The sequence below is a fragment of the Rutilus rutilus genome (genome assembly GCF_951802725.1).
Source record: "Rutilus rutilus genome assembly, chromosome: 14".
NCBI lineage: Eukaryota > Metazoa > Chordata > Actinopteri > Cypriniformes > Leuciscidae > Rutilus > Rutilus rutilus.
This window is the reverse complement of record NC_140219.1, coordinates 35,072,822-35,144,910: the sequence shown is the minus strand read 5'-3', so window position 1 is coordinate 35,144,910 and position 72,089 is coordinate 35,072,822. Positions and strand designations below refer to the sequence as shown.

The following is a 72,089-nucleotide window of genomic DNA, read 5'->3' as shown; positions in this document are numbered from 1 at the left end:
CTTTCCAAGAACCAATGAGGTTCATTCTCGTGTTACGCAACAAGTCTGAGCTTTCTCAAGAACCAATGATGTTCATTCTTGTGTTACTTAGCAAGTCTGAACTTTCTCAAGAACCAATGATGTTCATTCTCATGTTACGCAACAAGTCTGAGCTTTCTCAAGAACTGATGAGGTTCATTCTCGTGTTACGTAGCAAGTCTGAGCTTTCTCAAGAACCAATGAGGTTCATTCTCGTGTTACGCAAAAAGTCTGAGCTTTCTCAAGAACCGATGAGGTTCATTCTCGTGTTACGCAACAAGTCTGAGCTTTCTCAAGAACCAATGAGGTTCATTCTCGTGTTACGCAAAAAGTCTGAGCTTTCTCAAGAACCGATGAGGTTCATTCTCGTGTTACGCAACAAGTCTGAGCTTTCTCAAGAACCAATGAGGTTCATTCTCGTGTTACGCAACAAGTCTGAGCTTTCTCAAGAACCAATGAGGTTCAATCTCGTGTTACGCAACAAGTCTGAGCTTTCTCAAGAACCAATGAGGTTCATTCTCGTGTTACGCAACAAGTCTGAGCTTTCTCAAGAACCAATGAGGTTCATTCTCGTGTTACGCAACAAGTCTGAGCTTTCTCAAGAACTGATGAGGTTCATTCTCGTGTTACGTAGCAAGTCTGAGCTTTCTCAAGAACCAATGAGGTTCATTCTCGTGTTACGCAACAAGTCTGAGCTTTCTCAAGAACCAATGAGGTTCATTCTCGTGTTACGCAACAAGTCTGAGCTTTCTCAAGAACCAATGAGGTTCATTCTCGTGTTACGCAACAAGTCTGAGCTTTCTCAAGAACCAATGAGGTTCATTCTCGTGTTACGCAACAAGTCTGAGCTTTCTCAAGAACCAATGAGGTTCATTCTCGTGTTACGTAGCAAGTCTGAGCTTTCTCAAGAACCAATGAGGTTCATTCTCGTGTTATGTAGCAAGTCTGAGCTTTCTCAAGAACTGATGAGGTTCATTCTCGTGTTACGCAGCAAGTCTGAGCTTTCTCAAGAACTGATGAGGTTCATTCTCGTGTTACGTAGCAAGTCTGAGCTTTCTCAAGAACCAATGAGGTTCATTCTCGTGTTACGCAACAAGTCTGAGCTTTCTCAAGAACCAATGAGGTTCATTCTCGTGTTACGCAACAAGTCTGAGCTTTCTCAAGAACCAATGAGGTTCATTCTCGTGTTACGTAGCAAGTCTGAGCTTTCTCAAGAACCAATGAGGTTCATTCTCGTGTTATGTAGCACGTCTGAGCTTTCTCAAGAACCAATGAGGTTCATTCTCGTGTTACGCAACAAGTCTGAGCTTTCTCAAGAACCAATGAGGTTCATTCTCGTGTTACGTAGCAAGTCTGAGCTTTCTCAAGAACCAATGAGGTTCATTCTCGTGTAATGTAGCACGTCTGAGCTTTCTCAAGAACCAATGAGGTTCATTCTCGTGTTACGCAACAAGTCTGAGCTTTCTCAAGAACCAATGAGGTTAATTCTCGTGTTACGCAGCAAGTCTGAGCTTTCTCAAGAACCAATGAGGTTCATTCTCGTGTTATGTAGCACGTCTGAGCTTTCTCAAGAACCAATGAGGTTAATTCTCATGTTACGCAGCAAGTCTGAGCTTTCTCAAGAACCAATGATGTTCATTCTCGTGTTACGCAACAAGTCTGAGCTTTCTCAAGAACCAATGAGGTTCATTCTCGTGTTACGCAACAAGTCTGAGCTTTCTCAAGAACCAATGATGTTCATTCTCGTGTTACGCAGCAAGTCTGAGCTTTCTCAAGAACCAATGATGTTCATTCTCGTGTTACGCAACAAGTCTGAGCTTTCTCAAGAACCAATGAGGTTCATTCTCGTGTTACGCAACAAGTCTGAGCTTTCTCAAGAACCAATGATGTTCATTCTCGTGTTACGCAGCAAGTCTGAGCTTTCTCAAGAACCAATGATGTTCATTCTCGTGTTACGCAACAAGTCTGAGCTTTCTCAAGAACCAATGATGTTCATTCTCGTGTTACGCAGCAAGTCTGAGCTTTCTCAAGAACCAATGATGTTCATTCTCGTGTTACGCAGCAAGTCTGAGCTTTCTCAAGAACCAATGATGTTCATTCTCGTGTTACGCAACAAGTCTGAGCTTTCTCAAGAACCAATGAGGTTCATTCTCGTGTTACGCAACAAGTCTGAGCTTTCTCAAGAACCAATGATGTTCATTCTCGTGTTACGCAGCAAGTCTGAGCTTTCTCAAGAACCAATGATGTTCATTCTCGTGTTACGCAACAAGTCTGAGCTTTCTCAAGAACCAATGAGGTTCATTCTCGTGTTACGCAACAAGTCTGAGCTTTCTCAAGAACCAATGAGGTTCATTCTCGTGTTACGCAACAAGTCTGAGCTTTCTCAAGAACCAATGAGGTTAATTCTCATGTTACGCAGCAAGTCTGAGCTTTCTCAAGAACCAATGATGTTCATTCTCGTGTTACGCAACAAGTCTGAGCTTTCTCAAGAACCAATGAGGTTCATTCTCGTGTTACGCAACAAGTCTGAGCTTTCTCAAGAACCAATGAGGTTCATTCTCGTGTTACGCAACAAGTCTGAGCTTTCTCAAGAACCAATGAGGTTCATTCTCGTGTTACGTAGCAAGTCTGAGCTTTCTCAAGAACCAATGATGTTCATTCTCGTGTTACGCAACAAGTCTGAGCTTTCTCAAGAACCAATGAGGTTCATTCTCGTGTTACGCAACAAGTCTGAGCTTTCTCAAGAACCAATGAGGTTCATTCTCGTGTTACGCAGCAAGTCTGAGCTTTCTCAAGAACCAATGATGTTCATTCTCGTGTTACGCAACAAGTCTGAGCTTTCTCAAGAACCAATGAGGTTCATTCTCGTGTTACGCAACAAGTCTGAGCTTTCTCAAGAACCAATGAGGTTCATTCTCGTGTTATGTAGCACGTCTGAGCTTTCTCAAGAACCAATGAGGTTAATTCTCGTGTTACGCAGCAAGTCTGAGCTTTCTCAAGAACCAATGAGGTTCATTCTCGTGTTACGTAGCAAGTCTGAGCTTTCTCAAGAACCAATGAGGTTAATTCTCGTGTTACGCAGCAAGTCTGAGCTTTCTCAAGAACCAATGAGGTTCATTCTCGTGTTATGTAGCACGTCTGAGCTTTCTCAAGAACCAATGAGGTTAATTCTCATGTTACGCAGCAAGTCTGAGCTTTCTCAAGAACCAATGATGTTCATTCTCGTGTTACGCAACAAGTCTGAGCTTTCTCAAGAACCAATGAGGTTCATTCTCGTGTTACGCAACAAGTCTGAGCTTTCTCAAGAACCAATGAGGTTCATTCTCGTGTTACGTAGCAAGTCTGAGCTTTCTCAAGAACCAATGAGGTTCATTCTCGTGTTATGTAGCACGTCTGAGCTTTCTCAAGAACCAATGAGGTTAATTCTCGTGTTACGCAGCAAGTCTGAGCTTTCTCAAGAACCAATGAGGTTCATTCTCGTGTTACGCAACAAGTCTGAGCTTTCTCAAGAACCAATGAGGTTAATTCTCGTGTTATGTAGCACGTCTGAGCTTTCTCTAGGACCATTGAGGCTCATTCTTGTGTGTTATACAGCATGTTTGAGCTTCAGCAAGAACCATTTTGAATTATACCAAACATGTATAGTGTTGAATGATAATTGTTCACATCAAGAGTTTTGGGTAAATTTCAGGTGATCTTCGCATGAGAGAGAGAAGAGATGGGGGAAGAGGAGGTGAAGGGAAGGAGATGTAGATTAATACTGAGGCGATTGAGAGAGTGTTCAAATGTTAATTTCCTTGCTCTGCATCTTGCTCTGCATCTTTAGTTTTTCCAGTCCTACACTAGCGTTTGACCTCGGGTCAAAGGCAGTAAAAGACCCTGGACAGATGGGCGGTCCATCACAGGGATTTTTTTGTAATTATTATTTCTTCAGGAATGGTTGTCTTTTTACTTTTGACAAAAAAATCCTATTTGTAAAGATATTGGAAGAAAAATCTTTCTTTATGCTGTAATACAGTCAGTAAAATGAAAGATCAAATTTTTTATCCTACAATGTGTTGCGGTCCCTGGTCTAGGTCAGGCTGTAATATAAATGACAAAACAATAGTTATCCATTTTTCTTTTCGTGTTCTTTGGTTTATTTTTATAGCAATATTCTTTCAATTTTAACAAAATTTCTTTTAAAGGTGAACTAAGTAACTTTTTTTATCTTAACCGAACAGCTTCGGAGTCATTGGAATGGTTATATGACTGTTTTCGGGTTGAATGGTGGTCTTCTCGCACCCCTCGAGCGCCTGTGAGACGAAAAACCACCCTTGCAACTTTGGGCCGGCGGGCCGCAGTATCAGGAAATATCGCGTGATATCAGGTCTCGCGATGTAACAAACTGCTTTACGGCACTGCACACATATACTATCTAAACATTTATATGCTAGCCTTCTGTGTATTATACATACCTCAGTGGACATGGCTCCGTGCGTTCGCCAGCTTTTTTGAAAACAAATGCACATGACCAGCGGGAGAAGATGGGACGAGCCAACAAGTTTTGACGACAGTGTTGTCAAATATCTATTCCAAAGCTGTAGGGGGAGCTCTATAGAGAAACCCGCGAGCAAAAAGCAAAAAAACAGCGAAGAAATCGGCAAAGCTGCATAAGGGGCCGCTCACATATCGCGCATAAAAACGCGTCGAAAACGCTAGGCGCGCCGCGTTCTCCTTTTTCCAAAGCGCTCGGGTGGTTGCGCTCCGGAGGCGTCTGTCGTTGCTAAGCTTGGTTCTTGTCACGTGACCTGCGGTGCGCTTGCGGCATTCTGAAAAGTTGGGATGTTTTTATCTCGATGCGGCGCGGACGCGCTTGGAAAAAACGAGCGCGTCGCACCGCGACCGCGTCGCTTCCATTATGAGCGCGCATACCGCGCGGCTACATTTGAAATAACGAACTTGCGCGCGCAAAAGACGCGATATGTGAGCGGCCCCTAATGCAGCTTTAAAAAAAAGAAAAGAAACGACAACAAAAAAATATTTGGCAGCTAACAAAAAAACTAACTTCCCTACAAACCAAATAAAAGAAACAACATACAAAGACATATCTCCTTATTTAACCAATAAACAGGAGAAAAAGTGATGGACTTTAGGCCTACAAAAGCTTCTCCCCCCTCGACTTCTCAAATAATTAAGAAGGAATACAGATATGATCAACGGGACACTGATGTTTTCACATAATGGGCAAACTGTGTCAAAAGTGTCTAACAGCACTCAGTTAAACACAAAGAAGAGCACAGAAATCACCATCTATCACACAGCACAGCAACAGTCAGTCAAGAGCAATGAAAGAGACAGAGAGCTTCATCCAGAGGAATTTACAGTCCGGGTCTCTTCTCTAGGCCAACAACCAACAGCCTTGCATTACGTCCAGGACCAATCCTAAAGGAGGAAGAGGAGACCGCAGAAACAACAACAGAACCAACACAGCTGCATTCTGTCACGGACGTAACAAAGAAATACTGATTTATGTGAGAAACCATTCAAACTTTAAAGATAAGTTCATCATTTATGCATTTCTGCCTGTTGTTAGCGTTTTTCTAGATCAGTGTGTTATGAATGACATGTATGTTTTCTGAATGAGAATTGTTGCCAGTGTTATGGTGGAACGAGCTTATTTTGAGACATATATGAGTGAGTTTTGGAGGTGAGATGAACTGTTTGGCCAAGATTCATGTTGCTAATGCAGACTGTATGAAGAGTTTTGAAAATGTGGCTTCAGTATTGAAAAATGCTTTTTAAATAAACCAATAATAACATCTAAGCCTCGTCATTTTCACCACCTTTATTATATTAAAACTTATGAAAGTATTGGAGAGATGTGCAATGATTGGTGGGTAAGTTTTCCTCTCCAGTTCCTGTGAAGTGATGTATGGATGTTCCCGTATTCCCTGAGCTGTTTGCAGGGCCTTCACACTGGTGTTGATCGCTCCCTTCAGATTGAAACATCACTTTAGATGGTATGGGCAGTATTTTAATTACATGTATTTGAAATACGCATTTAATTACTTTTGAGTATTTTGTAATTTGTATTTTCCTTAAATAATATATTAATACTATAATTTGTACACTTCACAGGGCACTTATGGTCGAATGGAACGCACTTGAGGATTTCAGTGGTGTTTTCTGCACAGGGAGTGTTAATATTTTCTTATTTTTCAAACTTTTGACTGTTCTTCTGTAAGATTGCAATTGTGTAACTTTTTTCCGTTATGTTATCTGCACATCATAGACACAAACAAAACAAGAACAAGGCCTTGGACACACTTATACACTCAACGCACATACATTTGAACATCTGACATCTCCTGTTATATTTCTTAATCTGCCATATAAGGTAGAGGTTGATCTTGAGTATATGACTGGATGGCCTGGCCAACTGAAACATATGCCTCGGTTCCTGATAAGGATTGGTTTGCTTGATGCCCTAAAGAAAAGAAGATTTTTTTTTTTTTTTATTAAGATTAAGATTAAATTGAATATTAAAGTTGAAAAGTAACTGTTTTTAAACCTACAGTACTTAAAATGCATGCATGTTTAAACTCACTTGATGGCAGCACACAGTAGGCATTCATTGCCGTATGTTACGTCATCGGTTCCACACACAGGTGAAGAGGTCGCTGGGCATGGGTCAGGGGCCCGTTCTTCGTACGTTGCTTATTACATCCGAGATCAAATGACACATCCAAGATGATATCATCGTGCGAATCATCATCTGGCTAACTCGGTTCTTCGAACACACTTGCCGGATATGATTAGTATCGCTGGATTGAGTTATCTGAGATAATTGCGCGTTCATGCGCTGGTTAAAAGGGGATATGTATCGATAGTAGAAACATTGATCAGCAACGCTGCTATTGGCTGCTCAGCGTGGCCAAAGAGCGCGCTCAGTTTTTCTCCTCAGCAGAGCAAGAACTAATAGTCGAAGTTTATTCGGAATTTTAATGTTTAATCAAAACGCCAGGGAACACCTCAAAGTCTGCAAAAGCCAGGAGAGAGGGCTGGCAAAGAGAGGCAGACAATTTAAATCCGTTAGAAGTGGCCATGTTAGATGTTTTTATCACTTAATAGCCTATATTTTTGTATTTTAATAATTGCATAATTACTTTGTTCATTGTAATGTCAGAGTCACCACACTAGAACATGGGAACAAATAAAAGTGAAGTACAAAAATATTCTACATAATGGTAATTTTTAGTTAGCCTATATTATAGTCTCCTTTATAAAAGGCATTGTTAAATAAATGGTTGTCTGATTATAAAAGCAATCAAGAAAAAGGCTGAGAATTTTTTTTGAAAAGATCTTACTCTCCTACACTGTAAAATAATTTTTGCTGCATTAAATTAAGGCCGTATAGTCATTTCAACTGTTAAATCTTGAGTAATGATGAATTGCTTTGACTTGTGAAAGTGAAAACTAATAAACTTATGTTAATGTAAAAATATTTTGCCATGAGTTATTGATCACATTTTCTCGAGTGTAGTTCATTGTAATGACATTGTGTTTTCCTCTTTTGTGCACTTTTACATAATACACCAACACTTGTATCTGTTCCCAAGAAAGTGGTGGCTGAAATATGTGCAGTAAGTGGACATTTTCTAACTTTCCAAAGGAAAGAAAGTATAAGACTTTGTAATGTCCATTTGTTTCCATTGCACTGGACAGTGAATAAACCCTCTCAGATAACTGTCATATGGAGGAACTAGCCTACCTGCAAGTGCATAAATAACTTTACTTAATTTATACTTGTATGCTTTATGGCTGCAATATAAGTTACATGATTCCACATCTACAGAAAGGCCTACAGAAGAGTCTACACAGACAGAGGAGACATAGGCCTACAGGTGGGCAGTGTATAGCCAACTTTTCCTTTTTATTTGTTGCATGAGGCATGTGTCTAATATCTCTTGTTGCAGGCACTTGACCACTGGCTTTTCTTTACAAAGAACAATTGAAATAAAACTCAAGGAACTAAGCATATTTGTCTTTTATTAAACATTTAATGAAAAGTTTTTTTTTTTTGGCAATGTTGTATATGCAACAATGTCACAGGCCCTGTCAGGTGTTCAACCCTCAGACTTTTCAGACACTGAAATCTTCCCTTTAGTTAGCCAAAGTTAATTTCATTGTGTGCCCTTGTCCTGGCTAGAGCTGCATTGTAACTGGTTTGGGTCAGGGAATGGGGTCATAAAACACCTGTCTGCAGGCAGGAACATATCATAATCACCTATGAAAAAATGCAGTTCTGTTAGGATCAGCATAAGTGTATGTAATACAGTGAGCTTGATATTTAATTGTGGAACTTTCCTTACCACTTTCAAATAATGTGCATAAATGTGAATCTCTGAAAATTCTTCAGTCATGCACAGATCCTGGCCATTTTGCTTTCACATTTGTGATATGGAAGATTTTAGTCAAATGCCTTTTTTTATTTGATATAATCTGGAATATTAAGAATCACAATAGTAACTGGGCTGCACATTTACATTGTGAACCCCCTTTCTGTTCACATAATCCCCTTCATTGAGGCCTTGATGGCAGCCTATAGTCTTGGTACCAATCACGTTAAAGGGATACTCCACTTTAAAATGAAAATTCTGTCATCATATACTCACCCTCATGTTGTTTCAAACCTGTATGAATTTCTTTCTTCTGATGAACAGAAAGGAAGATATTTAGAAGAATATCAGTAACCAGACAGTTTCTGGTCTCATTGACTTCCATAGTATAATTTTTTCCTACTATGGAAGTCAATGAGACCAGAAACTGTCTGGTTACTGATATTCTTCTAAATATCTTCCTTTCTGTTCAGCAGAAGAAAGAAATTCATACCGGTTTGAAACAACATGAGGGTGAGTATATGATGACAAAATTTTCATTTTAAAATGGAGTATCCCTTTAAGCCTGAGTGACATATGGGCTACTGTAATCGGCATGGTCACGATTGCATGATCCTCATAAAAATTATGATAGCCTAAAAAAAAAACCTGCTTTAAAAAAACTGTTTTACAACATTGGGTCTAAACTGGCTTGGAAATGCCCCCCAAAAAAACAAAAAAAAACAAAAAACTGTTTTTTAAACCTAAAAGCGCCAGGTAAACTCCGAATGACACGACAGACAGCACTTTAATCAAGTTCTCCGCATCTCCAGTAGTGTAAAGGAAAGAGCCACTCGCAAATAATCTTAGGGCAATGCAAACAGTTTGTGCTGTAGTTAAAGCCCGACTCCGACAAGTCGAAAATAAATGTGCGTTTCCAACAAATTAATAATGTAAACGACAATCTCACGAGTCACGAGAAAAAATCTCAGAAAGTGCACTATCGCGCTGCGCTGGACTTCCCGTATCAGCTCCGCTTATGAGCCGCGCGCAGTCTAATCCTGTTAACATGAAATAAGCCTGCTCCCGAGCAGGTTTAAGATTGCGCACCTGTTGCTATGACAGCAAGTCCTGGATGAGCGTCGAAGAACCAAACAATCCAAGATCATGCCAAATCGCCAACAATCAAATCCAGCTAACTGAGTTAGCGACGTACGAAGAACGGGCCCCAGGCCAGTTCTGGCAATTAGGCTGGTCAGATCAAATAAAAATAAAAATTATGATTTCTTCATAACAATGTGAAAATAAACTTTAGCCTTGGACAGTAGTTTTGCATCTTGCAACTTGATCAATTATATTTATATTAGAAGACTTTACATAACCATTGTTAAATGATATTTAGGCAACAGCAGTTTTAAATTAAATTATATTTTGCATAAGAAGAAATGCAGCTGAATGAAACAGTGCAGCAAGACCTCAAGTTCAACTATTTCATTTCTTTAAATCAAAAGCAGTATTTGATGTCATTGAGTCATTGAGTCATGAATGATCACCTCAAAGTGATAGAAGAATGAAATTCTCTTCTACAATGTAATAAAAGACACACTTTCAACGAGCTGGGTATCAATAAGGAGATTGCACAGCAGATTTCCTTCCTCAGAGTGCACAGACTCGGACCTGCGAGATCTAAGAAAAGTTCATACTCGAATGCTGTGGTGGAGGAGCAGGCCAAACCAAGAGCCATCATCGCCTGCTTCGAGCATTACAGGTACAGAGAAATCGTCTTTGGGTTGGGTCCAAAGCTCAAGGGTAAAAGCTATGGCATTAACCAGCAGTACCCTGTGGAGATTGTGGACAGACGAAAAGCACTGCTTCCCATATTTAAAGAAGTAAAAAAGAACAAAAAAGAAAAGGGAAGGGTAAGACTTGTTGCTGATAAACTTTATATTGATGGCGAAATGTACAAAGATATAACAATTACATCATGGCTATTTTTACTGGAGCCGAGTGATGATGATAGCTTAAATGAATGTGAACCAGAATGAACTTAAAATTGATCTCCCTGAAATATGTATTTTGGTTGTTGCTACTGACATAGCCTACTTTGTGGTCTTTTAATATGCCAAACTTAAGGTATGTTTCTTTTAATTTTCCGTTGTTTTGTTTATTGTTTATTGTTTTGTTTATTTTTTTGTTTGTCTGTGCATACATAATATTTTGTCTTCAGAATAAGGCCACTACGATTAATAATAAAACTCTAATGGCAAGAAATCATTTTTTTAAAGTATTATGAATCTTGCATCCCTATGTATTGCCAGTTATAACTGTAATGGCCTGGCTAATGATACAAAAAGAATTGAAATATTTACCTGGTTAGCTGGAAAAAAGGAATTGGATATAATTTGTTTACAAGAATGTCATTCTACTCAGGATGTTGAAGAGAAATGGAGGCGAGAATGGAAGGGGTTTATTTACTTTAATCATGGTACAAGAAACCAAAAAGGAGTTATAATATTGTTTAGAGAGCATCTTGAAATTTGTGTGCATAAAATAGAACGAGACATGGATGGTCGTATAATTATTTTAGATGTTGAAATTAAAAGTAGACGTTTTTGTTTGGTTAATGTTTATGCTCCAAATAATAATGAGCCAACTTTTTTTGATACTGTTTATAATATGATTCGAAATTATGATATTCCTATAATTCAAGCTGGAGACTATAATATTGCCCTTCAGCCTTCTAAAGACAGAGCCGGAGAGAGCAGGGACTGTCATGAGCAAAAAAGACATGCACTTACATCTATGATGTCTGCAATGGATCTTTTTGATGTTTGGAGATTAAAAAATCCAGACTTGATTAGATATACTTGGCGGCGGAATGCTTCTGCAAGCAGAATAGATTTTTTCCTGATTTCTTTCTCTCTTATAGCAAAAGCTACTCAAGTAACAATTGCTGAAAGATTTAGATCTGATCATCATCTTATTATATTAAGATTAAATTTTGTTGACACTGATAGGGGTAAAGGCTATTGGAAATTCAATCAATCATTGTTAGAAGATGGTAATTTCATTATTAAAACAAAACAATTCATTTTAGATTTTTTTCTTTTTAACACTGATTCAGCAAATCCACACATTGTTTGGGATGCATTTAAATGTGCTTTTCGAGGCCATGCTATAAAATTCTCTTCATGGAAATATAAACAAACTTGTAACAGAGAAAGAATTTTATTAAATGAGGTGCACAACATTAAAAATCGCTTGGATACAAATAGATCTGATTGCATTGAGCAAGATTTACAAAAATTAGATGACAAAGAAAAAGAATTAGAGAGATTCTATCAGAATAAAATCAAAGGAATTATATATAGAACTAAAGCCAATTGGATGGAACAAGGTGAAAAATGTAATAAATATTTTTTGCAACTCCAAAATAGAAATTATCCCAGAAAGAATATATCAAAAATTTTAGAAGATGACGGAACAAATGTTATCTCAACAAATGGCATTCTGGAAACACTGATGGAGTATTATAATGGGATATTTAATGATGAGGCACCTCATTTATCTCATCCTTCATTGTTTGAGTATATGGAAAGGTATCCCCACCCAGAACTTACTAATGTTCAGCAAAAATTATGTGAAGGTCTTGTTTCTAAGAAAGAGTTATATGATGCAATTTGTTCCTTTCAAAATGGAAAAACACCAGGTTTAGATGGAATACCAGTGGAGGTATACAAAACATTTTTCACAGAGATTAAGGATTCTTTATTGGCATGCTACAATTATTCTTTTGAGATTGGTTGTCAATCAAATTCTCAGAAAGAAGGTTTAACCCTTTAGGCGCCAGAGGTTTTTTCCTAAAACGTTCGATTTTGACATCTTAATTTCAAAAGGCTATATATTAAAAGTGATAAAAGATAGAGACTTTCTGTAAATTAGAGAAATATTAAGGATGACCCAAAGTTTATGTAGGAATTACATTTTCCCATCTAATTTGCATATCATGACGTCATATAGTGGCGGCCATCTTGGATTATAGAATTTTCATGAAAAGACACATGTTTAAAAGATAAAATGCAGCACTTCTTTCCCCCAAAAATGTCCCTCACCTTCTGTATGCTATATTGCACAATACTGAATGCTCAGGTAAATAGTAAGTAGTGAACAAACTGTGTAAATCATTACTAATAATAGAAACAAACTGAAGGCGATTGGCCTTTTGCTGTAGAGATTTTCCATTTACTACATACAGTAGGCACTCTGATTCCATGTATGGTGCACATATTATTCATATGACACACAAACACAAGTAGACAAGACCTGTTTAGTTCAAAAGCTCACTCGCCATGGCATGCCACAGATCATGAGTGAGATGACGAGACAAGACGAGAGACAATGTTAGTTTTTTTTTTGTGTGTGTGTTTTTTTTTTTTTGGTTGTTTTTTTTTTTAGCTGACATAGACGCACACATCATAAGGACATGAACACACAAAAAAGAACACATATTGTACACTAAAATGGTCAGGGAAATAGATAGTAAATCAACAGTGTAAATCATTACTAATAAATGGCAGACAAAAAAAAAAGAAGAATTTATGTTGCAGAGCTTTTGCTGTAGAGATAATGACTCCCTATCCATCCAGGTGACATTTCTTGTAGTGTTCCATGGTGTGGTCTTGCGATAGACTAATAGCCCCTCTGCTCCGTGTCACACCGCCTCTGCTCCTGCTACGAGCAGCGCGGGCGCGGCCAGATCTGTCTCGCGCGCGCGCCGAGTGTGCACAGCTCGGACTACTGTCTTTGTCATTGCGACTCCCCACCCTGCCTTCACGTTGCCCCCTAACTGTCCTATGAATACTTCGACCTCGTCTAACATACCCAGTGGCATTAGACAAAGCCTCCACCACAATACTGTCGCCGCGATTGCGGAGAGGCACGCGGTCACCATGGCGAGCGCGGTAAACATCTCCCGCCTCGTTCCCCACAACACTAACACGCCTGCTAACTTCGCAATGAACACTCCGACCCCGGGAAACATTGTTCCCACCACTGACATTGGGCAAAGGACCATATATATTGGGCAAAGGATTCACCGTTTGTGCTTGGTGTAGGGCTATACTTTCACTTTCAGAATCACCGTCATTTTCTGAAGGCAGATAACGTTATTCCCCTTCAGAATCAGGGTCCGCGAATAGAACACCCAACACTTCATTGCGGGTAAGCTTTATTGATGCCATTAGATGATAATAATAATAATAATAATCTAATGCAAATACTCGCTGACGTTGACAATATTGATCTAATAAAATGGCTCACTCGCATCACTAGCTCCGCTTTTGTTCGCACTGATTCAACGCGCTCTAGCTCGAAGATTTTGTATAGAAACATGACATTTTTTGAGTCGGGGATGAAGTATGACATGTATGCTAACTAGTGGAGGGGAGGTCGAACGAAATTTGACACCCTGTTTGACAAAATCGGCCGTTTTATTCAGTGCCGCATCTTGTCGAGTAAACTCGACTGTGGCGGCATTACTTTTGAAACATGATGTGGAGGGTCAAGACAAAGACCCTGTGAAACTAAAAAATTGGAGACCCCTTACACTTTTATGTTGTGATACACGTATTTTGGCCAAATGCTTAGCATTGAGATTAAAAAAAGTTATTCAGGACTTAATACACCCTGATCAAACAGGTTTTTTAAAAGGACGCTTTATAGGTGATAACATTAGACGCCTGCTTGAAATAATGGATTATTATGATAAAGAAAATTTGCCTGGATTGATATTTATAGCTGATTTTGAAAAGGCTTTTGATACGATAAATTGGAATTTTATATATCAATGTCTAAACATTTACAAATTTGGTGAGAGTTTTATTAAATGGATTCATGTACTATATCAAAACCCTTGCAGTAAAATAATTAACAATGGGCATATTTCTAATAAAATTGCTCTATCTAAAGGAGTGAGGCAAGGCTGCCCCCTTTCAGCTTATTTATTTATTCTTTCAATTGAAATGTTGGCCATTAGAATAAGGAATAATGCAAATATTAAGGGATTGGAAGTGAATGGGTTAGAATCAAAGTCTTCCTTTTATGCAGATGATGCCTCATTTTACATAAAACCGGATGGTGTGTCGTTAGACTCACTTATTACAGAATTGGATTCCTTTGCTTTACTTTCGGGTTTAAAGCCAAATTACGATAAATGCTCTATTCTTAGAATTGGATCTTTAAAAAGATCAAATCAATTTTCCTCTATTGTGCCTATTCAATGCTCAGAAGGCCCTGTTAATCTTCTAGGTATACATATACCAGTAGATAAAGAATTCCTTGTAAAGATTAATTTTGAGAAAAAACTCCAAAAAATGAATAAAATTCTTCAGGCTTGGAGAGGCAAATATCTTTCTATATTTGGAAAAGTAACTGTATAATTAACTCATTGATACTTTCACAATTTACATACTTACTGCAAGCCTTGCCTTCACCTGATACATTGTTTATGAAAACATATGAAAAGGTTATTTTTAATTTTATTTGGAATGGTAAAATTGACAAAATAAAACGTCTCGGGTTATGACTATAACCCTTGTTCCCTGAGAAGGGAACGAGACACTGCGTCGTGAAACGACTCTTTGGGGACGCTCCCTTAGCGTGCGCCTCTGAAGTATGAATGAAACTAATCCAATCCTGATTGGTGTTGCGTCATGACGTAACATGTGACGGCATAACCGGATGCATAAAAGTGACGCTGACACACACACACATATCAGCCTCGCTCTTCAGCAAGCGCTCTCAGGCATTGAGGGGCGTGGCAGGACGACGCAGTGTCTCGTTCCCTTCTCAGGGAACAAGGGTTATAGTCATAACCCGAGACGTTCCCTTTCGAGGGAACTCGCACTGCGTCGTGAAACGACTCTTTGGGGAACGAATGCCCACTAGGCCACGCACCGATAAATGCCTGTCCTGGAGTGAAACTGAACTCAGGCACCCAACTAGGACGAGAGCACACGTGCACCCGGCGTACTAGGGAGGTGCAGACTATAAAATCTGATAAAGGTGTGTGGGGTAGCCCAACCGGCTGCCTCACAGATCTCCTGGAGGGGCACTCCCGAGAGAAGGGCCCTAGAAGACGCCATGCTTCTAGTAGAATGGGCCCTTATGGCCAAAGGTGAGGGCAAATTGCGCACCTTGTAGGCCGAGGCAATAGCCTGAACAATCCAATTACTAATAGTTTGTTTGGATGCCGGGAGCCCCTTATTAGGTGACCCAAAACACACTAACAGTTGGTCCGACCTCCTCCAAGAAGAGGACCTCTCGAGGTAAATGCTCAGAGCTCTGACAGGGCAGAGCAGATAGAGCCTCTCTTCTTCCGCCGACACATGAGGTGGAGGATAAAATGCCTGCAGGACCGTAGACCGTGCCATGATAGAAGGCACCTTAGGCACATAGCCAGGCCTAGGGTGCAAAATGGCCTTAACTCCCCCAGGAGCAAACTCCAAGCAAGCTGGCGTTACTGCCAGGGCTTGAAGATCTCCCACCCTCTTTAGAGAGGTAATAGCTAAGAGAAAAGCCATCTTGAACGTCAAGTCCTTGGGCGAAGCCGACTGAAGGGGTTCGAAGGGGGCCAGGGATAGCCCTTCAAGAACCACCGCCAGGTCCCAGGCAGGAACCCTGGTCCTGGCTGTCGGTCTCATCCTCCACGCACCACGGAGAAAACGAATGACCAGCTGGTGCCTCCCCAGAGGTCCATCACTCAATGGTGCATGGAATGCCGCAATGGCAGCCACGTACACCTTAAGTGTGGAAGGGGAGAGACCTGCAGAGAAACGATCTTGAAGAAATTCCAGAACTGAAGCCACCGGGCAGTTAACTGGATCTAACTCATGTTCTCTACACCAAATGGAAAAAACATTCCACTTGAGGCCATATAATCTCCTAGTAGATGGAGCCCTAGAGCTAAGTATGGTTTCAACCACCCCAGCTGATAGACCAGCATCTAGGTACTGAACCCCCTCAGGGGCCAGACCCACAGTTTCCACAGCTCTGGACGAGGGTGGAATATTGTGCCCTCCGCCTGAGACAACAGATCCCTCCTCAGAGGAATCTGCCACGGCGGAGCTATCAGGAGTGAAATTATGTCTGAAAACCATACTCGGGCCGGCCACAACGGAGCTACCAGAAGAAGACTGATGCCCTCCTGACGGACCCTTTCCAGGACTCCTGGGAGCAGAGCGATCGGGGGAAAGGCATACAGGCGTAGCCTCGGCCAGGCCTGTACCATAGCATCCAACCCCAGTGGGGCTGGATGCGTGAGGGAAAACCAAAGTGGACAGTGAGACGTCTCTCGAGACGCAAACAGATCCACTTCCATAGGTCCAAACCTCTCCCATATCAACTTCACCACATCCGGGTGAAGTCTCCATTCCCCGGGCCTCAACCCCTGCCTCGACAGGATGTCTGCTCCCTGATTCTGAACCCCCGGAACGTACATTGCCCTGATAGACAAAAGTTTCCCTTGGGACCAAAGGATGATCTGATGCGCCAGTCTGGATAGAGGGCGCGACCTGAGTCCCCCTTGTCGGTTCAGATAAGCTACCACTGATGTATTGTCCGATCGTATCAGGACATGGTAACCCTTGATGTCTGGGAGGAAGCTCCTCAGAGCTCTGAACACAGCCAACATCTCCAGGCAATTTATATGCCAAGAAAGATGATGGTCCTGCCACAGACCCCTGGCAAAGCGGCCGTACATGACCGCGCCCCAGCCAGTGAGGGAGGCATCTGTCGAAACGGACTTCCGGCGACATGATGCTCCTAGCACTGGCTCCTGGGACAAGAACCAAAGCTTCTTCCAAATTACCAGAGAACGAAGGCATCTGCGCGTTACTCTGATCATACGGAACGGATTCCCCTTGGGGGAAAAACCCTTGGCTCTCAGCCACCACTGAAGGGGCCTCATGTGTAGAAGGCCCAAAGGAATAATGTTGGATGCTGCTGCCATGAGGCCCAGCAGTCTTTGAAATTGCTTTACAGTGATGGCCTGGCCTAGCTTTATCCTGGACACCATCGCCAGAATGGACTCGACACGTGCAGGAGACATTTGTGCCCGCATCGTAACCGAATTCCACACCACACCCAGAAACGTTGTGCTCTGGGATGGTTCCAACACGCTTTTCTTCGTGTTGAGCCTCAACCCCAAGCTCTGAATATGGCAAAGGACGACATCTCGATGCCGAACCGCCATTTCTCGAGACTGGGCCAAAATGAGCCAGTCGTCGATATAATTGAGTATGCGGATGCCCTGAAGTCTCAATGGAGCTAGTGCTGCATCCATGCATTTGGTGAACGTGCGGGGAGAGAGTGCTAGGCCGAACGGAAGAACCCGATATTGGTAAGCTTCGCCCCCGAAAGCGAACCTCAGGAACCTTCTGTGACATGGAAGGATGGAGACATGAAAATAAGCGTCTTTTAGATCTATCGTGACAAACCAGTCCTCGGATCTGATTTGATTCACGATGACAGGGATAGTGAGCATTTTGAACCTGAACCTCCTCAGAGAACGGTTCAACCGCCTCAGATCTAAAATTGGCCTCAGTCCTCCATCCTTTTTTGGAACTATAAAGTACCGGCTGTAAAACCCGGACTCCCTGTCTGAAGGAGGAACACGTTCTATGGCCTCCTTCAACAGCAGAGATTGCACTTCTTGTTCCATCACCTGAGCCTGCTCCGGGACCACTGTAGTCTGCAACACCCCCGCGAATTTGGGAGGAGGGTGCCCGAACTGCAGTCTGTACCCTAATTTTATTATATGCAGGACCCATGCAGATATGTTGGGAAGATGACACCATGCCTCTACAAAATCTACTAAGGGAACCAGCCTCTCGAGGCTGGCCTCGGGTGTTATCTGAGCACCGTTCTCGACCTCCTGAAGCGAAGTATCGGCAAGATTTAGTCGATACGGTTTTTGTAACCTCAACTGATGCTCGTTTTTTATTTTTTGACACGAATGACACGGTGTGCGTTCGCTGGAAATTGATGCGGCCCGAAGCGTCAGAGACGGCGGGAAACTCACACCGATTTCCCGAGGGCTCCGCTGCGAGAACAACCTCGGTTGCTCTGAAGCGGGGGGGGGTAGCCCTCAGAGGTCCTGCTATCCCAGCTAGGATCTCTTTCCCGAAGCCCTCCTAGCCTGAAGGACGTCTCTCAAATCGCCCTTCTGGCCGGAGGACTTCTGCTGAGAACGCTTCCTCTGTTGCCAAGCTCCCGAAGGAGGGGCTCTAGAGGCAACGCTCTCTTTTTGTTCCTGGCGGTATGAGGAGCTGGATGACGGCTGGGGCTGATCTCTTTGCCCCACCCTACTCGATTTGGGTTTGGATCGACGGGGGAGGAACTGCTGAAACGCCGCAGATTGCTTCTTTGCCTCCTGAAACCGGTCAACGACAGCCGCAACTGCGTTACCAAACAGGTCAGACGACGAAAGCGGCGCATCAAGGAGAAACGATTTATCCTTCTCCTTGATACCTGATAAATTCAGCCACAGATGTCTCTCCGTAGCTACCATAGCTGCCATAGAGCGGCCGATAGCGCGGGCCGTCTCTTTAGTAGCACGGAGAGACAAATCTGTGGCTTTACGCAGTTCAGCAATGTCTTCGGGTGTCGGTCCCTCCCCCTCATCCAAATCTTTCAGGAGGTCAGCCTGGTATGCCTGCAAAATAGCCATCGAATGCAGGCATGAACCAGCGCGACCTGCCGCCATATAAGCCCTTCCAACCAATGCAGAAGTGTCTCTGCACGGTTTACTGGGCAGCGCCGGGGTTTTAAGGGAAGATGCAGCTTCAGGAGAGAGGTAACCCGCGAGTGCCTCCTCCACCTTAGGCATCTTCCCATAACCCAAATCTCTTGCCCCTAACACATTACTATAATCTACAGCTGCTGGATTATAGACACGGGACGAATGGGGTTTTTCCCACGATCTCGAAATTTCCTTATGGAGATTGGGAAAAAAAGGTAAACCCCGGCGCTGAGGTTGTGATCTGTGCTGCAGGAAACGCTCATCTAATTTACTCTTTATTTGCGTTCCCTGCTCATCTTGTGGCCAGCTAATATTGAGTCTGGCCACAGCACGCGTCACAACCTCTATCAGCTCCTCATACGCATGACCGTGAACCGGCGAGCTTAGTTCACGGTCATCCGCCTCGATGCTGAGCACATCCACTTCCTCGGAAGCAGAGAGCTCCAGCATCGGGCCCTGATCGCGGGCAGAAGAAGCCGCATCGCGGGCTTCTGCACCACCAACAGGGACCTCAGGATCCTCAGATGAAGAATGAGAAAGTGCCGCGGCAGTCTCATTCTCATCTGCAAGATCCTTTTGCGAACCCCACGAGCTCAATCGCCGCGCCGCCTCAACGGACGCGGGACCAGACCCGTGGGGAGCGCAAGCTTGATCATTTTCATCAAAACACTCAACACGGGAGCGCAGCACTCTTAATGATAGTGCTTCACAGTCGCCGCAAGCAGCCCCCTCGAGAGCTGCCCGGGCGTGCTGCGCTCCCAAACAGATCACACACAGCTGATGCGTGTCCCCACCCGTGATGTATCTTGGGCAGGGGTGCACACACCGCCTGAACTGTTCACTCGCCATGATATATTATATATATATATGCTTTCTCACAGACAAACAACACCAAATAGGATGTAACACAACAGAGAGCGCTTGCTGAAGAGCGAAAGCTGATATGTGTGTGTGTCAGCGTCACTTTTATGCATCCGGTTATGCCGTCACATGTTACGTCATGACGCAACACCAATCAGGATTGGATTAGTTTCATTCATACTTCAGAGGCGCACGCTAAGGGAGCGTCCCCAAAGAGTCGTTTCACGACACAGTGCGAGTTCCCTCGAAAGGGAACGTACATATGTGTATAATACACGTGAAAATGGAGGTTTAGGATTGAAGAGCCTTGCAATACTTGATATGGCCTTAAAAGGTGCTTGGATCCAACGATTATACAATAACCAACACTGGTTTTCATCTAAATTATTCATAGCTTAATGTGGTGCATCATCAATAGCCAAACTTTATCCTTTTTTTCAACTAGATCAAGAATCAAGAGTAACTTTGAATAATTTTTTCCCTGATCTCTCCCTTTTTTTCAGAAATTGTTTGTCTATGTGGTTTTGCTTTCAGTTTTCTACACCAGATAATATACTAGAGATTAAACAGCAGATATTGTGGCTAAACTCAAATATTTGCATAGATAAAAAACCTGTATACTGGCAATCATTTTTAGATAATAATGTACTTTTTGTAAATGACTTACTGAATGATAAAGGAGATTTCTTTAGCTATGAATCCTTTACTTCAATATATGGAGACTTTTGTTCAAAATTACGGTATCTGCAGTTGATATCAGCAATTCCTCCAGCTTGGAAAACAATATTAACTGACTCAAATACACACCTAGGCGTTTGCCGTCCAGCAATAAAAAACTATAAATGGTTGGGACATAGAAAAGTTAATTTTGATATGTACACTTTCTTTGTATCATTTAAAAATACAGCAATTTCTCCATATTATTTTCATGATTACTGGAAGAGTATGTTTGATACTCCGCTTCCTTGGTTAAATATTTTTAAGAATTTGTACAAATCATCTTGTTCAACATATTTATGGGCCTTTCAAGTTAAAATATTTTACAAGATTCTACCAACAAAGAAAATGTTAAAAATCTGGAGAATAAAGGAGGATAATAATTGCAGATATTGTGGAGAAGAAGAGGAAGACATTTTACATTTGTTCTGGTATTGTCCAGATGTAGCTCGTTTTTGGCACAAGGTGGCAGCTTGGTTATATGAGCAAGGACTTATCTTACTAATGTCACCAATATATATAATTTGGGGTGTGTATGAAGAAGAAAATATGTTGTTAAATACCATTGTGCTTCTTGGTAAATATTTTATTTTTAAAAGAGAGAAACATATTAAATTAGAATTATTTGTTATGTTCCTAAAGCATTATTATTTATTGACTAAGAATATGATAAAAGATAAAAGCAGGCCACAATCAGATAGTTGGCAAAAATTAGCATTTACAAAAAAATGGGATAAAGAACAATAAAGACTTCTTTTTTATGCCTTCGATCTTTTCTGTTTTTGGTTGTCATAGAGTTATGGCTGACATATGTATGTATCTTTTGTTTTTTTTTCATTGTATTGTTTACTTTATTACCTTTGTCGACTTGTCTTTTTTCTGTTGTATATTGTTTTTTTGTCTAATAAAAAAAATATATAAAATAAAATAAAAAAAAAGACACACTTTCCCCAGTTTGAGAATCATGTCTGCATGACTTCAGGTGTGTGTGTTAAATGTTTTGGCCAGACTGACTCAGATCACTTATTCTGTCCCTAAAGTATCATAAAGTATCATAAATTATCAAAGAGTATGATAAAATTCGCCACAGTGGTCGGACTCGTCACAAACAGATGAGTTGGCCTATAGAGAAGCAGTGGCAGTTTTATATTCACCCTCATGTCGTTGCAAATATGGCTTTCTTCCTTTGAACTTAAAAAAAAAAAATTGTGAGAAAGTTCTAGATTTTTTCCCCATCCATACAATTGAAGGAAATGGGCATCGAAACAGTTTGGTTACCAACATTCTTCAAAATATTTTCTCTTGTGCTCAACAGAAGAAAGAAACCCTGCAGTTTTGAGGGTGAACTAACACTTTAATCTATTATCAGGATTATTTTTACAGGGTCATGTATCTCTCTTAACAGCTTTCTGAAACCTAAGAAGTGAAGCCCATGAAATCTGATAAGAGACCAGTGATTTATTTATCTTCCAAGTCTGATCTACATTGTTGTCTAAAAAGACGAGTATGTTCATTTAGCCAAGGCTGAAGATTGCCTTACGACACTTAATCTTTTAAGGAGCAACAGAGTCCAAAACATCCGAGCAAACGGAGTTACGTCGTCATGTGGATCATATAGATCAAATACAGACCGGAGCAAGCGCGTTTCAAGTTTTTTATGGACATACCTGTACACTATATTGGCAAAGGTTTTGGGACATCTGCCTTTACATGCACATGAACTTTAATGACATCCCAGTCTTAATCCATAGGGTTTAATATGGAGTTGTCCCACCCTGCAGCTATAACAGCTTCAACTCTTCTGGGAAGGCTTTCCACAAGGTTTAGGAGTGTGTTAATGGGAATTTTTTACCATTCTTCTAGAAGCGCATTTGTGAGATCAGGCACTGATGTTGGACGAGAATGCCTGGCTCGCAGTCTCTGCTCTAATTCATCCCAAAGCTGTTCTATTGTGTTGAGGTCAGGACTCTGTGCAGGACAGTCAAGTTCCTCCACACCAAACTCGCTCATCCATGTCTTTATGGACCTTGCTTTGTGCACTAGTGCTCAGTTATGCTGGAACAGGAACATCCCCAAACTATTCCCACAAAGTTGGGAGCATGAAATTGTCCAAAATGTCTTGGTATGAAGCATTAAGAGTTCCTTTCACTGGAACTAAAAGCCCAACCCCTGAAAAACAACCCCACACCATAATCCCCCCTCCACCAAAATTTATACTTGGCACAATGTAGTCAGGCAAGTACCGTTCTCCTGGCAACCGCCAAACCCAGACTCGTCCATCGGATTGCCAGACAGAGAAGCGTGATTCGTCACTCCAGAGAACACGTCTCCACTGCATTTGACACTTTACACCACTGCATCTCATGCTTTACACCACTGTATCCCACACTTTACATCACTGCATCTGACACTTTACACCACTGCATCCCACGCTTTACACCACTGCATCTGACGCTTTACACCACTGCATCTGACGCTTTACACCACTGCATCCCTCGCTTTATACCACTGCATCCCACGCTTTACACCACTGCATCCCACGCTTTACACCACTGCATCCGACACTTTACACCACTGCATCTGACGCTTTACACCACTGCATCTGAAGCTTTATACCACTGCATCCAACACTTTACACCACTGCAGCTGACGCTTTACACCACTGCATCTGACGCTTTACACCACTGCATCCCACGCTTTACACCACTGCATCTGACGCTTTACACCACTGCATCCCACGCTTTACATCCCACGCTTTACACCACTGCATCTGACACTTTACACCACTGCATCTGACACTTTACACCACTGCATCTGACACTTTACACCACTGCATCTGACACTTTACACCACTGCATTCCACGCTTTACACCACTGCATTCCACGCTTTACACCACTGCATCCGACACTTTACACCACTGCAGCTGACGCTTTACACCACTGCATCTGACGCTTTACACCGCTGCATCCCACGCTTTACACCACTGCATCCGACACTTTACACCACTGCATCCGACACTTTACACCACTGCATCTGACACTTTACACCACTGCATTCCACGCTTTACACCACTGCATCCCACCCTTTATATCCCACGCTTTACACCACTGCATCTGACACTTTACACCACTGCATCCCACGCTTTACACCACTGCATCCCACGCTTTACACCACTGCATCCCACGCTTTACACCTCTTCCTCTTTCTTGCCCTCCTCCCCCTCTTCCTCTCCTCACCTCTTCCTCTTTCTTGCCCTCCTTCCCCTCCTCCTCCTCCTCCTCCACCACTTCCTCCCCCTCTTCCTTGCCCTCCTCCTCCTCCCCCTCTTCCACTTTCTTACCCTCCTCCTCCTCCTCCTCCTCCTCTTTCTGGCCCTCCTCCTCCTCCTCCTCCCCTCCCCCTCCCCCTCCTCCTCCTCCTCCTCCTCCTCCCCTCCCCCTCCCCCTCCTCCTCCCCTCCTCCTCCCCCCCCCTCCTCCTCCTCCTCCTCCTCCTCCTCTTCCTCCCCCTCTTCCTCTCCTCCCCCTCTTCCTCTTTCTTGCCCTCCTCCTCCTCCTCCTCTTCCTCCTCGTCGCCCACCTCGCATATGCACTCGTCCTCGTCCTCTCACATTGTTTCTTCTATCCATTCTCAGACTTTCTCCTTCCCACCTTCAACAACCTGTTTTCTCTCTGAACTGGCTTATATTGGTTGTGTCACATCATTTGAAACAGGTTAAATCAGTTTTGAGTGGTTGTGTGTATTTGTATTTGATTGTTGCCACTTGTGTTTACCACCAGTATGGATGACATGTGCATTAGAGTGCAGAATGTGTTTTGAGAATGAGAATGTGTTTAGAGTTTTGCTGAAAAGTGAAAAGTGAGATCTGCAAATTGTGTTTTACCATGTGAAATGGTTTAAGGTATTGACAACAGACTGCACAATTAGCTAAATGAGTTCAGGCAACTGAGAACTTTGTTCAGCCAGTGGGTTTTAGTGTTTTAGCAATTGAGAAAAACTGTAACAAAATTTCTTTAAAAAAAAGAAAAGAAACGACAACAAAAAAATATTTGGCAGCAAAATATTCAGGGGTGAGCTAATGCCAAAACAATAAACAAACAGAAACTTACTTTCCCACACAAAAAACTAACTTCCCTACAAACCACATAAAAGAAACAACATACAAAGACATATCTCCTTATTTAACCAATAAACAGGAGAAAAAGTGATGGACTTTAGGCCTACAAAAGCTTCTCCCCCCTCGACTTCTCAAATAATTAAGAAGGAATACAGATATGATCAACGGGACACTGATGTTTTCACATAATGGGCAAACTGTGTCAAAAGTGTCTAACAGCACTCAGTTAAACACAAAGAAGAGCACAGAAATCACCATCTATCACACAGCACAGCAACAGTCAGTCAAGAGCAATGAAAGAGACAGAGAGCTTCATCCAGAGGAATTTACAGTCCGGGTCTCTTCTCTAGGCCAACAACCAACAGCCTTGCATTACGTCCAGGACCAATCCTAAAGGAGGAAGAGGAGACCGCAGAAACAACAACAGAACCAACACAGCTGCATTCTGTCACGGACGTAACAAAGAAATACTGATTTATGTGAGAAACCATTCAAACTTTAAAGATAAGTTCATCATTTATGCATTTCTGCCTGTTGTTAGCGTTTTTCTAGATCAGTGTGTTATGAATGACATGTATGTTTTCTGAATGAGAATTGTTGCCAGTGTTATGGTGGAACGAGCTTATTTTGAGACATATATGAGTGAGTTTTGGAGGTGAGATGAACTGTTTGGCCAAGATTCATGTTGCTAATGCAGACTGTATGAAGAGTTTTGAAAATGTGGCTTCAGTATTGAAAAATGCTTTTTAAATAAACCAATAATAACATCTAAGCCTCGTCATTTTCACCACCTTTATTATATTAAAACTTATGAAAGTATTGGAGAGATGTGCAATGATTGGTGGGTAAGTTTTCCTCTCCAGTTCCTGTGAAGTGATGTATGGATGTTCCCGTATTCCCTGAGCTGTTTGCAGGGCCTTCACACTGGTGTTGATCGCTCCCTCAGATTGAAACATCACTTTAGATGGTATGGGCAGTATTTTAATTACATGTATTTGAAATACTCATTTAATTACTTTTGAGTATTTTGTACTTTTTTTTCTCTTAAATAATATATTAATACTATAATTTGTACACGTCACATGGCACTTATGGTCGAATGGAACGCACTTGAGGTTCTCTTACGAGAGGTTCTCTCGTATTACGTAAGTTGCCTACGGGGTAAAGTTGTCTTTTCTCAAGATCTGAAGCCAAAAAATTATCCTTAATTTTGTATTTATTGTCAACGCAGTGCGGCAGCCAGCAGACCATAGCAGGCTGTATAAGCGTGCTCATTGGCTGCCCTGCGGCAACTGCAGCAGCCTACCAGTGAGCCCTACATGACGTCACGCCCAATGAGGGCACTTCGCGCCCTCCACGTGCCTCAGCCCGCCAGAATGGGTGTGGCTAGCGTGTATAAAAGAGGGGCTCACAGGCTGAAATTCAGATTTTTCATGTCTTCAGCGAAGCTCTTCGCATCGCTGGACTCTGAAAGAAGCCGCCGCCGTTGAAACAAGCGACCAGTAAGCTTAGGACAGCGTCTGAGGAAGCCGGTCGTCTTCGCCGCCTTCAGCCATCCGTGCCTGCTACGCTATCCGGCGTCATATATCCTTTTTCTGCTGTGTGTGTTCGCCGCTGCGACACACACTCTTCTTCTAAAAGAGAAATTTCCAACGAGGCGTTGTTTCAAATGCCTCGCACCTCTCACTTCCCGCTCTCTCCCTCTGTTCGAGCCGAGCAAACTGCGCCGTTCGCAAGGGGTGTCAGAAGCTGACGGTCACGGGGCTAGCTGTCTTTACGATACAAGAAAACTACCCCACCCTCGCGCGTCGCTGGAAATATCAATATTGCCGTAAACGAGCCTGTTATATTACATGCACGCCTGCAAACAAACGCCGACGCAAACATCTGCGAGATCTGAAGCCAAAAAATTATCCTTAATTTTGTATTTATTGTCAACGCAGTGCGGCAGCCAGCAGACCATAGCAGGCTGTATAAGCGTGCTCATTGGCTGCCCTGCGGCAACTGCAGCAGCCTACCAGTGAGCCCTGCATGACGTCACGCCCAATGATGTTCGCGTGCGTCACTCACCGGCGAAAGGAGGAAAGAGAGTGTTAGTCCAGCCGAGGCCGGAACAACCTCCATTTCTCACACATTTCTCAGTCCCCTCTCAAGTTCAGGCGACTGGAAATATCAATATTGCAGTAAACGAGCCTGTTATAATACATGCACGCCTGCAAACAAACGCCAACACAGAACATGACGCTCTCTTATATGCTCGCGCTAACTGAAAGCTTATGTGTTTCCCCCCTGTGGCTCAGTGGCGAAATCTTAGGCTTTCGCGCCAGAGACCTGTGTTCGAATCCTGGCTCTGGCAGCAGATAAAAATGATGCTACAGAAAATGAACCCGCCTCTCGCACCCTCCCGCTCTCAGGATGGTGCTCGAGTATTTATGAGCGTCTAAACATATGAGCCTTCAAAGCACTTCGCTCTGTCAGTACCCTTAAGAAGGCAACTGCAGATGTGTTTTTTGCAGCCAACGAGCGCGTTGTACAACCTGCTCGCCTGCACCCAAACACTGTTTCTACGGCAACCCAGAGAAATCTCATAAGAGTACAGTTCTGGTTATCCGGCTCACGCCGATGGTGTCTTGAGTGTAGAAAATGTGCCCGCTTCCCAGTGTTCACCCCTACACACAAGCACGGTTCCCCCTGTGTCATTCACTCATGCAGAGCCCACTCTAGAGCTGGCATATGCCGCTCAAGTGTTGAATGTAGAAATGTGCTCACAAAACAGTGCCCACACCTACACACTGCCTGCTCTGCTACACTTTTATCCCAGGGGACAAAACCTATAAAGCTGACACACACCGGCTATGTGTAAGTCTTGTGTCCGCCCGTGAGCTCCCACGCTTACTGATAAACACAACACATCCGCTTTGTCAGTCCCCTTAAGAAAGGCTACTGCAGAAGTGTATTTGGCAGCCAACGAGCTGGGAATACTACCCGCTCGCCTGCACGCAACCGCCGTTTTCACGATGACCCCGAGAAATCTCAAAAGGAGTGTAATGCCTGGGTATCCGGTTCACTCCGTTAGTGTTTTAAGTGTAGAAAATGTGCCCACGTTCCTGTGTTCACCCCTACACACAAGCGAATGGGGATATTCTGGGATATTCTGGGGATATTTAATTAGATTTTATCAATCAATAAATTCCACTAGAAACAAACCTTTTTGTATTATTTTAATTTAATACTGTGAAGCTGCTTTGATACAATCTGTATTGTGAAAAGCGCTATACAAATATACTTGACTTGACTTGACAAGCACTATAAACCCCGTGTCTCTCACAGAGCCCACTCTCTAAAGCTGACAAAATCCGCTCGAGTGTTAGATGTAGGTCACGCGTCCACAACCCCGTGCCCGCACCTACTCACTGCCCGCTCTGTTACACGGCCACTTCCTACCGGTCATATCACAAATGTAAGTCCTGTGCCCGCCCTCGAGCGCTCACACATACTGACAAACACTTTACCCCCGGCGCCGCTCTCGCGCTCCGTTCCTCGCACAATATGTTCCCCGTCCAATGCCACCGGGACATCGTATGTAAAACGGCCAGCCATCGCTGTCTGCGAGCCGCCGTATTCAAGCACCGAGAGAGCGTGCACTTCGCCCGCGCCTCCGAATCAGGTTCTCGAGCCCGCGGAATGAGGCAATCGAAGCCTGGAGGCCATTCTGCCCCTAGCCGTACATGCGAAAGTGTGGGAAGCTATTCCAGGTGCGTCAGAATGGGTGCTGAGCACAGTAAGAGAGGGCTATTCATTGCAGTTCGCTCGCCGTCCCCCGCGCTTTCAAGCGCGAACCGAGACGAGAGTGAATGGGGAAGTAGCACACCTACTTCGTGCAGGAATAGCGAAACTTCTGTGAAAAGGGGCCATAGAACCGGTACCCCCTTCTCTGAGCGAGTCAGGCTTTTACAGCCGTTACTTCCTCGTGCCCAAGAAGGACGGAGCTCTCAGACCGATTTTAGATCTGAGATATTTGAACAAAGCTCTTATGAAAAGACCGTTAAAAATGCTCACAACCAGACAGATCCTCGCGCAGATTCACCCGAGGGACTGGTTTATTTCCCCTCAATTGTACTGTACTGTACTGTATTTTATTTTTTATTTTTCTAAACTGTTTTAATTATTCTTATTTCTTTTTATTATTTTAATTTCTTCTATGTAAAGCACTTTGAATTGCCATTGTGTATGAAATGTGCTATATAAATAAACTTGCCTTGCCTTGCCTTGCCTTGCCTCGATCTGAAAGACGCTTACTTTCAGATCCAGATAATACCCCGTCACAGGCCATTCTTGAGATTTGCCTTTGACGGTCGGGTATATCAGTACACCGTCCTGCCGTTCGGCCTGTCTTTAGCACTCCGTACATTCACGAAGTGCATGGACACGGCTCTCGCTCCCCTGAGAGGTCAGGGCATGCGGATTTTGAACTATTTGGACGATTGGCTGATTCTAGCACAGTCAGAGGAAGAACTTATCTCTCACAGAACAGTGCTTCTCAGCCACCTGGAAAGCCTGGGTCTCACGGTCAACTGGACCAAGAGCTCATTACTGCCCAGTCAGTCAACCTCTTTTCTGGGTTTGGAACTAGACTCTGTGGCAATGACGGCCCGGCTGTCGACACAGCGCGCGCGCCGTATCCGACGCCTGGCCGCGTCTTTCCAGTTGGGCAGCGCCATACCTCTAAAAACATTTCAGAGGATGCTGGGTTGTATGGCATCAGCTGCAGCAGTGCTTCAGCTGGGTCTACTGCGTATGCGCCCGCTACAACGCTGGTTGAACGCTCGAGTGCCTCACCAAGCCTGGGCGTCCGGCGGTATACGAATCAGAGTGACTCAGAGCTGCGTTTCAGCACTGAGACCCTGGTTAGCGGCCGACTGGTACCAGCGGGGAGTGACAATGGGAGCCGTCTCGCACCGAAAAGCTATCTCGACGGACGCATCCAACTTGTTGGATGGGTTGGGGCGCTCTTTTCGAGGGCAAACCGGTCTTTGGCCTGTGGTCAGACCAGGAGAAATGCCTCCACATAAACTGTTTGGAGATGATAGCGGTCGAGAACGCGCTCAAGCGCTTCCTCCCACATATACGGGACCACCATGTGCTAGTCCGCTCGGACAACATGTCCGTGGTGTCCTACGTGAACCGACAGGGCGGTGTCAGATCCAGGAATCTCTGCAAACTGATAGAATGCCTTCTCGTGTGGGCTCATCGCTCGTTGCGCTCGCTGGGAGCCGCGCACGTGCCGGGCCACCTGAATGTCGGCCCAGACAGACTGTCCAGAGACAACATTCCCCCGGGAGAATGGTCCCTGCACCCCCAGACAGTCCAGCTACTGTGGCGCCTGTTCGGCTGGGCGGAAGTCAACCTTTTTGCGTCAAAAGACAACGCTCACTGCCCGACGTTTTTCTCAAAGAGCGCAAACCTGGGCCCAAACCTGGCCCAGCCGCCCGCTGTATGCTTTCCCTCCGATCTCGCTGTTACCACAGGTAATCAAGAGGATCAGGGAAACGTGCCACTCAGTGCTCCTCATAGCCCTGCGTTGGGAGAACCAAATCTGGTACCCAGAGCTAGTGAGGCTGTCGCACTCAGCCCCATGGCCGATCCCGGTGAGGAAAGATCTTATCTCTCAAGCCGGTGGATCAATCTGGCATCCCCATCCAGAGCGCTGGTCTCTGCATGCGTGGATAATCAACAGATACCCGTTGATTTGCCAGAAGGGGTCGTAAACACGATCACGCAGTCTAGAGCTCCTTCCACGAGAAGGCTCTACGCGTCTAAATGGTCAGTGTTCTCTAAATGGTGCGCTACTAAGAGTCTGGATCCACACACATGTGGGGTTTCACGGGTGCTCTCCTTCCTACAAGAGCTGTTGGACAAGGGCAGGTCCCCCTCCACGCTCAAAGTGTATGTTGCGGCTATTGCAGCGTTCGCGGAGACGACGTGCAGCCGTGCAATAGGAAGGAACGAGCTTATCATCCGCTTCCTTAGAGGAGCCAGGAGGACGAACCCCCCGCGGCCCCCCTCGGTTCCTATTTGGGCTCCTTTCTCTGGTCCTAGAGGCCCTGAAAGCGTTTCCCTTTGAACCGCTAGAATCTGTGGATCTGAAATACCTTTCGCTCAAAGCCGTTTTTCTGACAGCTCTGTCGTCAGTAAAACACGTGGGGGATCTACACGCACTGTCTGTTAGCCCCGCATGTCTCGAGTTCGGACCAAATGACTCCAAAGTCACACGCTCCGCCGCCTTCAGGCGTTCTGAGCAGCTCTTTGTTTCGTTTGGTGGGCGCACCAGGGGTCTCGCTGCCTCGAAACAGAGCCTGTCCAGATGGATAGTGGACGCTATTGCAGCAGCTTATGCGTCCAAACACCTGCAGTGCCCTTTGGGCATCAGAGCCCATTCCATAGAGGCATGGCCTCATCGTGGGCTTGGTCCAGCGGGATTTCTATTCACGACATTTGTATGGCAGCAGGCTGGGCCACCCCCTCTACATTCGTGAGATTTTATAACCTGGAAGTTCCCGCCTTGCAGGTTAAACTGTTATCAGTTTAAGTGATATGTATGTTCTGCCCAGTCGTTCATGTGCAGACTACTTTCGTGTACTACTAGCTTGTCTGGTGAGCTGCACTAAGGGATGAGATTCTCTATATACAGACCGGTGGAGCCACTCTGTATTTTCCCCATCACGCGCTTGTGCACTGGTGCTGGCCGCCTATTCTCCACTCAGCTGCGCTAGGGGTTATACTCTCTATACATAGACTGGCGAAGCCGCTTTATATTCTCCCTATGATGTGCTTATGTACTGTCCCTTACGAAAAAAAAGTATACTTCAAGTTCATTTTATGAAGTATACTTGAGTAATGTTCAAGTATATTTTTAAGTATACTTTATGTATTAAGTATACTAATGTCAATATGTACTAGTAGTAAACTTGTAAGTGTACTATTTTAATACCGCTTGGGACTAAATTGGCCCACTTGAAGTATATAAAAGTATATGTTTAAGTGTACTATAAGTGTACTATAAGTGTAACAGTAGTAAACTTTAAGTGCACAACTTATGTTTCTCATTTGTACTGCAAGTGAACTTATGAGTATACTAGTAGTTTACTACTTTAATACTTGTAGCAACTTTGAAGTATACTCTCAGTAAACTACTAGTTTAGTAGTTTTATTCTACAAGTTTTCTTTTAATGTACTCTCAGTAAACTACTAGTTTAGTAGTTTTATACTACAAGTTTTCTTTAAGTGAACTTAATATATAAATGGTAAACTATAAGTATGATGTTAAGTTCACTTAAAGAAAACTTGTAGTATAAAACTACTAAACTAGTAGTTTACTGAGAGTACACTAAAAGAGTAAAAATAGGCCTAATATATAAATGGTAAACTTCTAAGTATGATGTTAAGTGAACTTAACATTATACTTATAGTTTACTATTTATAAACATTTTTTGCAGTTGCAGTAGGCCTATACTACTATGTTCAAATGTTATTTTTTATACTTGAAAAATACCTTTAACTCTACTTTAATTTTAAAAACATTTTATTAGCTTCATGCATCCTTTTTTATCAACACTTGAATGTCAGTAAGTTTCATAAAGAAAGGCAACATTTTGTTAAAATGTTGAGAAAATTGTTGAGAAAATCACATTTTTGTCAAAGACTACGCCTTGATCAGATCCAGAACGATGATCAAAACACAGATGAAGTAGATCGAGTCCAACACCCGCAAAGCTTCACAGTCGTTCTCTCTTCATGGGTTAGGCCTACGCTTCATTTCATTGCTCTGTTCAGTGTTTGATGATCACGTTATTTTACATTTGAGTGAGCAATCTTCTATCACATGTTTCAGCTTCTTCTTCTCCTGTGTTTTGATCCGGAGATTCTGTACTAGAAGATGTGTCATAGCGCCCCCTACCGTATACCAGTGAAAACATGAATAGCTGGAAAATTCAGTCAATGGTGGGGAAAAGTTTAATTAAAGTAAATATGTACACTACCAGTGGACTAGCCTACACAAAAATTCAGATACGCAGAATTAGAAACATATCTGTTTTATATCAATATTTTAATCAATATTTTCAAACAAAGTTTCGTAAGACTGTATATGAAAAACGATGTAAAAAAGTATATTTATAGGCTACTCGATCAAAAGAGTTAACACAACTACAAGCCAAGTATACTTTGAATAATTAAAATTTTAAGTATATCTCGATCAAAAGATTGAGTACAAGTATTGGCCAAATATACTTGGACTTTTCTCTCAGTATAAGTCAAGTACACTTAAGTGTAATTAAGTATATTTTTGAGAAGTATATAAAATGTAGACTGAAAGTATGCTTTCTTCTTTTTAGTTTAAAAGTATACTTATAGAACACTTAATAAACTTATTTTCCATGCTTAATTTATTTGCGCTATAAGCTCTTCCACCCGAAAGTTTGTTACTATATAAAGCTGAACATGTTAGGCTAGTTTATAAGACGGTGTGTAATATTATGTTTTTAAAAAAAGTATTTAATAAGCTACTCAATCAAAATAGTAAACACAAGTACAAGCCAAGAATACTTAGAATACTTAATTATACTTTTAAGTATATCTCGATCAACAAGTATAGGCCAAATATACTTAGACTTTTCTGTCAGTATAAGTCAAGTATACTTAAGTGCAATTTGAAGTATATTTCTGAGAAGTACATAAAGTATATTTCTGAGAAGTATATAAAAAGTAGACTGAAAGTATACTTTCTTATTTTTAGTTTAAAAGAAGTATACTAATAGAACACTTGAATAAACTTCTTTTTCGTAAGGGGTGCTGGCCCGCGCTGCTGGACGCATTCTCCATGCTTATACATAGACCGGCAGAGCCGCTCTGTATTCCTATGAAGTGTTTATGACGTGCTGGCCCGCGTTGCTGGCCGCCTGTTCCCGCATGTTGTGAGTCCCCTGGGACTCATGCAGTGGATGCTCGGCGCGCACGGCGTTGACAAGGGGTTCCCGTAGCGTAAGCAACTTACGCAATACGAGAGAACCTCTCATAAGAGAACGTACTCGGTTACCTAACGTAACCTCGGTTCTCTCTAGAAGAGGGAACGAGTATTGCGTAACCTGCCGTGTCGCGCCACGAGCTTATTCGCTTCAGTCTATGAAAACCAGAATTTCAGCTTGTGAGCCCCTCTTTTATACACGCTAGCTACACCCATTCTGGCGGGCTGAGGCGCGTGGAGGGCACAAAGCGCCCTCATTGGGCGTGACGTCACGCAGGGCTCACTGGTAGGCTGCTGCAGTTGCTGCAGGGCAGCCAATGAGCATGCTTATACAGCCTGCTATGGTCTGCTGGCTGCCGCACTGCGTTGACAATAAATACAAAATTAAGGATAATTTTTTGGCTTCAGATCTCGAGAAAAGACAACTTTACCCCGTAGGCAACTTACGCAATAATCGTTCCCTCTTCTAGAAATTAAGGATAATTTTTGGCTTCAGTATCTCGAGAAAGGAGACTTTCCCGCAGCATAAGCTACTTACGCAATACGAGAGAACCTCTCGTAAGAGAACCGAGGTTACGTTAGGTAACGATTTCAGTGGTGTTTTCTGCACAGGGAGTGTTAATATTTCTTATTTCTCAGACTTTTGAGTAACTTTTTTCCGTTATGTTATCTGCACATCATAGACTCAAACAAAACAAGAACAAGTCCTTGGACACACTTATACACTCAACACACATACATTTGAGCATCTGACAACTCTTGTTATATTTCTTATTATGCCTATAAGGCAGAGGTTGATCTTGAGTATATGACTGGATGGCCTGGCCATCGTGGATGAATCTGCTTTATCTTGTGTATAAATATGACCCTTCTTTAATAAAATTGATTGTTATGGTATTACACGGTCTCGGTTTCCAACTGAAAGCGTCGAGGCTGCAGATAGTCTACCTGACAAATAATCTAACAGGAGTAAAAAAAAAAACCAGACCATTTATGATATTCTGCTCTTGATATGGTTTGGGTACCTCCTTACAATATTCACCTGTTTTATTGTGTCTTTCCAAGATTTGAGAGAGAAAACAGAACAGCTTTAATATGCAACATTTATTTATGGATTAAACCATTACACATTCAGGTCATAATGAATGAGACATGAGTAGCTGACTAAAGGTCTGTCAAGCTGAATCATTGGTGCCATCCTGTGTTACTCCTCCAGATCTTCACTCTCACATGGGCCTTCATGCTCGATCAAGATTTCAGTGCCTGATGTCCTAAAAAAGAGAGAGATTAAATTGAAGATTAAAGTTTGAAAGTGACCGACTCTAAACTGTTTTTAAACCTACAGTACTTTATTTTAAAATACATGCATTTTTAAACTCACCTGATGGCAGCACACAGCAAGCATTCATTGTCGTATGTTATTCCATCGGTTCCACACACGGGTTCTAATATCCTTGGGCATGCGTTGCTAGGATAGCGCTCGCAATCAGGCTGGTCACATAAAAAGAAAAAAACCTTGAGTTATTTGCACCTGGAGAAAAGCAATTCTACAGCCTTTATTTACTCACCTCTTTTGCTCCATCAGATATGGCCACTGTTTGAGTCAAGAGGGAAAAACAAGGATTAAAGTTTATCATGATATGGCAAGAGGAAATCAAATAACATACATGCTAACTTCTTGTTGTACCCATGCAATGAAAGTCAATATGGTCTAATGTTTTTTTGTTTTGTTTTTACAAAAACAGAACTTTAGTCTTTGTTTTTTAGTTTTTGTGAACTAAATCACACTTAAAAATGTCTGAATGTCACTTTTTCATTTGTCCTACTTTAGCAATGGTGAATTAAGACTCTAAAGAATGTGCAGACTTTATTGAAACAATCACCTTGATTCATTATTAACCAAATTAGACTGTTGCTGAGTGTCAGTGTGTATCGCAGGTCCTCATGTGGCAAATTACCAACATCCTAATATCAGTTGTTTTGTAAATGAAATGATTATATTACTCACCTAGGACGCAGAGAAGGACGATGATTCCTCGTGCAAACATTGTTGATAAATGTGATAAATGACAGTGATAAAATGATCCGGCTATTTATAGCAATACTGCATATGTCCATCCCACCGATTCATCACTCACTCAGTCACACACACACACACACACACACACGTAGGTTTACTCAACACCTTTAGTTTGAACTGCTTAACTGGGGAACTACTTTCTTCAGAGTTTCTTCAAAGAAAATGTTCTGTGCAAATGTTACACTTATTATCAAATATTTGTTTGCACATTTATCTGTATCGTCCAATCCAAGGCTGTTCATTTTTCATTATTTTTTTTAAAAATATGATGCATAAATATCTGCAACATTTGTATGAGGCACTAATAAAATATACAAAATATATCGTTACTGAGGGATTTCATCACAACATTGCCATGACAATGTGAAAATAAATGTTAGCCTTGGACTTGGATAGCAGTTTTGCATCTTGCCTGACTTTATTCATTTATATTTATATTAGAATTCTTCACATAACGATTGCTAAAATCATATTTAGACATTGGCAGTTTTATAAATAATATTTTGCATAAGAAGAGATGCAGTTGAAACAGTGTGGGAAGTCCTCAAGCTCAACTCACTATTTCATTATTTCCTAAAATCAACAGCAGTATTTGATGTTCTTTAGTGATTATGAGTGATGAATGATCACCCTGAAGTTTAGCACCTTTGCTAAAGTAGGACAAATGGAAATGAAAAAGTGACATTCAGACATTTTTAAGTGTGATTTTAAAGTATAGTTCAAAAAAAGAAAGAAAAAAAGACTAAAGTGTTTCAGACACCGGTTCACACACAAGCGTTCCCCATAGCGTTCTGACGCAGTGTCTCGTTCCCTGTTCTCAGGGAGTATAGGATATAGCCGTAACCTGAGACGGTTTTTAATGCTGTTGTTGTTTTTGTTTTAAAGAAATTAATACTTTTATTCAACAAGGATGCCTTATATTGATCATAAGTGACAGTAAAGAAGACATTTATAATGTTACAAAATCTTTCTATTTCAGATAAATGTTGTTCTTTTGAACTTTCAGATCATCAAAGAATCCTGAAAGAAATTTGTACACAACTGATAATATTGATAATAACAACATTGATAATAATCAGACATTTTTCTTGAGCAGCAAATCATCATATTAGAATTATTCCTGAAGGATCGTGTGACACTGAAGACTGGAGTAATGATGCTGAAAATTCAGCTTTGATCACAGGAATAAATTGCATTTTAAAATGTATTTAAATATTAAATTTAAGATAAATGTTTTCTATTTCACAACATCACTGTTTTTGCTGTATTTTGGATCAAATAAATTCAGCATTGGTGAGCAGAAGAGACTTCTTTTGAACTTTTGAATGGTAGTGTAGGTATTGTGACACATTCTACGCCTGCTGTTTCCATCCTATCACCACTAGAGGTCACCTGTTCACGATTAAGACTTTTTCACTGCACACACAGTTACAGGTTACTTTGGACTACATTTCCCATACTTCATTGCTTTGATTATTTCCACACCTGTAGTCAATATCAGGGACTATAAATTACTGATACATGAGCTCACTGGTTGCGGAGTATTGGTTAACTATTGTGAACTTTACTGAGTGTTCATTTCTGTGTCTGCCTGCCCGTTTTGTGACCTTTCTGTTTTGGATATCTCCCTGTCTGCTGCCTGCCTCTGATACCTCTGCTTTGTCCTTCGACTCTGAGTGTTTGCTGCCTGTCCTGATCATCTGCCTGGTTTTGTACTACTCTCTGCCTGTTTTGAACACATCTCGCTGATTAAAAGCTTTGCACATGGATCCGCACGCCTCTTGCATCTGTCCCACCGTAACAGGTATAAAGTTTTTAAATAAAGTCTTTGTGTAAAGAGAATACATAGTCAGACTTTTAACTTAAACTTGATTTTGTGAAAACAATACATTCAATCATTAAGTTTCCTCAGTCATTCTCTATAGTTCCCTGTCACATTCCTCATGATATTCCCAGGGGAGGGTCTTTGTCTCTTCAGGTGTGAATCACAGCATTATTCATGATGATTCACGCCCTCCCCGCATACAGCCATTCTGACAATAAGTGTCTTACAAAAGTTAAATGACTATATTGCTTTGTATGAAGGAGTGCTCACAGCGTGTCCTAACTACACGCGACGCTGCGACACGCGGTTAAAGGTTCTTCTCCATGTTAATCAGAGTTTTTGTCCTATCCAGCCGCAACGGCGACACGTGACGATTCTATTTTAGAAACGGTTTCTATTTCTCTGCGACGTCGCGCTGGAACTACAAACACAAAGTGTGGCGATGATAATCTCAGGTACTGTTTATGTGCTTTATTTAATGTTAAAAGCGTGTAATGTGACTTTGAATATCATTTAGTGCTCCAGCTTTGAGGCTGTAAAAGCAACAATGGATAATTCACCTCAGATCCTGAAATGAAACAAATGGAAACAAGAACGTTCTTCAAACTGTGAACAAACAAGTGTATTATTTGACAAAGATTGTTTTAGTAACTCAGTAGCATATGTCTTTTTAATAATGTTTAAAAACTGTGGGTTTTGATTGATTTTGACGCATCTCGCAGTCGCGTCGCGTCTAGTGTGGACAGACAAATTATTTGTCGCTGGAATCTTATCGCATCGCGTCTGGTTAGGACACGGTGTCAGGATGGTTTTCACATTGTTTTGAAGAAAAAACTCTAGGCAACAAGATCCAGTTTTGAAAAGCCTTGTGAACAAATGTTTAGGCTACTATGTGTTATATGGCCTAATTTCAGTGACTTACTTTTTTTTTTAATCCATGCATAAACGTTATTTTCTCAAAACCACAAATTTTGATGTATATGTTGCTCATATATTACTGTAGCCCTGTTTGTGCTGTCTAATCAGACTTTAGCCATTAATATGTTTTTAAGCAACTGAAAAAAGCACAAATGTCAGGGTATGTCAAAACATATTCAGGGCCCCAAAATACCCTTAGGGCCGAGAGGGTTAAACAACTCTTCTTGATGGGTCGCTAGTTTTTGAATAATCCCACTACTTGAAGCTAAGGCTGGCACATTCTTTTCACCTTCCTCTGACCAGGTAATCGCCACTTCAATCACATCCTTGAAAGATATACCCCTCTGTTCCATACTGGTCCTTTTCAGACAAACCCAAAACCAGTTCCTCCAGAACAACTTCTGGTTGAGGTACAATTGTGGTCCCTTTTCAAAACCCTCTCCAACTTTTCCTGAAGAGCATAAGTATATGCCTTAACCGTCTCTCCTGGTCTCTGAGTGGTTTTGTAAAACTCCCTCAGTAGAGTACCAACTGGTGTTCTGTCGCCGTACGTGTCAAGGAGCTCCTCAAATATAATTTCTGGATCATTTTCCGTTTCACCCAGTATCAACTTTACAGTTAGCTTCCCCTTTAAGGTGCTGTTTAAGAAGTTCAACTTGATCATCCTCGGGTATGCGGGACAAGAGGAAGGTGGATCTCGCTTGATCAATCCATTTCTCCACATCTTGTTCCCCTGATATACAACTGAAATCAGAAAGCTTTCTCTCTCGAGGGATATAAATGGCTGGGGTTACTTTTCTGTGGCAGCTTTTGCTAATGCCAAGGCCTCACGTTGACCTTCTCTGGCTAGTAGCAAAGCTTCACCTTGTTCTTGCCATGTTTTGTTAAGTAAATCCACTTCTTTCTGTAAATCTTCCATTTTTCAAAGTACTTAGTCCCCACTTACTTACATAACAGGCAAAAATTAATCCTATTCGCGTTTGCCAATTGTAACGGGTACTTATGCCCGTCTGACAGGGGTTAAATGTCCTGTGGCTCCTTGCCTCCAAATTCAATACACGCCGTACTATTCTCTCCCTCTGCTGTCACATATCTCATTTCCATATTTAAAAGGTTTTAATTAATTAACCTGTACTTATTACTATAGAGTTACAGGTAGGGTTTGCTTTTGGGGTTAGTTTTCTTGTAATTATGTATAATTTACTGTTATTATTGTAGTAAATGTAAATGTAAACGTGTAACTATGTCACCTTAAAATAAAGTTATACCAAGTTTCTTTCTTCTGCTGAACACAAAAGAAGATATTTTGAAGAACGTCTGTAATCGAACAGTTGACGTTAGCCATTGACTAGTAGCCGCCAACTCTGGTTTTTAGTGGTGCTTACTGTGTGTTTCCTGCACAGGGTGTGTTAATATTTTCTTATTTCTCAAACTTTTGACTGTTCTTGTGTAAGACTGCAATTGTGTAACTTCTTTCCGTTATGTTATCTGCACATCATAGACACACCTAGACAAAACAAGAACAAGGCCTTGGACACACTTATACTCTCGCATATCTGACCTCTCTTACGTGTTATTATATTTCTTACTATGCCATATATGGCATACATGTTTGATTAGTTGTTTGTCAGCCAGTGGCGAGGCCACATAAGGGCCAGAGTGGCAATCAAAGGTTTCAGAATGTTCTGGAAATTACTGCAAAATAATCATGTCTGTTGTGTGTATAATTTTTTAACGTGTTTTATTACAAATACATATAACATAATGTTTTTATTTTATCTCTATGAATGCTCGTCCATGATTCACACTGATAATACTGTGCCGTTTGTTTCATTTTTTGATTAATTATTTATTCTACCCTTTCAGTCAACGGTTCTTAAAGGAGCCTTTTTTCTCAGATTGAAGAACATTTTACAATTCTAAAGAAAATGTTTTTCCACTATAAAATGTTTTCCACTATGCCTTTTTTGGAATAGAAAGTTTCCATCAATGTCAATAAAGAACCTTTACTTTTAAGAGTGTAGCCCTACTGTTGACAAGAGAGATCAGGCAATTTTGTATTTGATAATGACATTAAAGGAACACGCCGACTTTTTGGGACTTTAGCTTATTCACCGTATCCCCCAGAGTTAGATAAGGCCATACTTTTCATCTCCGTGCGTGCTGTAACTCTGTCTGACGCACCCACCGCTAGCCTAGCTTAGCACAAAGACGGGAGGTAAACGGCTCCAGCTAGCATACTGCTCCCAATAAGTGACAAAATAACGCCAACATTTTCCTATTTACATGCTGAGCTTTCTCAAGAACCAATGAGGTTCATTCTCGTGTTACGCAGCAAGTCTGAGCTTTTTCAAGGACCAATGATGTTCATTCTCGTGTTATGTAGCACGTCTGAGCTTTCTCCAGGACCACTGAGGCTCATTCTTGTGTGTTACACAGCATGTTTGAACTTCAGCAAGAACCATTTTGAATTATACCGAACATGTATAGTGTTGAATGATAATTGTTCACATCAAGAGTTTTGGGTAAATTTCAGGTGATCTTCGCATGAGAGAGAGAAGAGATGGGGGAAGAGGAGGTGAAGGGAAGGAGATGTAGATTAAGACGATGCTGAGGTGATTGACTCAGTGTTATTGCGTCTTGGGTGGGGATGCTCAATTTGCAAGAGAGAGTTCAAATGTTAATTTCCTTGCTCTGCATCTTTTAGTTTTTCCAGTCCTACACCAGCATTTGACCTCGGGTCAAAGGCAGTAAAAGACCCTGGACAGATGGCCAGTCCATCACAGGGATGACACACTCACACCTAAAATCTCCAATTCACCTGTCCTGTATGTCTCTGGATTGTGGGGTAAACCCAGAGGAAACCAGCATCTTTCTTTTAAAGGTGAACTAAGTAACTTTTTTATCTTAACCGAACAGCTTCGGAGTCATTGGAATGGTTATATGACCGTTTTCGGGTTGAATGGTGGTCTTCTCGCACCCCTCGAGCGCCTGTGAGACGAAAAACCACCCTTGCAACTTTGGGCCGGCGGGCCGCAGCAACAGGAAGTATCGCGTGATATCAGGTCTCACGATGTAACAAACTGCTTTACGGCACTGCACACATATACTATCTAAACATTTATATGCTAGCCTTCTGTGTATTATACATACCTCAGTGGACATGGCTCCGTGCGTTCGCCGGGTTCTTTGAAAACAAATGCACATGACCAGCGGGAGAAGATGGGACGAGCCAACGAGTTTTGACGACAGTGTTGTCAAATATCTATTCCGAAGCTGTAGGGGGAGCCCTATAGAGAAACCCGCGAGCAAAAAGCGAAAAAACAGCGAAGAAATCGGCAAAGCTGCATAATGCAGCTTTAAAAAAAAGAAAAGAAACGACAACAAAAAAATATTTGGCAGCTAACAAAAAAACTAACTTCCCTACAAACCAAATAAAAGAAACAACATACAATGACATATCTCCTTATTTAACCAATAAACAGGAGAAAAAGTGATGGACTTTAGGCCTACAAAAGCTTCTCCCCCCTCGACTTCTCAAATAATTAAGAAGGAATATGATCAACGGGACACTGATGTTTTCACATAATGGGCAAACTGTGTCAAAAGTGTCTAACAGCACTCAGTTAAACACAAAGAAGAGCACAGAAATCACCATCTATCACACAGCACAGCAACAGTCAGTCAAGAGCAATGAAAGAGACAGAGAGCTTCATCCAGAGGAATTTACAGTCCGGGTCTCTTCTCTAGGCCAACAACCAACAGCCTTGCATTACGTCCAGGACCAATCCTAAAGGAGGAAGAGGAGACCGCAGAAACAACAACAGAACCAACACAGCTGCATTCTGTCACGGACGTAACAAAGAAATACTGATTTATGTGAGAAACCATTCAAACTTTAAAGATAAGTTCATCATTTATGCATTTCTGCCTGTTGTTAGCGTTTTTCTAGATCAGTGTGTTATGAATGACATGTATGTTTTCTGAATGAGAATTGTTGCCAGTGTTATGGTGGAACGAGCTTATTTTGAGACATATATGAGTGAGTTTTGGAGGTGAGATGAACTGTTTGGCCAAGATTCATGTTGCTAATGCAGACTGTATGAAGAGTTTTGAAAATGTGGCTTCAGTATTGAAAAATGCTTTTTAAATAAATCAATAATAACATCTAAGCCTCGTCATTTTCACCACCTTTATTATATTAAAACTTATGAAAGTATTGGAGAGATGTGCAATGATTGGTGGGTAAGTTTTCCTCTCCAGTTCCTGTGAAGTGATGTATGGATGTTCCCGTATTCCCTGAGCTGTTTGCAGGGCCTTCACACGGGTCTTTATCGCTCCCTTCAGATTGAAACATCACTTGAGATGGTATGGGCAGTATTTTAATTACATGTATTTGAAATACTCATTTAATTACTTTTGAGTATTTTGTACTTTTTTTTCCCTTAAATAATATATTAATACTATAATTTGTACACTTCACATGGCACTTATGGTCGAATGGAACGCACTTGAGGTTCTCTTACGAGAGGTTCTCTCGTATTACATAAGTTGCCTACGGGGTAAAGTTGTCTTTTCTCAAGATCTGAAGCCAAAAAATTATCCTTAATTTTGTATTTATTGTCAACGCAGTGCGGCAGCCAGCAGACCATAGCAGGCTGTATAAGCGTGCTCATTGGCTGCCCTGCGGCAACTGCAGCAGCCTACCAGTGAGCCCTGCATGATGTCACGCTCAATGAGGGCACTTCGCGCCCTCCACGTGCCTCAGCCCGCCAGAATGGGTGTGGCTAGCGTGTATAAAAGAGGGGCTCACAGGCTGAAATTCAGATTTTTCATGTCTTCAGCGAAGCTCTTCGCATCGCTGGACTCTGAGAGAAGCCGCCGCCGTTGAAACAAGCGACCAGTAAGCTTAGGACAGCGTCTGAGGAAGCCGGTCGTCTTCGCCGCCTTCAGCCATCCGTGCCTGCTACGCTATCCGGCGTCATATATCCTTTTTCTGCTGTGTGTGTTCGCCGCTGCGACACACACTCTTCTTCTAAAAGAGAAATTTCCAACGAGGCGTTGTTTCAAATGCCTCGCACCATTCACTTCCCGCTCTCTCCCTCTGTTCGAGCCGCGCAAACTGCGCCGTTCGCAAGGGATATCAGAAGCTGACGGTCACGGGGCTAGCCGTGACCGTCCCAAGAAAACTACCCAACCCTCGCGCGTCGCTGGAAATATCAATATTGCCGTAAACGAGCCTGTTATATTACATGCACGCCTGCAAACAAACGCAGACGCAAACATCTGCGAGATCTGAAGCCAAAAAATTATCCTTAATTTTGTATTTATTGTCAACGCAGTGCGGCAGCCAGCAGACCATAGCAGGCTGTATAAGCGTGCTCATTGGCTGCCCTGCGGCAACTGCAGCAGCCTACCAGTGAGCCCTGCATGACGTCACGCCCAATGATGTTCGCGTGAGTCACTCACCGGCGAAAGGAGGAAAGAGAGTGTTAGTCCCGCCGAGGCCGGAAACAACCTCCATTTCTCACACATTTCTCAGTCCCCTCTCAAGTTCAGGCGACTGGAAATATCAATATTGCAGTAAACGAGCCTGTTATAATACATGCACGCCTGCAAACAAACGCCAACACAGAACATGACGCTCTCTTATATGCTCGCGCTAACTGAAAGCTTATGTGTTTCCCCCCTGTGGCTCAGTGGCAAAATCTTAGGCTTTCGCGCCAGAGACCTGTGTTCGAATCCTGGCTCTGGCAGCAGATAAAAATGATGCTACAGAAAATGAACCCGCCTCTCGCACCCTCCCGCTCTCGGGATGGTGCTCGAGTATTTATGAGCGTCTAAACATATGAGCCTTCAAAGCACTTCGCTCTGTCAGTACCCTTAAGAAGGCAACTGCAGATGTGTTTTTTGCAGCCAACGAGCGCGTTGTACAACCTGCTCGCCTGCACCCAAACACTGTTTCTACGGCAACCCAGAGAAATCTCATAAGAGTACAGTTCTGGTTATCCGGCTCACGCCGATGGTGTCTTGAGTGTAGAAAATGTGCCCGCTTCCCAGTGTTCACCCCTACACACAAGCACGGTTCCCCCTGTGTCATTCACTCATGCAGAGCCCACTCTAGAGCTGGCATATGCCGCTCAAGTGTTGAATGTAGAAATGTGCTCACAAAACAGTGCCCACACCTACACACTGCCTGCTCTGCTACACTTTTATCCCAGGGGACAAAACCTATAAAGCTGACACACACCGGCTATGTGTAAGTCTTGTGTCCGCCCGTGAGCTCCCACGCTTACTGATAAACACAACACATCCGCTTTGTCAGTCCTCTTAAGAAAGGCTACTGCAGAAGTGTATTTGGCAGCCAACGAGCTGGGAATACTACCCGCTCGCCTGCACGCAACCGCCGTTTTCACGATGACCCCGAGAAATCTCAAAAGGAGTGTAATGCCTGGGTATCCGGTTCACTCCGTTAGTGTTTTAAGTGTAGAAAATGTGCCCACGTTCCTGTGTTCACCCCTACACACAAGCACTATAAACCCCGTGTCTCGCACAGAGCCCACTCTCTAAAGCGGACAAAATCCGCTCGAGTGTTAGATGTAGGTCACGCGTCCACAACCCCGTGCCCGCACCTACTCACTGCCCGCTCTGTTACACGGCCACTTCCTACCGGTCATATCACAAATGTAAGTCCTGTGCCCGCCCTCGAGCGCTCACACATACTGACAAACACTTTACCCCCGGCGCCGCTCTCGCGCTCCGTTCCTCGCACAATATGTTCCCCGTCCAATGCCACCGGGACATCGTGTGTAAAACGGCCAGCCATCGCTGTCTGCGAGCCGCCGTATTCAAGCACCGAGAGTGCGTGCACTTCGCCCGCGCCTCCGAATCAGGTTCTCGAGCCCGCGGAATGTGGCAATCGGAGCCCGGAGGCCATTCTGCCCCTAGCCGTACATGCGAAAGTGTGGGAAGCTATTCCAGGTGCGTCAGAATGGGTGCTGAGCACAGTAAGAGAGGGCTATTCATTGCAGTTCGCTCGCCGCCCCCCGCGCTTTCAAGTGCGAACCGAGACGAGAGTGAATGGGGAAGTAGCACACCTACTTCGTGCAGGAATAGCGAAACTTCTGTGAAAAGGGGCCATAGAACCGGTACCCCCTTCTCTGAGCGAGTCAGGCTTTTACAGCCGTTACTTCCTCGTGCCCAAGAAGGACGGAGCTCTCAGACCGATTTTAGATCTGAGATATTTGAACAAAGCTCTTATGAAAAGACCGTTAAAAATGCTCACAACCAGACAGATCCTCGCGCAGATTCACCCGAGGGACTGGTTTATTTCCCCTCAATTGTACTGTACTGTACTGTATTTTATTTTTTATTTTTCTAAACTGTTTTATTCTTATTTCTTTTTATTATTTTAATTTCTTCTATGTAAAGCACTTTGAATTGCCATTGTGTATGAAATGTGCTATATAAATAAACTTGCCTTGCCTTGCCTTGCCTTGCCTTGCCTTGCCTCGATCTGAAAGACGCTTACTTTCAGATCCAGATAATACCCCGTCACAGGCCATTCTTGAGATTTGCCTTTGACGGTCGGGTATATCAGTACACCGTCCTGCCGTTCGGCCTGTCTTTAGCACTCCGTACATTCAGGAAGTGCATGGACACGGCTCTCGCTCCCCTGAGAGGTCAGGGCATGCGGATTTTGAACTATTTGGACGATTGGCTGATTCTAGCACAGTCAGAGGAAGAACTTATCTCTCACAGAACAGTGCTTCTCAGCCACCTGGAAAGCCTGGGTCTCACGGTCAACTGGACCAAGAGCTCATTACTGCCCAGTCAGTCAACCTCTTTTCTGGGTTTGGAACTAGACTCTGTGGCAATGACGGCCCGGCTGTCGACACAGCGCGCGCGCCGTATCCGACGCCTGGCCGCGTCTTTCCAGTTGGGCAGCGCCATACCTCTAAAAACATTTCAGAGGATGCTGGGTTGTATGGCATCAGCTGCAGCAGTGCTTCAGCTGGGTCTACTGTGTATGCGCCCGCTACAACGCTGGTTGAACGCTCGAGTGCCTCACCAAGCCTGGGCGTCCGGCGGTATACGAATCAGAGTGACTCAGAGCTGCGTTTCAGCACTGAGACCCTGGTTAGCGGCCGACTGGTACCAGCGGGGAGTGACAATGGGAGCCGTCTCGCACCGAAAAGCTATCTCGACGGACGCATCCAACTTGTTGGATGGGTTGGGGCGCTCTTTTCGAGGGCAAACCAGTCTTTAGCCTGTGGTCAGACCAGGAGAAATGCCTCCACATAAACTGTTTGGAGATGATAGCGGTCGAGAACGCGCTCAAGCGCTTCCTCCCACATATACGGGACCACCATGTGCTAGTCCGCTCGGACAACATGTCCGTGGTGTCCTACGTGAACCGACAGGGCGGTGTCAGATCCAGGAATCTCTGCAAACTGACAGAACACCTTCTCGTGTGGGCTCATCACTCGTTGCGCTCGCTGAGAGCCGCGCACGTGCCGGGCCACCTGAATGTCGGCCCAGACAGACTGTCCAGAGACAACATTCCCCCGGGAGAATGGTCCCTGCACCCCCAGACAGTCCAGCTACTGTGGCGCCTGTTCGGCTGGGCGGAAGTCAACCTTTTTGCGTCAAAAGACAACGCTCACTGCCCGACGTTTTTCTCAAAGAGCGCAAACCTGGGCCCAAACCTGGCCCAGCCGCCCGCTGTATGCTTTCCCTCCGATCTCGCTGTTACCACAGGTAATCAAGAGGATCAGGGAAACGTGCCACTCAGTGCTCCTCATAGCCCTGCGTTGGGAGAACCAAATCTGGTACCCAGAGCTAGTGAGGCTGTCGCACTCAGCCCCATGGCCGATCCCGGTGAGGAAAGATCTTATCTCTCAAGCCGGTGGATCAATCTGGCATCCCCATCCAGAGCGCTGGTCTCTGCATGCGTGGATAATCAACAGATACCCGTTGATTTGCCAGAAGGGGTCGTAAACACGATCACGCAGTCTAGAGCTCCTTCCACGAGAAGGCTCTACGCGTCTAAATGGTCAGTGTTCTCTAAATGGTGCGCTACTAAGAGTCTGGATCCACACACATGTGGGGTTTCACGGGTGCTCTCCTTCCTACAAGAGCTGTTGGACAAGGGCAGGTCCCCCTCCACGCTCAAAGTGTATGTTGCGGCTATTGCAGCGTTCGCGGAGACGACGTGCAGCCGTGCAATAGGAAGGAACGAGCTTATCATCCGCTTCCTTAGAGGAGCCAGGAGGATGAACCCCCCGCGGCCCCCCTCGGTTCCTATTTGGGCTCCTTTCTCTGGTCCTAGAGGCCCTGAAAGCGTTTCCCTTTGAACCGCTAGAATCTGTGGATCTGAAATACCTTTCGCTCAAAGCCGTTTTTCTGACAGCTCTGTCGTCAGTAAAACGCGTGGGGGATCTACACGCACTGTCTGTTAGCCCCGCATGTCTCGAGTTCGGACCAAATGACTCCAAAGTCACACGCTCCGCCGCCTTCAGGCGTTCTGAGCAGCTCTTTGTTTCGTTTGGTGGGCGCACCAGGGGTCTCGCTGCCTCGAAACAGAGCCTGTCCAGATGGATAGTGGACGCTATTGCAGCAGCTTATGCGTCCAAACACCTGCAGTGCCCTTTGGGCATCAGAGCCCATTCCATAGAGGCATGGCCTCATCGTGGGCTTGGTCCAGCGGGATTTCTATTCACGACATTTGTATGGCAGCAGGCTGGGCCACCCCCTCTACATTCGTGAGATTTTATAACCTGGAAGTTCCCGCCTTGCAGGTTAAACTGTTATCAGTTTAAGTGATATGTATGTTCTGCCCAGTCGTTCATGTGCAGACTACTTTCGTGTACTACTAGCTTGTCTGGTGAGCTGCACTAAGGGATGAGATTCTCTATATACAGACCGGTGGAGCCACTCTGTATTTTCCCCATCACGCGCTTGTGCACTGGTGCTGGCCGCCTATTCTCCACTCAGCTGCGCTAGGGGTTATACTCTCTATACATAGACTGGCGAAGCCGCTTTATATTCTCCCTATGATGTGCTTATGTACTGTCCCTTACGAAAAAAAAGTATACTTCAAGTTCATTTTATGAAGTATACTTGAGTAATGTTCAAGTATATTTTTAAGTATACTTTATGTATTAAGTATACTAATGTCAATATGTACTAGTAGTAAACTTGTAAGTGTACTATTTTAATACCGCTTGGGACTAAATTGGCCCACTTGAAGTATATAAAAGTATATGTTTACGTGTACTATAAGTGTACTATAAGTGTAACAGTAGTAAACTTTAAGTGCACAACTAGTTCATAATTATGTTTCTCATTTGTACTGCAAGTGAACTTATGAGTATACTAGTAGTTTACTACTTTAATACTTGTAGCAACTTTGAAGTATACTCTCAGTAAACTACTAGTTTAGTAGTTTTATTCTACAAGTTTTCTTTTAATGTACTCTCAGTAAACTACTAGTTTAGTAGTTTTATACTACAAGTTTTCTTTAAGTGAACTTAATATATAAATGGTAAACTATAAGTATGATGTTAAGTTCACTTAAAGAAAACTTGTAGTATAAAACTACTAAACTAGTAGTTTACTGAGAGTACACTAAAAGAGTAAAAATAGGCCTAATATATAAATGGTAAACTTCTAAGTATGATGTTAAGTGAACTTAACATTATACTTATAGTTTACTATTTATAAACATTTTTTGCAGTTGCAGTAGGCCTATACTACTATGTTCAAATGTTATTTTTTATACTTGAAAAATACCTTTAACTCTACTTTAATTTTAAAAACATTTTATTAGCTTCATGCATCCTTTTTTATCAACACTTGAATGTCAGTAAGTTTCATAAAGAAAGGCAACATTTTGTTAAAATGTTGAGAAAATTGTTGAGAAAATCACATTTTTGTCAAAGACTACGCCTTGATCAGATCCAGAACGATGATCAAAACACAGATGAAGTAGATCGAGTCCAACACCCGCAAAGCTTCACAGTCGTTCTCTCTTCATGGGTTAGGCCTACGCTTCATTTCATTGCTCTGTTCAGTGTTTGATGATCACGTTATTTTACATTTGAGTGAGCAATCTTCTATCACATGTTTCAGCTTCTTCTTCTCCTGTGTTTTGATCCGGAGATTCTGTACTAGAAGATGTGTCATAGCGCCCCCTACCGTATACCAGTGAAAACATGAATAGCTGGAAAATTCAGTCAATGGTGGGGAAAAGTTTAATTAAAGTAAATATGTACACTACCAGTGGACTAGCCTACACAAAAATTCAGATACGCAGAATTAGAAACATATCTGTTTTATATCAATATTTTAATCAATATTTTCAAACAAAGTTTCATAAGACTGTATATGAAAAACGATGTAAAAAAGTATATTTATAGGCTACTCGATCAAAAGAGTTAACACAACTACAAGCCAAGTATACTTTGAATAATTAAAATTTTAAGTATATCTCGATCAAAAGATTGAGTACAAGTATTGGCCAAATATACTTGGACTTTTCTCTCAGTATAAGTCAAGTACACTTAAGTGTAATTAAGTATATTTTTGAGAAGTATATAAAATGTAGACTGAAAGTATGCTTTCTTCTTTTTAGTTTAAAAGTATACTTATAGAACACTTAATAAACTTATTTTCCATGCTTAATTTATTTGCGCTATAAGCTCTTCCACCCGAAAGTTTGTTACTATATAAAGCTGAACATGTTAGGCTAGTTTATAAGACGGTGTGTAATATTATGTTTTAAAAAAAAGTATTTAATAAGCTACTCAATCAAAATAGTAAACACAAGTACAAGCCAAGAATACTTAGAATACTTAATTATACTTTTAAGTATATCTCGATCAACAAGTATAGTCCAGTAGTTGATATGATACAGCACCTGTCAAAAAATGATTGATTGACAGGTGCCCCGCCCCTTCCGGTGACATGTCCCGCCCCTTTTGGCATAGGATCAAAGAAGATTAGATGAGATCAAAGGAGAACAAAGGGCCTTTGAAGTGTTTTTGACAGCTAGTTTTGATTTTTGATTGACAGGTTGACAGTTAGTATGACTTTTGATTGACAGGTTGACAGTTAGTATGACTTTTGATTGACAGTTAGTTTCGGGTTTTGAAGTATTTTGATATGGACAGAAAGTGTTATAATAATTATGTCATGGCTATGACAGCTAGTTTTAATTGTTTGATGCCTTTTGATATTGACATAAGGTTTTGAAGCCTTTTGATATTGACAGTTAGTCTGTGTGTGCGTGTGTTTTTGAAGTTGGTATCACAGGATTCTCCTCCCTACATATCCCTTAGCTTATCCGGGTTGTAATGTGAAAACTGATAAGGATAAACTGTGGAAGTTTATCTCACACAAACGTTGAAAAACCATTCAGTTCTTTTAAAACAATATAATTGAAATGTTTATAAAGAACTTAATAAAACCTCACACCAAAAGTTTAAATAAAATGAGAGTCACAAAAAAAAGTCTCTCAAAGCACCGTCTCAAAACATAAGAAGCGCTCGTGTCTCTCTCTCTGTGTGTGTGTGTGTGTGTGTGTCACGGGATTCCCCCTGCCACCCTTTGCATTTGAGCTCTGACATCTGAAACGTACTGTTCAGACACTGTGATTAAACAATTTCATACAAAAAAACATTCTATCCTTTAAAATAATTATCGTGCCAATTAAACTAAAGTTGAAAAACCTTACTGTTCTCATGCTAATTTAACTAAGGTTGAAAAAACTATGGAAGTTTATCTCACACAAATGTTGAAAAGCCATTCAGTTCTTTTAAAAGAATATAAATAATATAAAATAAAGATCTTACTAAAACCTCACTCAAAAAGTTTAAATAAAATGGAGTCACAAAAGATCACAGAGTGTTTACTGAAGCGCCTCTCCAGCACAGCCCCGGCCTGAGTGGTGCGCGCGCCCTCCGCATTCTGACATCCCCCTCCTTCTGCTCCTCCACATTCCAGAGCACAGTGACTGTGAGAAACAGAGATTTTATAAAATAATGTATATTTCACACAAATAATATAATATTCAATAATATAAAATAACATCTTACTGAAACCAATTCTTTCAGTTTTAGATAAACAAAAGAATAAAAAATCATCTTACATAAAACATTCTGTTCTTTAAAAGAATATAAATAAAGATCTTACTAAAACCTCACACAAAAAGTTGAAATAAATGAAGAACTATCCAGTTTAAATAAAATGGATTCACAAAAAAAAATTGCAATGAGTTAAATGTTTATAGAGTTGAAGAAAAAACATAGGCCTACATGTTATGAAACAATCAGTTAAATGTTCAGAGAGTTGAAGAAAAAACATACAGCTCATGAAACAACGCAATGTATGAAACGGGTTCGCGAAAATAAAAAATAATCTTACATGTTTAGAAATCAGGGCCCTCTGGCCTCTCTTTACACCAGCGTTTGACCTGCGGAGCTTTCAAAAGCACCAGCCAAAGGGTGTGTGTGTGTGGGTGTGTGTGTGTGTCAGAGAGTCACACAAATTCAGCGATCAGGATATCAGGTGCTGAGTTTATTTATGAGAAGTATAATCTTAAAAGTTTAAATGATATCGTTTAAAAACAAAAGACTGTTTAAATAAAATCTTTAAAGTTTGAATACATACGCATCTTCTATTTACCTTTTAGAAGATTACTGTAATGATTTTGTGTAACGGTAATTAAACAATGTCTGTTCAAAAACTGTACTTAGTCGTCTTAAATCTCATTTATATGAAAAGATTCAATCATAAGTTTTTGCCCGTGTGGAGTTTCAATTTTGATGGCTTTCCATAGCCATGATGATTTTTGTACCGTAACCGCATATTCGATCATGTACACCTAAACACGACCATCACAGAAAACGATAAAATAAATAAATAATTTAATATCATTTCTAAGCTATATTGCACGCGCGCACACACACGGTTCTAAAAAATGAACTAATCTCTATGTGCATCGTGTCACAGCGTATGTAATGTTAGTCTGCTAACGCCTTTCCAGAGCCAAAGTTTTGTTCGTACTAAATTTATTTCAAAGCATAATCGTAAAAGTTTAAATATGATCTTTTAAAATTAAAAGACTGTTTAAATTAAATCTTTAAAGTTTGAACACATTCATATCTTTTATTTATCTTTTAGAAGATTACTGTAATTTTGTTTAACGGTGACCCTAAAGTATAATTGTTATTAAACAATGTCTGTTCAAAAACTTTAGATGGTTGAAAAACTGTACTTAGTCGTCTTAAATCTCATTTATTTGAAAAGATTCAATCAGCATTTTTTGTCCATGCTGGGGTTTAAATTTTTATGGTGGGGGCTCATAGTCATAATGATTTTTGTACCGTAACTGCATATTCGATCATGTACACCTAAACATGACCATCACAGAAAACTACATTTGTACATTTTTCAAAAATGAAATAAATAAATAAAGGAAAAACAGTATGCTTAGGCGTCTTAGATCTTAGATCTTTTGTCCATACAACATGTTGTCAAAGTTTGTCACAATGCTTTGATGTTGTTTTTAAGAAATCCGAGGACTCTACATTGCTCTTATTTACACTAAGTTTGTATCATTTGGAAAATCACCACACAATTTCAGAGACGCGATGTGCCTCTGTGGTCCATGACGCGGCATAACTCAAGTTGGCGAATATTTGATTTTACTCGTCTTAATTCAAATCATGATCTTTCTGGTAGCTATGATCTATCACACGTATAAGATCATTTTTACTTGTAACTCCCAAACTATCCTTAATCAGTGTGGAAACACACAGGGTGAAACCCTTTACTGAGAATATACTATCGGTTATCTACTCAAAATATATGTAGAAGTTTAAATCCGGTGTTTAAAATCTGTCTGGTGGCCGTATGAATAGACTTTGGGGAGAGCTGATGATACTATAGCAGGAATCATGCCCTTTGACCTCCTTGATTTTGGAGACTTTTTGGTTAAAGACCCTACAAGTTAGTTCTCCCAAAAGAATTTCTCCCATCTAGCGGTGAAATTGTATTTTGCATTTTAACGAATAGTGCTCTCTAGCGCTTTTCAAATGCGTGTTGCAACTGCGGTAGCCGTTATGTGCCAAGAAGCTATGACAACATGTCTTCCAATAGCACATCATCGAGTTTAACTATACATGATGTTCTACTGTTATGCTGCCTATAAAATGATTTACACAACCAAGCAATGAAAAAAGCTTGTCATTTAGACCGTCATTTTGACTTACCTGTCGAGAAGAAAGCAGGCAACTTCCCTTTCAAAGTCTTTCTCCTTCATTAGCTCTTTCCACCTGGGAAAAGCTATTCCGATATTTATTTACATCCCGATAAATACAATTTTTGCTTTTTGGCCACGAGGATTCCCTCTCCTGTGGCTCTGCATAAGTATGATCCTGCATTATACTGTCCCGTGCACTGCAGCCTTTCAAATTTTCCGGGGTAGTGACAAGCGCCTCTCACTGATCTCCTTGTCCACTTTAGCTGGTCTCAGGCAGCCGGCTCTGAACGAACACGCGTTGATGAAACGTGTTGAGGTAGGCTAGTGCTTTTTGTCCCTCTCTGCCATTATAGTTTTTCAAGATGGCGGAACGACATGGAAGCTTCCATGGACTTACCCGCCCCATGTAAATAAAGATAAGAAATGTTTCGCTTACAAGGATAAGTCAGATCATTGGCAGAGGTCATTTTACACCAATGAGGACATATTTATGAATAAAGACAATGATTTTAGCTAATAAAATACCATTTTTTCAACCGAGCGAATCTGCACATGAGAGGCCTTCAGAAGTCATAACTTCAGGGGTAGGTCAGTTGGCCAAAACACTGCATGTGTAAAAATCAAATACTGTATTACACTTTTCAAAGTTACAATAAAAAGACCTGTTGTGTTCTGACACAAGGCCATTAACTCGTTCTTTTTGCTTTATAAATGTATTTTGCTTATTTCTACAAATATCAACCTGATAAATATGGACTGAATACACGATTAAACAAGATAATTTTTAAGAAAAAAAAAGAAAAAACAGTGTTTTAAAATTCAACTAAACCATGATAACAGTCCTACATAAATGCATGTTGATTACTGAGTTTCAGGCATAGTGCAATGTTCGAGAAATCTAATATCGGTGTAATCTTTGCGAGGTCTCACTCACAATGCACAACTTTGTGTTGGCTGATCCAGACATAGCTTTACTAAAAGAAAATATTATGGAAGTCATTTTTAAACTGTTATGGCTTCATGTTGATTTAAAGTTTTTTTGTTTGTTTGTTATTAACTAATACCTTTATCTTTTTAACTAACACTTTAACATCCAGCACAAAAGTAAAGAGATATATGAGCTAAGGATGTTCTCTGACCCCAAATATACAGATAGGTTAGATATTCTCCTACTTAATATGTGTGTAAATATTTGTGCTTAAATCTTTGGGTGTATTTTTACACACCATAGTGATGCAAAGTTCCACATCCTATGGACTAACTTTCAAACATAATCTTATTCTTTATCTTTAAGATTCAAAAGACCAAATCACTAAGAATTTGTGATACACAAAAGTTTCCAAATGATGGTTTTATTACTCCACTAGATTTAGTCATCTTGTTCAGATAGCAGACGACACTGGTTCACATTTTGTATGTTGGACTGTATGTGTTTTAGGTGAAGACGTTTCTTTGAGAGCCGTCAACATTCAGTGTTTATAGAAATAAATGACGATGAAGAATTTAAGTGATAGTCTTTCTGTTTGAGAACTACGTACATTGATACTTTGTTTAGGGCAACTTTCCCTCTATCTACGAATCACACAAAGTATGAGTAACAAAGTTACACTTAAACTATTGCACCGAGAGATGCATATTCATCAAAACTTGAAGCTGTTAAACAAAGTTCCACACTTTGGTGAAACCTGCAGATAAAATTGCACCAAAAGTAAATTCTAATTCTAATTCTTCATCATCATGAGCCATTTAAAACAAATACAGAAAAGCCACTATAGTGATCAGTTTTAGTTTTTGAATGTCTATAATTGACATCTTGTTTCTTTTTGTTTTTGTACAGTTTGCAAAAGTATATAGTCTCAGAGCGTGGTCAAACATGTTCATATAGGAATGTATGAAAAACATGAACAAATATTGCATAAAGATAATTAAATGACGGTCCTTCTAGTATGAGAGTGTTTAAGACTAAACAAATCATATTTATTTTAGAACATCTTTCTGCTATGTCTACGAAACATCGACGTGAAAGATGAGTATTGCTGTTTTTTCTGTTACCTATAAAACTATTACACTTCAAACTCGTCTATTACACTTACTTTGTTATTATTACACAGTTATTTTGTTTGTGTGACAAAACAACAGTTAAGCTAATGAATCACAGTTGATATGTGGTATTTTTACATGAAAGGAGGGTTGATTCATTTTTTATTCTGTCCACACCAATACATTGAGTTTTAGGCATCTGTCTTTTAGGCTCGATCCAGAAAACAGACGTTGTGTTTTATGTCTTAATAGTTGTTCTTCTTTTTATGATCTTCTTTTTATTCAGCATAATGCCAAATGTTTTAACATATCGTCAATTGCAATGGTTAGATAAATCATCTAACTATTAAATCTAACAATCAACAGTTATGTGAAACAAGCACAGTCGCATTAGAGTCGGATTCTTGTTTATATTGAACCGCATGTTTAACAGCGCTAGTGTTCTCGGCCTCATCAAATTTCACACAAGTCACATAGTTTTCACCGGAGCATACCGACTCTGAAACAAGACTTTGTTTAAAAGATTTTGTTTGCATTTCTTCTGAAACACCCTGTTTTGAAATTGTTTACCACGGTTTCATTTCTAACATCACTAGCGTAACACTTATCGTATTGCCGGGTGTGATTGTAATGTTTTGTATGGCGCTTTCTTTACACTTTCCCCCGGATATGTGTTTCCTACAGTTAGCTATAATGTTAGTGAACTCTATGTCTTCTCTTTGTTCATATACGACAGTATTCGCATGAATTGGCTTGATTTGATAAAATGATGGTTTAAACCATCATCTTCACGTGAGACATTTACATTATATTATTATACCGTCCTAGTTTTTAAATAGCGCTAAAATGTATATTTTAACCTTTATGCGGATATAGAATTCCGCACAAGGTTCTCTGTTCTCTGGTTCTATGTTTTTAAAAATACCGCGAAACAAAGACAAGGACCCTCAAAATCTATGCATACAACAAAACACATGTAGGTGTACGATGATTTATCAGAAAATTACTTTTGTTTGAAGAAAAACAAATCAGCTGGTGCTTGATAACTATTGAAGTTATTAAACACGGTAATGATGTGTTTAATGCGATATTGATTTTAATTTTAACTCAATGCGCTAAAGGTCTATGAACTTTAACATCATAGTTGGTCAAATTAACTTAAAGCATGCGCAAAATGAAATGCATCCTAACTACTTTCTAAATGTTTGTTACAGAACTTATGGTGAACAATTCACCCGTGCATATGTTCAATCAGATTTTGTAACTGGATTGAGTGAAAATAATAAACTTCTCTCTGGCGGCATGACTTGTTGTATCATTGATTTTAATCATCAAGTTAAATGTAAATGTAAATTTGCAAATCCAAATGATAGGAAAACTTTATGATAGGAAAGTACGGACAGCGCCTTTGACCAAGCCTCTACATATGGGGCACTTGCTCAGAGAAGGCGTGCATTCCTTGCACACAACTAGGTGACCACAGGGGATGAAGACAATGTTCACTTCCTTATCCATGCAAACTTTGCATGTGCGCTCCTCTTGAAGTCTTCTTAACTGTTCCTCCATAGACAAGTCTGAAAGATCTTGACTCGGTGATGCAGCTTCATTTGTCTGGGTCATCAGTTCTCTCAGCAGGCAGACATCATTCTTCTTGATCCAGTTGCGGAAGACCTCTGCTGCTGCATTTCCTTTCGACAGGACTAACTCAATGAGCTGCCCTGTCTGATGCTTGACTGTAGTGCAGTTACGAATAATGCTATACTCTTTCTGTGAGATGATGTTCTCCTCTAGAAGATGGTCCATTAAGCTCTGCACACTTTTTAGGTGCTGTGACATGGCAAGATGATGTTTCTTAAGAAAAGTAAGAAACTTACTTTCTCGCTCCTCCTCTCTCTTCTCATCTTCTGCACTTAGTAAATCAGACATCAACTCTTGAACGGTTTCGTAATTTTCTCCACTTGCGAGGATTTTGCTTTGAACGGTTTGCTTCACCACAGGATTGTTCTCTTGTTCTCTCACAAATTCTCTTGAGTCGCTGTCTCCATGAGTAAATAGCTGTTCAAATAGTCTTGGAAATCTTGCTTGAATCTGATGAACAAACTCTTGGCCCTTTTCTTGCAACAGGTATTCACATCTTGGAAACCACTTAGCATGTTCTACCCATGGATCATCACCAGACACCCAACATCTGAGTCCACCATCACAACAAAAGCACTTCACGTCATCATTACGACCAACATAGTAAAAACCAGCCTTAGCCAATTGGTCTGGTCGAACAGTTATTCTTGAGGGCCAGTTGACAAATGTGAGCAACCTTTCTTCACACTGTTGCATTGCCGAGTTAGATCCATTGGAAAGGCCGCCACCAGATAAAGGTACATTATCTGCACGGTCACCTCGAACGAAGCGGCAGTTGGGGTAATGCCTCTGGTGCTCTGATACTGCCCGATCTCCCGGTTCCCAGTTGCTAAGCTGGCCTCCACAACTGAAGCAAGCCACTCTGTCGCCCTGGCCAAGGTAGTAGAAACCACTTTTGGCAAGCTCAGCTGGAGTTACTGTAGCAAGAGTCCAATTCTGAAAGGTGTCAAGGCGTTCCTGTTTCCGACGCATGCCAGGATTGTGACAAGTCGGAGGTCGCTGGTGAGACATATCCTCAACTCCACGGGAGGAAATGGGACTGGAGAGGGCCAGGTTGCTGAATGCCGTGTTTAAGTAACCCACCTGTTCCTCCATTTGGCCTGAAATGGATGCCGTGGTGGTCGATGTTGCGGGTGTCGCAGGGGCGGAAAGCTGTAGGATGGCTACGTTGCGAAGCGGGGGAAAAGGCAGAGTGAGAGGACGAAAGGAGGTTTGCGGTGGCCGGTAAACTAAAAATGTGACCACAGGGCGTGTCAGCTCAAGCCATTCTCTCTCTGCTGGACATCCCATGACTAGTGTCTAGTCGTCCATGACAGAACACATAATCTTATTAAACTTATTAAATACCCTCTATGATGCAGGAACCGATGCTAAGAACAAAATCACATTTTGTTCAACACCACAATTTCAAAAATTGAAAAATCACCACACAATTTCAGGTATTCACATCTTGGAAATGGTTGCCAGCTCGGGAATACAGTAATTAAAATGCAGAAAACAAATATTGAAATATTTAATTATTCTAAATATTATTCTAATTATTATTATTATTATTTATACTATTATAATACTATTTTTATGAGCTCAGACATTTTTTTCATTCAGAAATTTTTATTTCAACATTTATACTTTCGAGTATACATTGAAGTAGTGAAGAAAATGATAGATCGGCATTACGTACATAAAGTAAAACAATAACGACATTTACAGATGGTCTAACCAGAATAGAAAATCTCTGCAGGCTATCATGTTTTGCTCTAGGGTATAGTTGACCAGACTTTCAACTAATTCACCAACGTCAGTTTTTGCATTTTTTGACACCAGTGACACACAGAGATCCATTACGAATGTACAAATAGCGAGTATTTCGTCAAATCCAAATTCGTCACAACATTCACGCAACACATCCAGAACCTTTCTGAGGATTACGCCGTTCGGCTCTTTGCCGTTAAAAAACATGGGTGTTACATCAGGCCATGACTTTATCAAGCCTCTTACTACATCCATTTCATTTTTGAGATTTGTCACACGTTTGGTATGCTGCGCACAATCGTTGTTCATACCACACGCAGCATCTATGATCCTGTGCATCAAGCCAACCATTTGGCCTCTAAAATGATCTTTAAACATAGAGTCTAGCGTAGCTCTTAAAGGACACTCTTTGCCCGTGGCGCACTCACACGCCGGATGATACTTGTGCCCCGCATCGCCAGGACTCAACGGGGAGTCGCTCTCCATCAGGTTTTGCGTCGCCATTTTTCAGCTTTTCGAAGAGTCCCTTATTCGATGATGAAAGATGCTTTTCGAAGAGTCCCTTATTCGATGATGAAAGATGCTTTTCGTTCCTGGAATGTTCCTGGAATCTCCTGAGTGAGTCCTTGCGGTACAGTCGTCCAGGGTTTGTGTTTTTGGGTCAGGAGCGTAGTTTGCGTCAGGTTCAGGCAAATGTTGAAGCAGGCTTTGACAGTCCTTCAACTTTTGATCAATGAGATGATGCAGTAGCACAGCAGTCCGCGGCTAGTAGAGCTAGAGTAGAGCTTAGAGCGTGGGATGTCCTGAAATATTTATCAGGACAACTGACAGAGCTCACCCCGCCCCGCTGGAGGGGCTGAATAGGGGTGTCGTCATCGCTTAAAGCACACCTCTTCACTGAGGCCTATGGGCTTTAGCTCCCCTGACTTCACACCTCTCTCTTCTTTATCCCCCTTCTCTTGTTGTTTGTTAAGCGTCCTTGGGTTCTGTGAAAGACGCTATATAAATTAAAGTTATTATTATTATTAAACAGCTGTATAGGATTAAAGGCATATGCATATGACAGAAGTGCAGCAATGGAGTGCGTGAACACGAGCAGTGTGAGAGGATTCCTGAGATCTTGCGGAGATCTGACTGAGAAGATTCGCTGTTTAATACAGAAGAAACTCATCAAGAAGTACTTGAGCAGGTATAAAAACCTATTTTATGTGTGGATTAAAGAATAGACATTTAATGAAGACACATATATCATTGTAGAATGTATTTCTGAGCACCAGACGCTCTCTCTCACTAGTCTATGGACACACAACCCCTGCGTGCCAAACTATCTAAAAATGGTGCCTTCGAAGGGCACTGAAGTTTTTAATTATTATCAACCTATTTTTTGATAAAAAATAACTATAAAAGAGTTCCAAATGACACTTATTTTGAGCCCCACACTTTTAAGCCTTTTTTTAAGCCAACTTTGTCTAGCCTTAATTTACTGAAGGCTATGGATGTTAGGTAAATATGTTTATTAAATTAATTCACAATATGTACACATTCATTATTAATCTTATGCCTAATATGATGAAAAAGGCTGTTATTTGTTTCATCTCCTCTCACATTAAATCATATGTATTATATAGGCCTATTTTAAGTTCAAAATGGTGAAATTAGAAAAAAGTTGATTAGTTTGCCTTGATTATTTTTGTCATTGTTTAACATTTCTCAAAACATTTCTGTCAAATATGAAATGTTTAGTTTAGCTACTTGCACCTTATTTCGCACTTTATGACCGTTATCAGCTGGAACTCTCAGCGGCTCCTGTGTATGAATGTGTCTGCAGGTGTATCTGACCCTAACAACTAATGACCAACTTTATTTTTGCTATTGTACATACATTTTATTCTTCTAACTGTTTGTCTTTGGTTAACACAGCTGAAGAAGAACAACAGGAAGGTTGGAAGACACAGTAGAGGAACTACAGAATAAATATGGAGAGAAAACAGCATTAATAAGGATCAAGTCCATAGTGAAAAAAATCCGAAAAAAGATTATCAAACGTAGGAAAAGATTTATAATTTACTTTGTTGGCAGTCAATATGTTTCTCATTCTTCAATAAGGTTTACTATAATGTTTACATGGTTTTGGTTGTGTATTTAATTGTTAATTTTTTTAACAGATGGTGACGTTCAAACGCTGAGCGTTCAAACACATTCTGGAAACATGACAAATCAGCAGCCTAATAATACTACTAATAATAATTCTACATCATTCGGACAGCCATTAATTCAGAACCCTAATCAGGTTAACTTAACAATTGACCAGAAGAATGGTGGGACAATAGTTGCAACAATCATGGTAGGACAAACAATATATGGTGATGTTAACATCTGATCATTTAAGAAACAGTTGCTTAGTTAAGAAATTATTTGTGTATGTTATATTTATGTATGAGTACATTTTTTGTTTTTCATGTTTTTCATACATTCCTATATGAACATGTTTGACCACGTTCTGAGACTATATACTTTTTGCAAACTGTACAAAAACAAAAAGAAACAAGATGTCAATTACAGACATTCAACAACTGATCACTATAGTGGCTTTTCTGTATTTGTTTTAAATGGCTCATGATGATGAAGAATTAGAATTAGAATTTACTTTTGGTGCAATTTTATCTGCAGGTTTCACCAAAGTGTGGAACTTTGTTTAACAGCTTCAAGTTTTGATGAATATGCATCTCTCGGTGCAATAGTTTAAGTGTAACTTTGTTACTCATACTTTGTGTGATTCGTAGATAGAGGGAAAGTTGCCCTAAACAAAGTATCAATGTACGTAGTTCTCAAACAGAAAGACTATCACTTAAATTCTTCATCGTCATTTATTTCTATAAACACTGAATGTTGACGGCTCTCAAAGAAACGTCTTCACCTAAAACACATACAGTCCAACATACAAAATGTGAACCAGTGTCGTCTGCTATCTGAACAAGATGACTAAATCTAGTGGAGTAATAAAACCATCATTTGGAAACTTTTGTGTATCACAAATTCTTAGTGATTTGGTCTTTTGAATCTTAAAGATAAAGAATAAGATTATGTTTGAAAGTTAGTCCATAGGATGTGGAAGTTTGCATCACTTTGGTGTGTAAAAATAGATTTAAGCACAAATATTTACGCACATAACTGGGTTGCAATATCTTACTGTATTGTGAACATTCCATTATCTGTTTATTTGGGGTCAGAGAACATCCTTAGCTCATACATCTCTTTACTTTTGTGCTGGATGTTAAAGTGTTAGTTAAAAAGATAAAGGTATTAGTTAATAACAAACAAACAAAAAACTTTAAATCAACATGAAGCCATAATATTAATAAATAAAATATGGTTTACAATTACAGTTTAAAAATGACTTCCATAATATTTTCTTTTAGTAAAGCTATGTCTGGATCAGCCAACACAAAGTTGTGCATTGTGAGTGAGACCTCGCAAAGATTACACCGATATTAGATTTCTCGAACATTGCACTATGCCTGAAACTCAGTAATCAACATGCATTTATGTAGGACTGTTATCATGGTTTAGTTGAATTTTAAAACACTGTTTTTTCTTTTTTTTTCTTAAAAATTATCTTGTTTAATCGTGTATTCAGTCCATATTTATCAGGTTGATATTTGTAGAAATAAGCAAAATACATTTATAAAGCAAAAAGAACGAGTTAATGGCCTTGTGTCAGAACACAACAGGTCTTTTTATTGTAACTTTGAAAAGTGTAATACAGTATTTGATTTTTACACATGCAGTGTTTTGGCCAACTGACCTACCCCTGAAGTTATGACTTCTGAAGGCCTCTCATGTGCAGATTCGCTCGGTTGAAAAAATGGTATTTTATTAGCTAAAATCATTGTCTTTATTCATAAATATGTCCTCATTGGTGTAAAATGACCTCTGCCAATGATCTGACTTATCCTTGTAAGCGAAACATTTCTTATCTTTATTTACATGGGGCGGGTAAGTCCATGGAAGCTTCCATGTCGTTCCGCCATCTTGAAAAACTATAATGGCAGAGAGGGACAAAAAGCACTAGCCTACCTCAACACGTTTCATCAACGCGTGTTCGTTCAGAGCCGGCTGCCTGAGACCAGCTAAAGTGGACAAGGAGATCAGTGAGAGGCGCTTGTCACTACCCCGGAAAATTTGAAAGGCTGCAGTGCACGGGATATAATATAAGTATAAGTATAATGCAGGATCATACTTATGCAGAGCCACAGGAGAGGGAATCCTCGTGGCCAAAAAGCAAAAATTTTATTTATCGGGATGTAAATAAATATCGGAATAGCTTTTCCCAGGTGGAAAGAGCTAATGAAGGAGAAAGACTTTGAAAGGGAAGTTGCCTTCTTTCTTCTCGACAGGTAAGTCAAAATGACGGTCTAAATGACAAGCTTTTTTCATTGCTTGGTTGTGTAAATCATTTTATAGGCAGCATAACAGTAGAACATCATGTATAGTTAAACTCGATGATGTGCTATTGGAAGACATGTTGTCATAGCTTCTTGGCACATAACGGCTACCGCAGTTGCAACACGCATTTGAAAAGCGCTAGAGAGCACTATTCGTTAAAATGCAAAATACAATTTCACCGCTAGATGGGAGAAATTCTTTTGGGAGAACTAACTTGTAGGGTCTTTAACCAAAAAGTCTCCAAAATCAAGGAGGTCAAAGGGCATGATTCCTGCTATAGTATCATCAGCTCTCCCCAAAGTCTATTCATACGGCCACCAGACAGATTTTAAACACCGGATTTAAACTTCTACATATATTTTGAGTAGATAACCGATAGTATATTCTCAGTAAAGGGTTTCACCCTGTGTGTTTCCACACTGATTAAGGATAGTTTGGGAGTTACAAGTAAAAATGATCTTATACGTGTGATAGATCATAGCTACCAGAAAGATCATGATTTGAATTAAGACGAGTAAAATCAAATATTCGCCAACTTGAGTTATGCCGCGTCATGGACCACAGAGGCACATCGCGTCTCTGAAATTGTGTGGTGATTTTCCAAATGATACAAACTTAGTGTAAATAAGAGCAATGTAGAGTCCTCGGATTTCTTAAAAACAACATCAAAGCATTGTGACAAACTTTGACAATATGTTGTATGGAAAAAAGGTCTAAGATCTAAGACGCCTAAGCATACTTTTTTGCTTTATTTATTTCATTTTTGAAAAATGTACAAATGTAGTTTTCTGTGATGGTCATGTTTAGGTGTACATGATCGAATATGCAGTTACGGTACAAAAATCATTATGACTATGAGCCCCCACCATAAAAATTGAAACCCCAGCATGGACAAAAAATGCTGATTGAATCTTTTCATATAAATGAGATTTAAGACGACTAAGTACAGTTTTTCAACCATCTAAAGATTTTGAACAGACATTGTTTAATAACAATTATACTTTAGGGTCACCGTTAAACAAAATCATTACAGTAATCTTCATGGCTATGGAAAGCCATCAAAATTGAAACTCCACACTCCAAATTATGATTGAATCTTTTCATATAAATGAGATTTAAGACGACTAAGTACAGTTTTTGAACAGACATTGTTTAATTACCGTTACACAAAATCATTACAGTAATCTTCTAAAAGATAAATAGAAGATATGAATGTATTCAAACTTTAAAGATTTTATTTAAACAGTCTTTTGTTTTTAAAAGATATCATTTAAACTTTTAAGATTATACTTCTCATAAATAAACTCAGCACCTGATATCCTGATCGCTGAATTTGTGTGACTCTCTGACACACACACACACCCACACACACACACCCTTTGGCTGGTGCTTTTGAAAGCTCCGCAGGTCAAACGCTGGTGTAAAGAGAGGCCAGAGGGCCCTGATTTCTAAACATGTAAGATTATTTTTTATTTTCGCGAACCCGTTTCATACATTGCGTTGTTTCATGAGCTGTATGTTTTTTCTTCAACTCTCTGAACATTTAACTGATTGTTTCATAACATGTAGGCCTATGTTTTTTCTTCAACTCTATAAACATTTAACTCATTGCAATTTTTTTTTGTGAATCCATTTTATTTAAACTGGATAGTTCTTCATTTATTTCAACTTTTTGTGTGAGGTTTTAGTAAGATCTTTATTTATATTCTTTTAAAGAACAGAATGTTTTATGTAAGATGATTTTTTATTCTTTTGTTTATCTAAAACTGAAAGAATTGGTTTCAGTAAGATGTTATTTTATATTATTGTATATTATATTATTTGTGTGAAATATACATTATTTTATAAAATCTCTGTTTCTCACAGTCACTGTGCTCTGGAATGTGGAGGAGCAGAAGGAGGGGGATGTCAGAATGCGGAGGGCGCGCGCACCACTCAGGCCGGGGCTGTGCTGGAGAGGCGCTTCAGTAAACACTCTGTGATCTTTTGTGACTCCATTTTATTTAAACTTTTTGAGTGAGGTTTTAGTAAGATCTTTATTTTATATTATTTATATTCTTTTAAAAGAACTGAATGGCTTTTCAACATTTGTGTGAGATAAACTTCCATAGTTTTTTCAACCTTAGTTAAATTAGCATGAGAACAGTAAGGTTTTTCAACTTTAGTTTAATTGGCACGATAATTATTTTAAAGGATAGAATGTTTTTTTGTATGAAATTGTTTAATCACAGTGTCTGAACAGTACGTTTCAGATGTCAGAGCTCAAATGCAAAGGGTGGCAGGGGGAATCCCGTGACACACACACACACACACACACAGAGAGAGAGACACGAGCGCTTCTTATGTTTTGAGACGGTGCTTTGAGAGACTTTTTTTTGTGACTCTCATTTTATTTAAACTTTTGGTGTGAGGTTTTATTAAGTTCTTTATAAACATTTCAATTATATTGTTTTAAAAGAACTGAATGGTTTTTCAACGTTTGTGTGAGATAAACTTCCACAGTTTATCCTTATCAGTTTTCACATTACAACCCGGATAAGCTAAGGGATATGTAGGGAGGAGAATCCTGTGATACCAACTTCAAAAACACACGCACACACAGACTAACTGTCAATATCAAAAGGCTTCAAAACCTTATGTCAATATCAAAAGGCATCAAACAATTAAAACTAGCTGTCATAGCCATGACATAATTATTATAACACTTTCTGTCCATATCAAAATACTTCAAAACCCGAAACTAACTGTCAATCAAAAGTCATACTAACTGTCAACCTGTCAATCAAAAGTCATACTAACTGTCAACCTGTCAATCAAAAATCAAAACTAGCTGTCAAAAACACTTCAAAGGCCCTTTGATCTCCTTTGATCTCATCTCATCTTCTTTGATCCTATGCCAAAAGGGGCGGGACATGTCACCGGAAGGGGCGGGGCACCTGTCAATCAATCTTTTTTTGACAGGTGCTGTATCATATCAACTACTTAGGCCAAATATACTTAGACTTTTCTGTCAGTATAAGTCAAGTATACTTAAGTGCAATTTGAAGTATATTTCTGAGAAGTACATAAAGTATATTTCTGAGAAGTATATAAAAAGTAGACTGAAAGTATACTTTCTTATTTTTAGTTTAAAAGAAGTATACTAATAGAACACTTGAATAAACTTCTTTTTCGTAAGGGGTGCTGGCCCGCGCTGCTGGACGCATTCTCCATGCTTATACATAGACCGGCAGAGCCGCTCTGTATTCCTATGAAGTGTTTATGATGTGCTGGCCCGCGTTGCTGGCCGCCTGTTCCCGCATGTTGTGAGTCCCCTGGGACTCATGCAGTGGATGCTCGGCGCGCACGGCGTTGACAAGGGGTTCCCGTAGCGTAAGCAACTTACGCAATACGAGAGAACCTCTCATAAGAGAACGTACTCGGTTACCTAACGTAACCTCGGTTCTCTCTAGAAGAGGGAACGAGTATTGCGTAACCTGCCGTGTCGCGCCACGCGCTTATTCGCTTCAGTCTATGAAAACCAGAATTTCAGCTTGTGAGCCCCTCTTTTATACACGCTAGCCTCACCCATTCTGGCGGGCTGAGGCGCGTGGAGGGCACAAAGTGCCCTCATTGGGCGTGACGTCACGCAGGGCTCACTGGTAGGCTGCTGCAGTTGCTGCAGGGCAGCCAATGAGCACGCTTACACAGCCTGCTATGGTCTGCTGGCTGCCACACTGCGTTGACAATAAATACAAAATTAAGGATAATTTTTTGGCTTCAGATCTCGAGAAAAGACAACTTTACCCCGTAGGCAACTTACGCAATAATCGTTCCCTCTTCTAGAAATTAAGGATAATTTTTGGCTTCAGTATCTCGAGAAAGGAGACTTTCCCGCAGCATAAGCTACTTACGCAATACGAGAGAACCTCTCGTAAGAGAACCGAGGTTACGTTAGGTAACGATTTCAGTGGTGTTTTCTGCACAGGGAGTGTTAATATTTCTTATTTCTCAGACTTTTGAGTAACTTTTTTCCGTTATGTTATCTGTACATCATAGACTCAAACAAAACAAGAACAAGTCCTTGGACACATTTATACACTCAATGCACATACATTTGAGCATCTGACAACTCTTGTTATATTTCTTAATATGCCCTATAAGGCAGAGGTTGATCTTGAGTATATGACTGGATGGCCTGGCCATTGTGGATGAATCTGCTTTATCTTGTGTATAAATATGACCCTTCTTTAATAAAATTGATTGTTATGGTATTACACGGTCTCGGTTTCCAACTGAAAGCGTCGAGGCTGCAGATAGTCTACCTGACAAATAATCTAACAGGAATAAAAAACATTTTTTATTCTGCTCTTGATATGGTTTGGGTACCTCCTTACAATATTCACCTGTTTTATTGTGTCTTTCCAAGATTTGAGAGAGAAAACAGAACAGCTTTAATATGCAACATTTATTTATGGATTAAACCATTACACATTCAGGTCATAATGAATGAGACATGAGTAGCTGACTAAAGGTCTGTCAAGCTGAATTATTGGTGCCATCCTGTGTTACTCCTCCAGATCTTCACTCTCACATGGGCCTTCATGATCGATCAAGATTTCAGTGCCTGATTCACTAAAAAAGAGAGAGATTAAATTGAAGATTAAAGTTTGAAAGTGACCGACTCTAAACTGTTTTTAAACCTACAGTACTTTATTTTAAAATACATGCATTTTTAAACTCACTTGATGGCAAAACACAGCATGCATTCATTGCCGTATGTTATTCCATCGGATCCACACACGGGTCTATACTCCTTTGTGCATGCGTCAGAATAGTCCTCGCACTTAGGCTGGTCACATAAAAAGAAAAAAACCTTGAGCTATTTGCACCTGGAGAAAAGCAATTCTACAGCCTTTATTTACTCACCTCTTTTGCTCCATCAGATATGGCCACTGTTTGTGTCAAGAGGGAAAAACAAGGATTAAAGTTTATCATGATATGGCAAGAGGAAATCAAATAACATAAATGCTAACTTCTTGTTTTACCCATACAATGAAAGTCAATATGGTCTAATGTTTTTTTGTTTTGTTTTTACAAAAACAGAACTTTAGTCTTTGTTTTTTAGTTTTTGTGAACTATACTTAAATTACACTTAAAAATGTCTGAATGTCACTTTTTCATTTGTCCTACTTTAGCAATGGTGAATTAAGACTCTAAAGAATGTGCAGACTTTATTGAAACAATCACCTTGATTCATTATTAACCAAATTAGACTGTTGCTGAGTGTCAGTGTGTATCGCAGGTCCTCATGTGGCAAATTACCAACATCCTAATATCAGTTGTTTTGTAAATGAAATTATTATATTACTCACCTAGGACGCAGAGAAGGACGATGATTCCTCGTGCAAACATTGTTGATAAATGTGATAAATGACAGTGATAAAATGATCCGGCTATTTATAGCAATACTGCATATGTCCATCCCACCGATTCATCACGCACTCACACACACACACACACACACACACACACACACACACACACACACACACACACACACACACACGTAGGTTTACTTAACACCTTTAGTTTGAACTGCTTAACTGGGGAACTACTTTCTTCAGAGTTTCTTCAAAGAAAATGTTCTGTGCAAATGTTACACTTATTATCAAATATTTGTTTGCACATTTATCTGTCTCGTCCAATCCAAGGCTGTTCATTTTTCATTATTTTTTTTAAAATATGATGCATAAATATCTGCAACATTTGTATGAGGCACTAATAAAATATACAAAATATATCGTTACTGAGGGATTTCATCACAACATTGCCATGACAATGTGAAAATAAATGTTAGCCTTGGACTTGGATAGCAGTTTTGCATCTTGCCTGACTTTATTCATTTATATTTATATTAGAATTCTTCACATAACGATTGCTAAAATCATATTTAGACATTGGCAGTTTTATAAATAATATTTAGCATAAGAAGAGATGCAGTTGAAACAGTGTGGGAAGTCCTCAAGTTCAACTCACTATTTCATTATTTCCTAAAATCAACAGCAGTATTTGATGTTCTTTAGTGATTATGAGTGATGAATTATCACCCTGAAGTTTAGCACCTTTGCTAAAGTAGGACAAATGAAAATGAAAAAGTGACATTCAGACATTTTTAAGTGTGATTTAAAATATAGTTCAAAAAAAGAAAGAAAAAAAAACTAAAGTGTTTCAGACACCGGTTCATGCACAAGCGTTCCCCATAGCGTTCTGACGCAGTGTCTCGTTCCCTGTTCTCAGGGAGTATAGGATATAGCCGTAACCTGAGATGGTTTTTAATGCGGTTGTTGTTTTTGTTTTAAAGAAATGAATACTTTTATTCAACAAGGATGCCTTATATTGATCATAAGTGACAGTAAAGACATTTATAATGTTACAAAATCTTTCTATTTCAGATAAATGTTGTTCTTTTGAACTTTCAGATCATCAAAGAATCCTGAAAGAAATTTGTACACAACTGATAATATTGATAATAATGATAATAACAACACTGATAATAATCAGACATTTTTCTTGATCATCAAATCATCATATTGAATTATTTCTGAAGGATCATGTGACACTGAAGACTGGAGTAATGATGCTGAAAATTCAGCTTTGATCACAGGAATAAATTGCATTTTAAAATGTATTTAAATATTAAATTTAAGATAAATGTTTTCTATTTCACAACATCACTGTTTTTGCTGTATTTTGGATCAAATAAATTCAGCATTGGTGAGCAGAAGAGACTTCTTTTGAACTTGTGAATGGTAGTGTAGGTATAAAGTTTTTAAATAAAGTTTTTGTGTAAAGAAAATATATAGTCAGACTTTTAACTTAAACTTGATTTTGTGAAAACAATACATTCAATCATTAAGTTTCCTCACAGTCATTCTCTATAGTTCCCTGTCACATTCCCAGGGCCGGCCCTGACCAATTTGCTGCCCTAGGCAAGATTTTACCTGGTGCCCCATGCATCACAGCCCATTTCACCCCGTCATTGTGTTCATGATTATTTAGCCTATATATATACACACACACACACACACACACACACACACACACACACACACACACACACACACACACACACACACACACACACACAAACACATTACAGCCTAAACACAAATACCAAGAGCATTACATCTAACATTCAAGTCCCCATTATTTTTTATAGCATGTTTTACAATACAGATTTAATGTGAAGTTGTGAACTTTGCTATTTTGAATAAACCTGTAAATAAATATCATTACTAATTTTGGATTTTTTTTTTTTAGAAATGCCATATACAGTACAGGTCAAAAGTTTGGACACATTACTATTTTTAATGTTTTTGAAAGAAGTTTCTTCTGCTCATCAAGCCTGCATTTATTTGATCAAAAATACAGAAACATTTTTTTTTATATTGTGATATATTATTACAATTTCAAATAGTTGGTTTTCAATTTATTATACATTAAATTATCATTTATTTCTGTGATGCAAAGCTGAATTTTCAGGATCATTACTCCAGTCTATCACATGATCCTTTAGAAATCATTCTAATATGATGATTCATTATCAAAGTTGGAAACAGTTCTGCTGCTTAATATTTTTTCATAACCTGTGATACTTTTTTAGGATACTTTGATGAATAAAAAAAAAAAAAGCAAAAAAAAAAAAGCAAATGGTTTAAAAATAGAAATATTTTGTAACACCAATATACACCACTGGTCAGTCATTTGGGGTCAGTAATTTTTTTCTTTCTTTTTTTGAAATAAATCAATACTTTTATTCAGCAAGGATGTGTTAAATTGATAAAAAGTGATAGTAAAGAAGATTTATATTATTAGAAAATATTTTTTTTATTTTGAATAAATGCAGTTCTTTTTAACCTTTTATTCATCAGATATATTAGGCAGCAGAACTGTTTCCAACACTCATAATAAATCCGAATATTAGAATGATTTCTAAAGGATCATGTGATAGACTGGATGTCACATGTGACACTGAAGACTGGAGTAATGATCCTGAAAATTCAGCTTTGCACCACAGAAATAAATGATAATTTAAAGTATAATAAATTGAAAACCAACTATTTGAAATTGTAATAATATATCGCAATATTATAATTTTTTTCTGTATTTTTGATCAAATAAATGCAGGCTTGATGAGCAGAAGAAACATCTTTCAAAAACATTAAAAATAGTAATGTTTCCAGACTTTTG

General features: G+C 40.6%; 2 protein-coding genes and 1 pseudogene across 3 annotated transcripts; all 3 read right to left on the bottom strand.

Moving 5' to 3' along the window:
* Window positions 1-34,982: 34,982 nt before the first annotated feature.
* On the bottom strand, window positions 34,983-35,970 carry LOC311304220 (serine protease inhibitor Kazal-type 1-like). Its single transcript, XM_084431124.1, has 4 exons — window positions 35,902-35,970; window positions 35,462-35,487; window positions 35,275-35,384; window positions 34,983-35,164 (listed from the first exon to the last, which is right to left on the bottom strand). Exons 1-4 carry the CDS (start codon window positions 35,939-35,941, stop codon window positions 35,098-35,100), a joined length of 243 nt encoding a protein of 80 aa, XP_084287250.1. The 5' UTR covers window positions 35,942-35,970; the 3' UTR covers window positions 34,983-35,097.
* Window positions 35,971-57,401: 21,431 nt separating this feature from the next.
* On the bottom strand, window positions 57,402-59,915 carry LOC311303340 (putative inhibitor of apoptosis; annotated as a pseudogene). Its single transcript has 2 exons — window positions 59,854-59,915; window positions 57,402-58,888 (listed from the first exon to the last, which is right to left on the bottom strand). The product of its transcript is annotated as a putative inhibitor of apoptosis (transcript).
* An 8,374-nt stretch (window positions 59,916-68,289) lies between these two features.
* Window positions 68,290-69,345, bottom strand: LOC311304221 (serine protease inhibitor Kazal-type 1-like). The gene is made up of 4 exons (XM_084431125.1): window positions 69,212-69,345; window positions 68,766-68,791; window positions 68,582-68,688; window positions 68,290-68,471 (listed from the first exon to the last, which is right to left on the bottom strand). The coding sequence occupies exons 1-4, from the start codon at window positions 69,249-69,251 to the stop codon at window positions 68,405-68,407; spliced, it is 240 nt and encodes a 79-aa protein (XP_084287251.1). The 5' UTR covers window positions 69,252-69,345; the 3' UTR covers window positions 68,290-68,404.
* Window positions 69,346-72,089: the final 2,744 nt, after the last annotated feature.

What these genes read in the sequence shown, in the direction of transcription:
- LOC311304220 (XM_084431124.1), bottom strand. Translation starts at nt 35,941, where the DNA reads ATGTTTGCACGAGGAATCATCGTCCTTCTCTGCGTCCTAG. An exon ending in CGTCCTTCTCTGCGTCCTAG is followed by an intron (nt 35,488 to 35,901) that starts GTGAGTAATATA and finishes TGACTCAAACAG; the next exon opens with TGGCCATATCTGATGGAGCA. An exon ending in TATCTGATGGAGCAAAAGAG is followed by an intron (nt 35,385 to 35,461) that starts GTGAGTAAATAA and finishes TTATGTGACCAG; the next exon opens with CCTGATTGCGAGCGCTATCC.
- LOC311304221 (XM_084431125.1), bottom strand. Translation starts at nt 69,251, where the DNA reads ATGTTTGCACGAGGAATCATCGTCCTTCTCTGCGTCCTAG. An exon ending in TATCTGATGGAGCAAAAGAG is followed by an intron (nt 68,689 to 68,765) that starts GTGAGTAAATAA and finishes TTATGTGACCAG; the next exon opens with CCTAAGTGCGAGGACTATTC. An exon ending in ATGCTGTGTTTTGCCATCAA is followed by an intron (nt 68,472 to 68,581) that starts GTGAGTTTAAAA and finishes TCTCTTTTTTAG; the next exon opens with TGAATCAGGCACTGAAATCT.